The 72,089-nt window shown below is 41.1% G+C and overlaps 2 protein-coding genes across 3 annotated transcripts; one reads left to right on the top strand and one right to left on the bottom strand.

Moving 5' to 3' along the window:
• Positions 1 to 19,206: 19,206 nt before the first annotated feature.
• Positions 19,207 to 46,609, top strand: LOC131240439 (succinate--CoA ligase [ADP-forming] subunit beta, mitochondrial). Its single transcript, XM_058238668.1, has 12 exons — positions 19,207 to 19,497; positions 19,795 to 19,905; positions 20,436 to 20,547; positions 23,311 to 23,375; positions 37,015 to 37,092; positions 42,010 to 42,084; positions 42,201 to 42,353; positions 42,443 to 42,577; positions 43,171 to 43,335; positions 44,160 to 44,282; positions 46,029 to 46,100; positions 46,257 to 46,609. Exons 1-12 carry the CDS (start codon positions 19,396 to 19,398, stop codon positions 46,335 to 46,337), a joined length of 1,272 nt encoding a protein of 423 aa, XP_058094651.1. The 5' UTR covers positions 19,207 to 19,395; the 3' UTR covers positions 46,338 to 46,609.
• A 1,190-nt stretch (positions 46,610 to 47,799) lies between these two features.
• LOC131240438 (long-chain-alcohol oxidase FAO2-like) lies at positions 47,800 to 53,986 on the bottom strand. Of its 2 annotated transcripts, XM_058238666.1 has the most exons (3): positions 53,717 to 53,986; positions 52,256 to 52,528; positions 47,800 to 49,632 (listed from the first exon to the last, which is right to left on the bottom strand). In XM_058238666.1, the coding sequence occupies exons 1-3, from the start codon at positions 53,960 to 53,962 to the stop codon at positions 47,902 to 47,904; spliced, it is 2,250 nt and encodes a 749-aa protein (XP_058094649.1). In that variant the 5' UTR covers positions 53,963 to 53,986; the 3' UTR covers positions 47,800 to 47,901. The 2 variants fall into 2 exon arrangements, with proteins under 2 accessions (XP_058094649.1, XP_058094650.1); XM_058238667.1 differs by lacking the exon at positions 52,256 to 52,528.
• Positions 53,987 to 72,089: the final 18,103 nt, after the last annotated feature.

Raw genomic sequence — 72,089 nt, 5'->3', positions numbered from 1 at the left:
GTGTCACTAATGAAAATAAAGGACATAAGTTACTTTTGGAAGTTGAAAATCAATAAAAAAATAACTTATAAAAATAAGTTACTTTTTCTAAAAAGCTACGTATTGAAGTTTAAGAACCAAACTAACTTAAGAAAAGTAACTTATTAATTTATCAAGTTAAAAAAGTTACTTATTTAGTAGTATCCAAACAGACCCTAAGTATATCTAATGTATGGTTAATATTTTCATCTAGTTAAATTTCAGTATCGCTTATGTTGATGTCAAAATCTAGACCACCCTCCACTCAATGCTGAAGACTTGGAACGAACCCTGGACCTGCACAGAAAGGTGAGCAAAGGAGACCCTGGCTTAAACAGGAGACCCTCCGATGCCTAAGTCAGGCTAGGGAATTTGGGTCTAAGTTGCATAATGTAGAGAGAGGATGCAAGATATTGTGCACCTGTTATAATGAGTTCTTCTTGTATTTATACCCATAAGACGATGGGATCATGGTCGTCAATCTCGGCACGATTTGCTCAATCAAGTGGATGTCACGCGTGCGAAGATGTGTTCCCCTATCTTTGGATCGTGTGCCAGTGCACTCTCCCGTATGCCTTAATGGGGCGTATCTACGGGTCTGATCTTCGGCCACGTCCATATCGGGGTTGGTTCCGGAACTCGGTCTCCCAAGCCGTTGGTTGGACCTTATGGTCGGAGTCCGTGGTCGAAATATGTCTTCAACCTCCAAGATGCGAGTAGGGCTTGGCTCGGCCGATCCGGCACCGTAGTTCTTCAGATGAAGACTGCAGACAAGAGTTCGGCTCGGCCGATCCAGGGTCATAGTTCTTCAGATGAGAGCTCTAGACAAGAGCTCGGCTCAGCCGATCTAGGGCCGTAATTCTTCGGATGAGAGCTCCAGGCAAGAGCTCAGCTCGGCCGATCCAAGACCATAGTTCTTCAGATGAGGACTTTAGACAAGAGCTCGGCTTGGCTGATTTAGGGCCGTAGTTCTTCGGATGAGGACTCCAAACAAGAGCTCGGCTTGGCCGATCCATGGCCGTAGTTCTTCGGATAAGAGCTCCAGATAAGAGCTTGGCTCGGCCGATCTAGGACCGTAGTTCTTTGGATGAGGACTCCAGACAAGAGCTCGGCTCAGATTGCCCCGTCTGTCTCTCCTAAGTAACCCTAGTTTCGGAATCATAGTTCCAAAGCAAGGCCGGACTTGTCGCGATGTTCTCCTTCCGAGGCCCTACTGATCGATTCGATTTGCTTGAGTCGGTCCTTATCGAGTCTGCTCATATTTTTCCATAACAGAAGCCTCCTACTCTCTTAGTCCGAGCCCGGACTTAGAGAGTAAATTCCTGGGGAAATGAAGTGCCGCCTCCACTTATGATGACGGGTCGGGGTAACTGAAGTGTAATCATCGTGATGATTACGCTTCAAGATACGTCTGTGGTACAGCGACCGTAGTCCTTCAACTTCTGACCTCTAGATGAGAGACGCTTGGCAGGCGGTTATGGATTGCAATTAATGGAGCAGGCGAAACGATGTCGTGTGCTCATGGGGGGAGGCGAGAGGTTGTCTGCACCGCAATGGCATTTAATGTTAAGGGTACTCGGACCAAGGCACATGGGCCCGGACGTATAACTTCCTTCCACATGTCCCATTAGGCTCGAGTCTAAGCCGATTCAGCTTTGGAGACAATTGTCTACAATGATGGCGGAGGCTATATAAACCCATCCACGCCTTAACTTGACCTCTCCTACATTTGAACCTTTGCTCTCCTGCTCTCCATTTTCTCTATTCTTCTCAAATCACCTTCTGCCGGGAAAGGGTTTTTTCTGCCAGATAAAAGGATTCCGTTAGTCGGAGAAGGGGTCTTGCTTGGAAGAAGTTGCTGGAGTAAAGAAAATTTCTGCCAGAGTAAATCGCCTAAAGTGTTGTGAGTCCTCCATTACTTTAGCTCTTTCTTCCATTATGTCAAGTAATTCTGCTGAAGTTCAAGAGATCCGAGGAGCGGGAGTGGACACCGAGCCAGAGACTACTGACTTAGAACTCGGAGACTTCGAAGGCCCCTTGGAGGCCATACCATTACATCCACCGGCCAAAAAGACTGTAGGTCCGAAGGCCAAGAGCCGAGGCGGGAAATCGAAGAGGGCGCCTCGGGACCTGGCGGGAAGGTCCAAGGCCAGTCCTTTAAGCGGCAAGTCCCGAGCGGTAGTTCCTGAAGGCTTGGTTTTGCTCGAGTCTCAGATGGCCCAGTTCCGGGCCGATTACCAGATTTCTGACTCGGTACATATCCAAGATCCTTCACCTTAGGATCAAGCGGGTAATCCCGCTAATGGGGACGTCACGATATTCTACTATGCCCTCCAGTGTGGGCTCCAATTCCCCATCCATCCATTTGTGCGTCTGGTATTGGAGCGTTTGCAGCTGGCTCCAGTTCAGTTAGTTCCGAACGCATGGCGGATTCTGGTCTCCACTTTCATCCTCTTGCATCAGGTAAAGAACCAACATTTGACACCGGACGAGTTCTTGTATTTGTACATGACCAAGTTTGATAGGTCCGACCAGGCTTGGTACTATTTCTTGGCCAGGCCCCAATGTTCCCCGGGTTTGATAACTCCCCACCTCTAAAAAAGATTGGAAGGGAAAGTGGTTTTGGGCCTCGAGAGAGTGGGAAGCTCCCGCTGCTGAGCTTGGCAACTTACGGGTCCGAGTTCCTACCAGATTCTCTAATCCAGGTGGAACACTTTCTATTCTTCATTATGTTTCTTAAAACTAACCCATCTTATTGCATTTTGATTTGTCTTCTACTTCTACCTGCAGTCCAACTGAAAGGATAGCCTGATCTCTCTTCTTTATACGAAGCCCAGGTTGCTAGGGCTCGGGTGCTTGGTGAGGATCAACGCATTTGGCACGACTTCATTAGTAGGGATAACCTCATTTCTTCAGGCTTCTGTCGATTTTTGCCTCATCCTTTTGCTTTGGGTAGGCAGGGTGGGTGTTATGATTGACTGAGGATTCCTCTGTAAACTTTGCCTGGTCTAACTCTCTTCTCTTATGCAGGAATGGCTGAAGCATCTGGTTCTAAGAGGAAGAGACCGGCCGTAGTGCGGTCGCTCATGAGCGTGGTCCTTGCTGCCGAGCTAAGGATGAAGGTGGCGCCCAAAAAGAAGAAAACTTCTGCTGTAGAGCTTGCCCCGGCCAAAGCCGAGCCTACGTCCGCTTCGACCCCAGCCTTCGTGGCCCCACAAGCCCCACAAGCCCCAATCAAGGCTGAGCCCATTATCATTTTGACTCAAACTCCTTAGGGGCAACCTTTCGAGGTTCCACCCTTAACTCTTGCTTGCCCTCTTAGGATTGAGAGAGAAGTTGTTGGAGAGACTCTCGATGCTGATTTCTCCCGCCATGGGGGACCCTCCGAGGCCCCTGTCCAATCCATCGCCTGTCTCATCACTGCCGAGATCGATTTCCTGGCCGGTAGGACTGACGCCTCCGAGGCCAACTGGGTTGGGAGAACGGCTGAGCCTACCCCTTCAGAGATTTTTCCTCCCGGGTACCACATGTCGTTGCTGAACGAGTGGGTGGCTAAACACGTGGCCGATCGTCCATTGCCAGTACTCTCTCTCGCACTTATATCTCGTTTATGAATGATTTCGCTTCGACCTATTATCAGTCGTTGCCAATGTTTGTGGTGATTAAAGACAGGCTGAAGGAGATGGATCGGCTTGAAGCAGACAAGGCCGAGCTCAAGAAGCTTTTAGAGGCTTAAGCTAGCGAGCAGGAGGGGCTAAAGAGGCTCACGGATGAAGATCGAGCGAGGGAGCTAATGCTCCAAGGCAAAGTCAACCAACTCCAAGCTCGCTTAGATGTAGCTAAGCCCGAGATCGTGTGTCTGTTGGGTGTTGTTGAACCCATGGAGGCTTCTGTCGAGCACGTAGAGGCGGACAACGCACAGCTCTTGGACAACCTCGGGGGGCGAAGTGCGAAGTTGTTGAGGGGCTGACTCAGCAAAGGGTTGTCCTCGAGGCCTGGGCTACTATGGAGTTGGAGAAGTAGCTAGGGGAGCTTGAAGCTTTGTCGGCCTCACAGGCTATTGCAGCAGTGACAGAGTATAAGGAGTCTTCGGAGAGAGCCGAAGAGTTGGATAACTTGTATATCTATGCCTACAGCGCTGATTACGACACCTACCTCGCCGAGGTCCGAGAGCTCCACCCCGACATCACCCTCGATTATATCGGTGCGGATGAGGCTGAGGAGGTTAAACCAACTCCGACTAATTTGCAGGGACCCGTGAACGCTCCAGTTGTTGCCGAGGAGGCCCCTGATGCTCAGCTTCTTAGCTCAGCAGCTGACCCCTCTTCTCGGAGGGAATGAAATATTTTACTTTCTTTTTTCTCTTTGACATGGAATATTTGTAGATGATGATTTTTTGGATATTTATGGATGATGATTTTTAACCATCTGAACCTCGATCGAGGTCATGATTTTATATGTTAATTGTTGAATGATGATTTGTAGATGCTAAGCCTTTGTTGAGTGGCAGACTGACCTCTTAAGGGGTCGGCTCACCTAAGGGTTTCTTCTCCGCGCATGAGAGGTGACCCTTGGCCATTTTGTAGATATTTGTTATATGATGAGCTAACCCCTTCTTTAAGGGATTGGTTCACCTAAGGATTTCATATCTGCACATGAGAGCTGACCCTTAACGATTCTGTAGATTTTCACAAATTAACGAGCCGACCCCTTCTTTAAGGGATTAGTTTGTAGAGTTTATCTCTGCTTATGAGGGATGACTCTTTGGATAGTAGATAAGCTAAACAGGCAGACCATGTAGAAGAAATGACGCTTTTATTAAGAGCCTTAAAAGGCTGATAGATCCAAACTGTACAATGCTTTTATTGAGGGCCTTAAGCAGCCAGTAGCTTCTTTTTCCTCATGGATAGTAGATCTTTAAGTGCTCGACATTCCAAGGGTGAGGTAGTAAACACCCTTCCAGGTCTTCCAAATGGTAAAAGCTGAGCTTTGTCAATTTAACCACGCAATAAGGCCCTTCCCAGTTCGGTCCGAGCGTCCTGACTCCAATCTCTGTAGTGCTCTGGAAGATGCGGCGGAGGACCAAGTCACCTGGTCAAAATCGCCTCGTCTTAACCTTGGAATTGTAGAATCGTGCCACTTGCTGATGCCAAGCTGCGACTCGGAGTCTGATGACATCTCTAGCTTCTTCAAGTAGGTCGAGGTTTGCCACGATCTGCTCAGCATTCTAATCCTCCTGGTAGTTCCTGACCTGAGCAGTGGGGAGGCTGTTCTCTATAGGGACGATCGCCTCCGAGCCGTAAGATAGTGAAAAAGGAGTTTCCCCAGTAGATGACTGGGCTATAGTCCTGTAAGCCCATAGGACAAACGGGAGCTTGTCTACCCAATTCCCCTTCGCTTTTTCTAACTTCGTCTTGAAGTGGTGCTTGATGTCCTTATTCACGCCTTCTACCTACCCATTAGACTGTGGATGATGAGGCGAGAAGTATGCATTCGAGATGCCGAGCCCCCTACACATGCCTCTAAATTTGTCATTGTCGAACTGCTTCCCGTTGTCAGAGACAATGGTATGCGGGACTTCGAATCGACAGATAATATTCTTTCAAATGAAATCAGTCACTTTCTGCTCCATGATCTTCGCCATTGGCTCTGCCTCGGCCCATTTAGTGAAGTATTCAACCGCTACGATAGCGGATTTGACCTGTCCCTTCCCAGGGGGCAGAGGCCCAATGATGTCGATCCCCCACTAGGCAAACGGACATGGCCCCCTTATAGGGGTCATCTCTTCCGCGGGCTGCCTTGGCACGACAGCGAATCTCTGACACTTGTTGCACCTCTGAACATAACTCTTGGAATCTTCTTGGATAGTCGACCAGAAGTACCCCTGACGAAGTATCTTCTGAGCCAGAGCTCGGTTGTTGGAGTGATTTCCACAGACTCCCTCATGTATCTCTCTAATCACATAGTCTGCTTCAACAGGTTAGAGACATCTGAGGTAGGGCTGTGAGTGCTCCTTCTTGTACATAGTCCCGTTCAGGATTATGTATCATGCCGCTCTGATCTTCAGGCGTCAAGCCTCCAACCTGTCTTGGGGGACTTCGTTAGTAGTGAGGTATTTGGAGATTGGATCCATCCAACTTGAAGTTGCCTTTATTAGATTGACCATTTCCTGATCAGCTCGGTCGATACTTGGACTATCCAGAAATTCCACAGGGACAATCTTGAGAAATTTTCCTTCAATGGCCGAGGCTAGCTTTGCGAGGGTGTCAACCCAAGAGTTCTCCGTCCTTGAAATTTGATTGATGGTGCAGCTTCTGAACCTTTCTATCAGCTTCCTAGCCTCGGCCAAATAAGTTACCATCCTCATCTCATTGGCGTTGTACTCGGTGGAGATGTGGTTCACAACAAGTTGAGAATCGCGTCGTCTCATTGGACCCCCAAACTAGCCACCAGTCTAAGTCTAGCCAGCAGAGCTTCATACTCTGCCTCATTGTTGGAAGCCTTGAAGCTGAGCCTGATGGGGTACTGGATGGTGGTGGAATCAGGCGCAACTAGGACGATCCCCGCCCTGGCGCGCTTAGAATTGGACGATCTATCCACAAAAAGGGTCCATCTGGCTCTTCATCCCTGTGAAGCACGAGGGCTGGTGGAGTCATGGGGACTGCCTCCGCACCCATGTCTACGACCTCGGCATTCTGATCGGTGAATTCTGTTATAAAGTCAGCCACTGCCTAACCCTTGATTGTCGTCCTCGGTCGATATTGGATGTCGAACGCTCCGAGTTCTATCACCCACTTAGTAAGTCGATCCGACACCTTGGACTTCTGAAGGACTTGTCTAAGGGGGGAGTTAATCAGGACAATGATAGAATATGCCTGAAAGTACGAACGCAGCCTCCGAGCTGATACCACTAGGCTGAGTGCTAATTTCTCCATACTCAGATATTTGGTCTCAGCGAGTACTATCGCCTTGCTCACATAGTAGACGGGGCGTTGTCTGCCTCCCACCTCTCTCATAAGTGTGGAGCTAACGACCGAAGCTGCAATCGCCAGATACAGGAACAGGGGCTCACCCTCTTTGGGCTTTGATAGCAGGGGTGGCGAGCCCAAGTATTGCTTCAGTTATTGGAAAGCTTGCTTGGAGTCCAAAGTTTACTCGACATTCTTGTGACCCTTCAACTGTTAGAAGAAGGGAAGACATTTGTCAGTGACTCGGGATATAAATCGATCGAGCACTACCACTCATCCGGTGAAGCACTGAATCTCCTCAGTCATCCGAGGCGAGCTCATGTCAAGTAGTGCCTTAATCTTGTCAAGATTCGCTTCAATGCCCCTTTAGCTAACCTGAAATCCAAGGAATTTGCCCGAGCCTACTCCAAAGGCACATTTGGCAGGGTTTATCTTCATGCGGTATTCCCAGAGGATCGAAAAGGTCTCTCCAACGTCTGTAATGTGGTCGGATGCTTTAACGCTCTTGACGAGCATATCATCAGCGTAGACCTCCATGGTCTGACCAATCTATTTAGCAAATATCTAGTTCACCAACCTCTGATATGTCGCCCCAACATTCTTCAGGCCAAAAGGCATGACCCGGTAATAGTAGAGCCCTTTGTCTGTGACGAAGGTCGTCTTCTGCTTGTCTAGGGGGTGCATCGCGATCTGATTATACCCGAAGTAGGTGTCCAGGAAGGAGAGCCGCTCATGTCCAGTCGTACTATCCACCAGCTAATCGATCCGAGGCAAGGGGAAGCTGTAACGCCCCGATTTTCTAGACCCGAGTATATGACCCATGTCCCAAAAACCCGAGTGTTAGCTTTAAAGGATGGTCGAATTCGAGTGTACATTTTTTTTCCTTCATCAGAGTAAGCAAATGAGTGTAGTGTGGACAAATCGATATAAAGAAAAATTTCATTATCATTTAAATTTACAAGAAGCTGCCCATAATGACTTATACAAACCAATGTCTCCAAAATTAACAAATACAAGAAATTCATGATCTAAAACATGAGAAATAATAGAAAGCATATAAATATAAGCTGCAGGATCACACAGCTCCTCCAAGCATACAGTCAAGCATCCCTGGTGATCGTACCCTGCTTCTTATCAAGTCTGAACATGCGTATCACTTAAGCCACCTGTACTACCTATACGGTTTTATATTTGATAGATGAGTGGCCAACTCAGTGTGAATTCCCCTCAAGATTACACACCGCTGCTTTAGGTAAGAAATAGTATAAAACATCCAGACAACCAAAACAGAGTAAATGCAGTCTTATTAGGTGCATGGATGCATGAATGCAATCATCGACCCGGGTAAATCATCCGGACGGTCGGCGCCCCAGGAAAAACATCCAGACAGGCAATGGGGTTGTCACCCAAAGATGTGAGTGGTCATCAGCGCAACACGCAGCGTAATCATATGGGCATGAGTGATCCAAGTCATCATCATAAATCGATCGACTGGTCATTAGCGCAACTCGCAGCGTAATCGTATGGGCATAATGATCCAAGCCGTCATAGTATGCTATGCGTGCATGATTTGCCAGCCCATTATTAGTCCAATTGCAATTAGCCATTTTAGAATAAGCTCACGGTCACTACGGGGAGCGCAGGGCCCAGCGTAGGCCGACAGCTCGGGCACAGTGTCCCATTACCACCATCCCCGGCTCATGAGGCTACCATCTTAGGATGTTTAATGGAAACCCGTCGACTAGTGGCCAATCATATTACAGTATATGGGGCTTACCATCGCATGGTTGCACGGTATAAAACATCGAACCCATATAGGAAAAATATCAGAACAAAGCCACATAGGACGATATCAAATAAGCCACATAGGGCAATTATCAAAATAGGCCTCATAGGGCGAGTATCAAAACCATGCGATAAAAGACCATCCTTGAAAACTATTAGACACAACAACCCTGGATGGTAGGCCCACATTAATGATCCATTTAGACCACCAATCAATAACCACTAAGTCGAAGGTCCATTTTAATCACAACCAGTCGGGTTACATCCCAAGTATGGGTGTACATTTATAGGTGGGGGTTTCCCACTAATGTACCAGTTTAAAGTCCATAAGCAATACACAAATAATCCACAAGCATGAACAAATATACAGGATGAACATTAAGTAGGCAATATAGCAATTCAATTTTCACCAGCTAACGCATGTGATTATAAGAGAAAGGTATCAATTATAATTTTTAATAAAAACTATAACTTAAGTTAATGAGAAGATGGAAAGCTCAAGGGGAAGAATCATCACCTTATACTTGGAATCGCCTACTAGTGTCGCAAAGTGCTTGCGCCTTTAGAATTGAATCCTAACACAATTCATGAACTTGTACCATTAGATCCACGTTCTATGTACTATCTAGGTTTAAGATCATGGTATAGGGTTTTGAATTTACTTATCTTAGGGTTTTAATATAGAATTAGAGTTCTATCCCAAGGTTTAGTTAAATGCTTAGATCCTAGGATTTGAATCCAAGATTATTATTAATATTAATATTATTATTATTATTGTTGTTGTTGTTGTTGTTGTTGTTATTGTACCGTGGGCCAAATACTATTCATGATTGGAGTCTTAATTCATCCATATTTTCATAAGTTCATATTTGCACGTACCGACATTATCTAATATTTTTATAATGACTAATAATCTCTTGGATAATATAGGTAATATTAGTAGAATATACAATAAGGACTAATTACATTAACAAGTATTATACTGATCCCATGATAAGTATTTTCAAATGCTAATAGTCAATAATAGTGAATCTAGCCATGATACTAAACATTGTGATCTACCATGAGTTATGAAGTTCTATAATTAGCTCAAACCTATCACACTATCTATGTCCAGGGTATTGACCTAGAGTTTAGATTACTTAGCTTTAGGTTTTTATCCTAGAGTTTAGGTCTGGGCTAGGTTTCTTAGGGTTTGAACCTTACTTGGTGTATTATTAATTTTAGAGTTAATCTAACAATTATGAAATATTTATCAATGTTAATATTATAATTAGTATTTGTTAATAATCATTATGATGACATCATTTAGTGCAATCCACTATCATTAACAAAGGTTTAAGAATGATAAATGAAACACTATGATTTAATAATTGAAATTTGTTTATCATAACTAGTTTTATCCTAAATATCCTACTAGCGGTTAATCATTGGTAATATTAACAATACTAATAATAACATTGTTAGCAATGATAATGATGCATTGAAACAAATCTGGATTGGGGAAACAGGTTGACTCACCTAGTTGACTCGGTTCGAGGCGAGTTGACTCGACTCAACACAAACACCAACACCTTTACATTCTCTCTCTCCTTCTCTCTTCTCTACTCTGCTGTAACAACCAGCAGCTCCTGGACCCGACCTGAGCTCGAGTCTCACTAGACTCAGTGACCCCACGCACTCAGTCATGCTCGGGTCAAGGCCCGACTCCAACGTTCTCTGTATCTCTCTCTCTCTCTCTTCTTCCTCCTCATTCTTTTCTCTTCTCTCTGCTGTCAGCAACAATCAGCTCAGGACTTATCCTGAATGAGTCCAAACGAGGCAGCGGCCCGGTTCGGGTCAGACTAGAGTGGTGCAACATGGCAACAGCTGCCAGCTCCTTCTCCATTCTCCTTCTTTCTTCCTTTCTTCCCTCTTCTCTCTCTTTCTCCTTTCTATTGAGATCCCAACAGATCTCGTACCAGGCCCAACCCGGACCCATTGCTGGCCTGGATCGGACCCAACTCAGTCTGAAACTGGCCCGAGTTGGATGTTGCAGTGAGCAGTGCGGCTCCAGCTCGAGTCCGGCCCACTCACTCTCTTTCTCTCACTTCCCATTTCTGATTTTCTACTCGCCTAGAGGCCTAACAAAGACCCTGGCTAAAACCAGACTCGCCAGCGGGCCGAGCTCGTCCATGAGTCACACCAGCACTGGCGGACCGGTGTAGTGCGGCACAGCTCAAGTCGAGCTCACTCTCTCTCTTTCTATCTATTCTCTCCCTTTTCTTTTTCTTTCTTCCTTACGTTTCCTTCCTTCTTCCTTTTCTTCTTTTCTATTGTTTCAGAGGCCTGACAGAGCCCACGACTCGACCTGATTTCTCCCTGAGTTGAGATGACTCGATGCAGCTCCCATGAGGAAGATGAGCTGCTGTTGATGGTGGATTTCCATCGGCAGTTTCTTCCTTTAATCTGACGGCTTGGGATGGTTCATATGGACTCTAGGAAGCTTACGGATAAGCTTTTCCGAAGCTTGGAGAACATCTGGGTGGTGGGTTCGACTGGAGCAGGTTTCAGCCGATTTTCTCTAAAACTGCTGTAGGAGGTGGAGAGCGATTGCATCTACTAGCTCCTTCTTCATTTATGAAAATCCCTAGCTCTCTAGGACCGTTGGATGTGATTTGGATGGCCCAGATTGCACTGGCTTGAAGCCGTTTCAGGGTACGGCTTGTAAGGCCGAAACCAGCCCCGGTATTGGTCTCTCTGTGGGCGAGAATCCTCTCCCATTTGGGGAGCCATTGGATGGCCGGGATTGGTTTGAAATGAACGGTCAGGATAGGTGGATTCGGCCTCACGCGGATCGCTGAGCTGGAAGAAAGCAGTTTCCATTTTTAGAAACGAGGTGTTTGTAGGACCGGGTGGCATCGAGAATTGTGTGCATACAGACGAGTTCCAAGGTGCGAGTTTAGGTGGGATTTGGTCAGAGGGATCGTATAAACCGGATGGACGGTTCAGATCATGAAGATGGGCCCCACTGGTGGGCCACCATTGAAACAAACGGACGTCAGCCCGTTCGCTGGCAGAGAAACAGGAGAGAGAGGGAGATTTTCCCACTTGCGGGAAAACGCGGTCAGCACCCAGTTTGACCGTGCTAAAGGTTCAGTGTGCGTCCTGCACGCGGGCTGAGGTGCACATGCACCTCAGTGTGGGGTCCATCGCGATGTTTATGAGAGATCCACTCCGTCCATGGTCCTCTGTGGGGCCATTTGGGCCATCTGACTGGAGTTGAGGTTAATGTAAGCTTAGGTGGGCCATACGAACTAGTTTTAGTCCTAACGGTGGATTTTCGTTGATCTACTGGTCGGATCATTCCAAAATTGAACGTCAACGGTTAAAAGAGTTCAAGGGTCCATTTAAGGCTTTCCTCCTACATTATTAACTAATACTAATATCAATATGGATTTACATGTAATTAACATAATTAAAACTCATACATAGATATAAATATAATTTCTAATATTAACATGCTACTAATCACATATTTATTAATATATAATCCTCAATATACAATATCAGATTACACATATGTATGGATTGAAAATTGTACAATATCTCTTTTAAAATCACCTTGTTAAATAATATATCATCTTATAAAATATCTCATAATTTTTGTACAAAATATTTAATACTAAGTTGATATTTATAATTTAATTATACATTGTAAAATTACCATCCATCATGCTTAGTTAATATAATATTATTTCCATAATATTTTATGTACATTAAATATATAGGTGCAGGCTGTTTTTCAACGGTCAGATTTAAATTAACTAGGATGAACATAAGTGTTTACTTAGGCCTGGCTTGTATTTATGCTAAGCTTGGTTATATGGTAACACCCGAGTACTGGAAAGTACGGGGTGTTATAGAAGCTGTCCTTGGGGCAGGCCTTGTTCAGATCTGAGTAGTCTACACAGACTCGTCACTTCTCGTTTGCTTTCTTCACAAGGACCACGTTTGCGATCCAGTCCGAGTAGTGTACCTCTTCGATGAATCTGACGTTGAGGAGCTTCAACACTTCGTCTGTTATGGCTGCATACCTCTTGGGGTCAAATGCTCTCCTCTTCTGCTTTATCGGCTTGTGATCTAGGTCCACATTTAGCCTATGGACTATAACATCTGGAGAGATGCCTGACATGTCTTCGTGCGACCATGCGAAGACATCCTAATGCTGCCGTAGGAAGGCCAGCATCTGAGACCGCTGCTCGGAATCCAGCGACAATTCGAGCTGAACAGTTTTGCTCAGGTCGGCTTCCTCAAGCGAGATGGTCACCAAGGCCTCTGTGGAGGAGTCTTCTGCAGAGGTCCTGGGGTCGATCACATTTATAGTGAGAGCTTGCTTCACTAAACATTTTCTGACCGCCACGGAGTAACACCTCTGGGATTCGCGCTGGTCTCCTCGAACATACCTGATTCCTCCCTCTAAGGGGAACTTCATTATAAGATGGTAGGTGGACCTGACCGCCCTCATGGCGTTAAGGGACGGCCAACCCAGTATGACATTGTGCACTGTTCACAACAAGTCCACTAGAAGAGTGACCTGATGTCGCCCCTCCCCTACTATCACAGGGAGGGAGATGGCTCCCTCTGAGATTACCTTGTCTCCAGCGAATTCGTGTGAAGGGGTCTTTATAGGTTGGAGGCACGACCTGTCGATCCCCATTCTTTCGAATGCCTCAGAGTAAATGATATAGGTTGAGCTTCCTGTGTCGACCAAGATGTGGTAAATCTTGTGGTTAGCTATAGTCATAGCCACCACCAGGGCATCATCACATGGATGCTAGATTCCGTGCACGTCATCTTATGTAAAGGTCAGGCTGCAGGGACTCGCCCGGAGCTCTTTCTTTGGCCTTTCAGCCAAGTGGATGTAGTGCTCGGGGTCCGAACTCCGGGAATAGGCCTTACAGGCCCTATTCGAGTAACCCTCTCCCGACGAACCACCATAGATTGTGCAAATTTTTGTAGCCTCTTCTGTGGTCTTGCTCTGCTGATCTTCCTTCCGAGCTGACTTCTCTTCCTTAGTGTATCACCATAGATGACCCTTACGGATGAGAGTCTCAATTTCATCTTTGAGATCCACGCAGCCACTGGTATTGTGACCGTGGTCACAATGGAAGCAGCAATACTTGTGCTTATCTCACTGATCTGCCTTAGCCTTCATACAAACTGGTCAATGTAGGAGTTTCTAGTCTCTGATATCTGGCAGGATCTGTTCTGGAGACGTGTTGAGAGGAATGTACGAGCTGAACTTGCTCTCGAGTCTCCTTCTTAGTTGGCGATCGTGAGAAGACCTATCGTTTGGCCTCTTACCCGATGATTGCGGCTCTTCGTTCCTCAGCCTTTTCCCCTTGTACGACTGCTCTGTAGCCTAGACATTCTTGCGAGAGTTGAAGAATTCCTTGGTGTTGGTGTATTTTTGAGCTCGGCCGACGAGCTCGGCCAAAGTAGTTAGCGGATTCTTCCCAATTGAGAAGACGAACTTCCCCTCATTGAGTCCGCTGAACATGGCAGAGAGTGTCATCTTATCATCGTAGTCGTCCACTAACAGTGCTTCTTCATTAAAGTGGGCAATGAAGTCCTTCAGCGACTCATTGTTTCCCTGTTTGAGAGTGAATAAATGGGTCATTGGCTTCCAACTCTTCTTGTCAGCAATGAATTGGGTCATGAATAATCTACTGAGCTCTGCAAAGGAACCGATCGACTTCTGTTTGAGTCGTCGATACCAACTCCGAGCAGACCCAAAGAGAGTTATCGAGAAAGCCCTGCACATCATCGCATCTGTGGCCAACTGAATCTGCATCCAAGAGCGATAGGATTGTACATGCTCTGATGGGTCCTCGAATCCCGAATATTGGATGATTGGAGGTATCCTGAACCTCTGAGGCATCACTTCGTTCATAAATTCTGAGGTGAAGGGGGGCTCAGTCTCTTCCATCATCGCCTATACCGCAGTCGAAGTGGGGGCCACTTGGTTTCGTTGTAAAGTCTGGATATGGTTATGGAGCTCTGCAAGCTGAGCTTCCCAAGGGTTCTTGTTCTCTGCCACTGCTTCCTTGGGAGCCCCTGCCGCCTCAGGCGTTCTGTCCTGTCTTCTTCTCTCCAGCTGATGGCGGAGGTCAGCTGGGGCCAGAGTTGAGGTTGCAGACACGTAGGATGGTTCTGCGTCCCGAGTGCGATCCGGGACTCGGGCAGAGCGATTTTGGGATGCTGCATTACGTGTAAGATTGGGAGTGTAGGCGGACTGATTTTGGGACGCCTTGACCTGAGAACTTACTTGCGGTGGTGGTTCCTTGGGTGTCAGGGTCGCCTCCACCAAGTTGAGAAGCGGCTACCGACTTTGTTGTGCCTTCATCCGACCGATCTCATCCTTCAACATATGAACTTCATTTTGCAGCACTTTGTATTTCCCCTCCTCAGCTCCGAGTCCGTTAGGATGGTCCTATTGGAGCCGATTCAGTATGCAACAGTGAAGATGATTGATGTTGTTCGCTTGGCTCAGGCTCCACTGTTGTCACCTTCTTCTTTCCTCTCCCCATATCTGGTAAAGCTTTCTAGCCTTTTTGTTTGAATTCCCACAGACGGTGCCAAAAAATGTTGATGTCAAAATCTGGACCACCCTTCACTCAATGTTAAGGACTCAGAATGAATCCTGAACCTGCACAGAAAGGTGAGCATAGGAGACCCTGGCTTAAACAGGGGACCCTCCAATGCCTAAGTCAGGCTAGAGAATCTAGGTCTAAGTTGTGTAATGTAGAGAGAGGGTGTAAGATATTGCGTACCTGTTATAATGGGTTCCTCTAGTATTTATACCCATAAGACGATGGGATCATGGCCGTCAATCTCGGCACGATTTGCTCAATCAAGCGAATGTCGCATGTGCGACGATGTCGGCCGCTATCTTTGGATCGTGCGCCAGTTCACTCTCCCGTATGTCTTAATGGGGCTTATCTACGGGCGTCATCTTCGACCACGTCCATATTAGGGTTGGTTCTGGATCTCAGTCTCCTGAGCCATTGGTTGGACCTTATGGTCGGAGTCCATGGTCGGAATATGTCTTTAGCCTCCGAGATGTGAGTAGGGCTCGCCTCGACTGATCCAGAGTCGTAGTTCTTCGGATGAGGACTCCAGACAAGAGTTCAGCTCGGCCGATCCAGAGCCATAGTTCTTCAGATGAGAGCTCCAGATAAGAGCTCGTCTCAACCGATCTAAGGTTGTAGTTCTTCAGATGAGAGCTCCAGACAAGAGCTCGGCTCGGCCGATCCAGGACCATAGTTCTTCAGATGAGGACTCTAGACAAGAGCTTGGCTCGGTCGATCCAGGACCGTAGTTCTTCAGATGAGAGCTCCAGACAAGAGCTCGGCTCGACCGATCCAGGGCCGTAGTTCTTCGGATGAGAGCTCCAGATAAGAGCTCCGCTCGGCTGATCCAGGACCATAGTTCTTCGGATGAAGACTCCAGACAAGAGCTCGGCTCGGCCGATCCAGGGCCGTAGTTTTTCGGATGAGAGCTCCAGATAAGAGCTCGGCTCGGCCGATCCAGGACCGTAGTTCTTTGGATGAAGACTCCATATAAGAGCTCGACTCGGCCGATCCAGGGCCGTAGTTTTTCGAATGAGAGCTCCAGATAAGAGCTCAGCTCGTCCGATCTAGGACCGTAGTTCTTCGAATGAGGACTCCAGACAAAAGCTTGGCTCGGATTGCCCTATCCGTCTCTCCTCAGTAATCCTAGTTTTAGAATCATAGTTTGGAAGCAAGGCTGGACTTGTCGCGATGTTCTCCTTCCGAGGCCCTACTGATTGATTTGGTTTGCTTGAGTTGGTCCTCATCGGGTCTGCTCATATTTTCCCATAATAGCTTATATTGCTAATAGATCAATATCACAAAAAATCTGTTTATTAAAAAAAAAAAATCATTAATTTTTTTTTTTATAAGTCCATGGTTACATGATGAAATGCATGTGTGTACAAATAGACACACACACACACACACACACACACACACACACACACACACACTCACATGTATATATCCATGTATATGTATAATGGATGGATGGATGGATCATGGATGGATATATGTATATATGCATAGATGGAGGGATGTTTGGATGGATGGATGGATCATGGCTGGATATATGTATATTTGCATAGACGGAGGGATGTTTGGATGGATAGATGGATCATGGATGGATATATGTATATATGCACAGATGGAGGGATGTTTGGATGGATGGATGGATCATGGATGGATATATGTATACATGCATAGATGGAGGGATGTTTGGATGGATGGATGGATGTGTGTGTGTGTGAGCGCATACACATACACACACACACACATAGATGGTTGGATGGGTGGATCATGTGTGTGTTTGTATGTATGTGCATGCATAAATAGATGGTTGGAACCACTCTTTTCCCTATGTTTTTCCAATATTTTCCCGAGTCAACAATACATACTTTTAGTCACTATCAAAGGAAAACTTATTATTTGATTCCTAAATATGCAAATGTTTCTTTTTCACTATAATTTGATTAGTAAATAAATAAGTGTACGTATTTTAGCATCTTCTTAAATATCATTGGAAAATTTCATCATTTTTCCTGTTCTTCTATAATGTTTCTCTGAGTCAGCATTAAATGCTCTTAATGGGGCCATCCAATGTTTGAGACATGTTTCAACTTAAAATATGTGACGCACCATGTGGCATGTAGAGGGACCAGCTTACAGGCACTCGTCATGGTCCATTGCCACCCCTAAGTCCCTAACTAAGGGTGGCTTATTGTCACCCCTAACTAAGCATGGTCCATTGCCACACCTAGCTATGAGCCAAGACAAGCTACCTCAACGCTAAAACTCAAGCCCCTAACTTGGCCCACGCTAGCACAACAAACCTGCAAGCAAGGAAAAATTAGTCCAGCCTAGGCTTGACTTACCCTGCCTGAAAATCAATAAAATCCTTGTTTTTCGCTTGAATATTCCTAATTTTGTTGGATTTCTAATAAGAAAATGAAATATAATTTAAGTTTTCAAAATCCAAATTTAATACATTAATTCCAAAGACGTCCCGTTGCTGTGATCTCACATTTCAACTTGTCTAACTCTGTTAAGAGCTGATTAGGATGTACCTTCCTAGATTAGAATGCAATGCAAATTTTCTCTCTGAAATTTGAATTTGTCAATGTCAAGATCCTCTACACTAAGAGGTCTCCCCTCAATTTACTTTTAAGTAGAAGAGGTTAGAGAGGTGCTATCTATGCCTCCAGTAGGGGTTAAGGAAGATGAACGCCATCTATAAGGTGGACTCCACAATCGTGAAAGATGGATAAGAGAAGGAGATGGGAGATGGGGAAGGGAGATATTCTCTACGCTATCTTTTTCTTTTCCAATGATCCCTAGGGAGATGTTTAGGGCTCTTTAGTGCTCTACCCACCTCCCTAAGGAGTTATAAGGAGTTCGGTTTCAAAAGTATATAGATGTCTACTAAAGATGTATATCCATGTACCCACAAATAACGGGCCATTATTTTTGAGACATCAGATATCATTAAATACAATCAAAATCATTTTTATGGTTAAAATAAAATTTAAACGGTTGAAACATTTGAGAACTCATCTAAAATATTTTAAACATTGGACTTAATGGTAAAACCATTTGATGAGCTCCTAATCAAATCAGATATATCCACAAACATGTTCCTAAGTAAATCTAATGAATTCTTTATTGGCCCACAAAAAAAAATTAACGAGTATTAATGGATGCATCCAACCACACCCACTTTTAATGCCATCTATACAACTTGTGAAGAGAGTCAAAACCATTTAATTAAAAATATTACCCTTTACACATCTTTTGGTTTAAGAATTAATCATTTTTCATATAACGTAAAGTCACCGCACATATTACTCTTAGCTGCATACATTTAAAGTGACACATATTAGTTAATGTATATCAGACTCCCTGTAATGACACATGGTTATTATGATCTACAGTTAAGATTGACCCAATTACTTTGAATTAGGGCTCACATTGGTCTTGAGGGCACAACAATAAATTCCTCAGTTAATTAAGTGACGAGGGATGTAAAGAAATAGATACTTTAGGGGATTGAAACTAATGGTTCATATTCAAGATGGATGGGTTGCTTAAATGAGGATTGGAATGATATGGTTGTAGAAGTCTCAACCTTGGTTAGTCCAGATGATTTGAGAGCAATCCTGAACTGATTGGGTCAGGCATGTAAGGTCCAAGCCCGGCCCATGGGCCAATAAAGCAGGTCCAACCCGGGCCAAAGACAGCCCAGTGCCACCCTCGCCCCTGGCTAGCAGCTAAATTCTCCACATCAGATCAGGGCATGAGGTTCAAATGGTAACTTCCCCCAAATGTAAGGGCATTTTCGGAATAGAGAAAAGAATAGTAGTCTCCACTCCCTCCGACTTTCTCGGCGGACCGGAGGAGAGAACGCAGAGCGTAGTTGATTGACTCAGACGCCGACTCCACCTCGACACGAATCGGGTTTGATCGGTTCGATTCTCCATTTCAAGATCCGAGAGAGAGAGAGAGAGAGAGAGAGAGAGAGAGAGAGAGAGATGGCAAGAGGATTGGTGAAAAGGCTCGTTTCTCAGACGCTCTCCATCGCAGGGAAATGGCAGCAGCAGCAGATCCGCCGTCTCAATATCCATGAATATCAGGTCCTCTCTCTCCTCTTTTCATTTGAGATTTTTTTTTTTCCTGCTTTTTTCATTAGTTTTGTTTCGTTTGATCTTTCTTAGATCCGTATTCTTGGATGATTCTTCTACCACTTCTGTATTAACAAAACCGTTCGTAAATTTAGAATAATTCTCACACGCGATGAATCTCATCTGCTCGAAATGGGTTTTTTTCATCGAGGCCCATCCATTGACTCGGGACTCAACCGAGTCAACTCAGTTCTTCTAGGTTATGTGTATTGCTTACTTACTGGTTCTATAACTAATCGGGTTAAACAGGGTGCTGAGTTGATGAGCAAGTACGGGGTTAACGTTCCGAAGGGCGTTGCTGTTTCTTCTGTCGAAGAGGTGAAGAAGGCAATTCAAGATTTCTTCCCCAATGAAAAGGAGGTAATCTCTTTAATGTATTAATATCAAGTGGAGTGTGAAAATGCATTTATATTTATAGAGACACCATGTTTTGTCATGATATGGAGCATACGAGACGGAGCTGTGTTTGGACTCCCCCACAATTGCAAATTGTCCCAATATTTGGCTGCCCAATTCATGGATGAGATGAAATCACATCGGACATGAAATCAATTCGTTTGCTAATAGGGAAAGCAGCCCAGGTGAAATTATCATTTGTCGTTGGCTTCTCATGATTGGCCAAGCACACCTGCAACCCCAATTCATGAATTTGGATAATTCGAGAATTGCTCAGTTTGCAGAATTGGGTGTTTGCACTCCACGCAATCGCTTAATATCCTACGATACAGTTTCTACTGTTCGTAAATATGGTTTTGCTAGCAGTTAGTGAAAATCTTTGAAACAGGTCATAGTTTTTTTTTTTTTTTTTTTCTACTAGGTGTAGGACTTGTAGTTAAGTAAAGGTCAATGACACCTATAGAGTATTCTCACATTTGTGATTATTGGTGCAGTTGGTGGTTAAAAGCCAAATTCTTGCTGGTGGACGAGGCTTGGGAACTTTTCAAAATGGATTTAAGGGTGGAGTGCATATTGTCAAAGTCGATGAGGTTGAAGCCATATCTGGTATTTTTTTTTTCTTTTCTTTTTACATAAATTCCTATATTTCCTGATTAAATGCTGCTGGTGAGTTGTCTACTGAGCTCTACTGATAATGATATTACCTTCAGCTTTTGGTATGATCTCTTTCCTCAGACGTAATACCCTGCCTGCTCTTTTAGAACCTTGGCCTACATATACTTCGTGTCGTTGTTTGTAAGGATCTGTTTTGCAGCTTGCATTCTATATTAGACACTTTTCCATACCTGAATCACTAGAATAGATGAAGTAAACACACCACGCAAGAATATTCAGATAGAGAGGGATAAACAACCTATTGCAATTGAAATCTCCACCATAGGCAAATTTATTTAAATAAGAACTTTAGACAACTAAAAAAGAGTATAGTGTCCTATTCACCCAAGAACAATCCCATTTGTCGACCCTAAGGACACACCCTATAATGCCTATGAAATCTTAAACTTGGATTTTTCAGCTCTTAGATTGTTTACAAATCAGTCTGAGCTATCCAAAGTAGGATACCAAGTAGCAATCATTGCATCTACAAAGATTTAGCTAATTTGTAATGGCCTAAAATAGCATATGTAAGTCTAGAAAATTAGCCCCCAAAATCACTAGAGAATCAGCAGAGTCAACAACTATGATCTACCAAAAATAGCAATTGTGGTTTGAGAAATTCAATCCCAAAAGTCAGCAGCAACCGATCTAAAAATTCAACACCTGGTGGACCCCATGGTGGGCCTTGTAACTACATCAAATAACAAAAGAATTTATTAAAAAGCCCCAAAAGGCGAAGAAAACATAGATCATCCATCAAGCCAATGGCTAAGATTCCTCTATACATTTTTTTAAAGGCAAGGTTCCTTTATACATAAATAAGATCTATAGACTTCTTCCTTTGCAAGGGAATTGACAAATACCATTGGCCTCTCTAGGAATCTGATGATAACTGATATCCATAGATCAGGAACAAATCCTTAGTTTCCAATTATTGCAAGCTTGCACCAAGGTTGGCATTGAGCTTGTACCTTTTCGCACTGGTTTGATGCACTGAAAAAAAAGATGATGGAAGATGGGGGTGAATTGGGATTGATGTGGCTTCGCGCCACCGTAGTTAGCCCTTCGAAAAGGAGGGCTTCGCACCCACTTTTGAATTCTTCCACAACTCACGAAGAGAGCAGAAAAATAAAGCAGGAATTTTTTATTAACTTCAATGAATGAAAAGAACTAAAAGGGGTGCCTATTTATAGGGAGAACCTTATACCCAAAAACTCGCACCATGTGCAACACCTATTACTTGGCGATGAAGTAAACTAAAATAAAAATCAAACAAGAAAATCTAAAGCGTTCACGATGTTCTAAATAATAACAATAAGCAAAACCTAAAATATAAAACCAATCCGACGAGTGGGCCATGATCATGAGATCCCATGGTGGGCTTTTCTTGACTATCGGACCACTTTTCTGAATCAAAACTTGACTTCTAGCTAGGAGACCCTCCCTGGACGTCGTTATCGAGAGTATAGTGTCCTATTCACCCAAGAACAATCCCATTTGTCGACCCTAAGGACACACCCTATAATGCCTATGAAATCTTAAACTTGGATTTTTCAGCTCTTAGATTGTTTACAAATCAGTCTGAGCTATCCAAAGTAGGATACCAAGTAGCAATCATTGCATCTACAAAGATTTAGCTAATTTGTAATGGCCTAAAATAGCATGTGTAAGTCTAGAAAATTAGCCCCCAAAATCACTAGAGAATCAGCAGAGTCAACAACTATGATCTACCAAAAATAGCAATTGTGGTATGAGAAATTCAATCCCAAAAGTCAGCAGCAACCGATCTAAAAATTCAACACCTGGTAGACCCCATGGTGGGCCTTGTACCTACATCAAATAACAAAAGAATTTATTAAAAAGCCCCACAAGGCAAAGAAAACATAGATCATCCATCAAGCCAATGGCTAAGATTCCTCTATACATTTTTTTAAAGGCAAGGTTCCTCTATACATAAATAAGATCTATAGACTTCTTCCTTTGCAAGGGAATTGACAAATACCATTGGCCTCTCTAGGAATCTGATGATAACTGATATCCATAGATCAGGAACAAATCCTTAAACTATTGAAATAAAAGCAATTTCTTGAGGGGAGATACATTGCTTCGAAGCTCAAGCAATCACACATTGCTAGAATCCCCTTCTACCATCAAAGGCCCACCCAACCAATTAGCAACAATCTCCACCCGTACTTTGATAGTGAGCAATTTTTCCTGAACCACATGACAAAGTGCATCTGATCACAACCATTCACCAGATTTTGAAAACTCGTTGTTCTAATGTCAAAGCCCATCTTTTATCACCTGATTTTGAAGAGGTTTGCCAAGTTAAGAAATATTGAAAAAACTAAGCAGTAAAAAAAAGCATCGACCTATTGGCGAACAAGTTTTTTATTTTATATAGTATGAAAAATTATATGTTTATATGGGAGTTTTGAATCAACACTACACTGGAGATATTATGATTGCCTTGGCCGGAAGATGTAATCAATATTTATTGAGGAAAGTATAGGACACCATACAATATCTGACATTGAAGAACTCTTTAGTTCTTTCTTTCTTTCTTTTTTTCTCAAGTTCTTGCAAGTTGTCACATATTAAGCTATACTTTGTTAAAATCTTTTGAAAGTCTTATATTAAGTGTATATTTATATATAAAAAAATCTTATGTTAACTGTACTTGGTTAGAGTGATCATTTCTTTTTTCTGCAGGGAAGATGCTGGGGCAGATACTTGTCACCAAGCAAACTGGACCGCAGGGGAAGGTTGTGAGCAAGGTAAGGCACTGTTTACCTAGGTCTTTTGCTATTGTAGTTGGCTGCAGTATTGAACTAGCTTTGTAACCACCCCTCTTCCAATTCCATTTTCATTCTTTGTTCATCTTCTTGCAGTTCGAAAACTCCAATGGATTCTCTTAATCTTTTTCCTTATGAGATGATAACTAAATTTAGTTAAAAACAAAAGCACAATGAAAGGGGAAACAAGTTCTTATTCAAAGAGGAGCTTAAGCCCACTCCCTCCTTAGTCAACGCCTTTGCTGCAACATGCCACTATGAGAGTGCACAATGAAAATTTTAACCTAGAAGCATTGATCGAACTTCATTGAATACAAAACACAACTCCCATGAATCGGCACGATTGTTCGCCTATGTGGTGCATTAGTGTAATCTCCCTCTACAATAAAATCCACAGAAAACTTGCAGCTGAAAACCCTTAGAACTTCTCTAAAAAAAACTGCTCAAAGGGTTTGGGCCTAAAACACTACATGAATGATGCCATGAGCATCCTAAGAATGCCAACAATACCTAAGTGACCATAATTTCCACCAAAAGCTCTATCAAAATTGAGTTTCCAAACCCCCGGTGGAGGAAGACACCAACGAATTATGTGCCTTAAGTTTGGGGACTCACTTTTTGCTCGTTGCACAAGGTGTCCTAAATCAGTTATGTATCGGTCGTAACGGCCGATATGTAATGGTAATAGCAGTTACCGTTACACGATACGTAGCAGAAACAGGGAGGTCCAGAAAAAACGAACTGCAACGGCCGTTATGGGGTTGTAAAGGCCATTACGGTCCCGTAACAGTGGTTATGGACAATAACCCTAAAAGAAAATAGAAAAAAATGAAAAAAAAAATACATGATTCTATTTGCCTTCTTCTTCTACACGTGGGTGTAAAATGGCTGTTGCAGCAACTACTGCTCCTCCTCCTTCTTCCCCCTTTCTCTTTTTTCCCTCCCGTTCTCTCTCTCTCTCTCAAATTCCCTCTTGTTTTCTCCTTCTCCCTTTCCCTGTCATTCTTCCTCTCTCTCTCTCTCACTCTCTCAAAAAAGAAAAGAAAAGAAAAAACGAATGGGCAACGTGGGTGTAAAATGGGAACACACTTTTTTTAAAAAAATAGTTAGCGGCATATGCCGCTTAGTGCACTTGCACTGTTTCTGTGCATGGGGCTCACCTTGATTTATGTGTTGTATATCCATGCCGTCCATCAATTTTTCTTGTTCAATTAAGGGGTATGGTCCCTAAAATTAAGCAAATCCAGATCTCATGTGGACCACACAGTAGGGATTGAATGTCCATCGTTAAAAACTTCCTAGGGTCCACTATAATGTATATTTGCCATTGAACTTCTTGATAAGGTCGCATGGACCTGGATCAAGGGAGAACACAAATGGTAGCTTATCCAAAATAATAATAATAATAATAATAATCATTGTTATCATGTGCGACCGCATATGCGCATATCCATATGCAGATTGTATATGTGATCATGGCATATGCGATCGCATATATTGCATATGTGAAAATATGCGATCACATATGCGATGTATGCGATTGCATACAACATATGTGATCGCATATTGGCCAACAGTTGACACATTATTTTATTTTGTAAAAAAAAAAAAAAAAAACTTTGTCTATAAGAAGGCTTCCAAACCTCCCCCATTTGTAATTTTCTCACTCCAAAACTCTTTTACTATATTCTTCTCTTACATTTCTTAATTCCAAGTGGTCTTAATCTCTCTCTCTCTCTTATATTTCCTACTTCCAAGTGATCTTAATCTCTCTCTTTTATATTTCCTACTTCCAAGTTGTGTTAATCTCTCTCTTATATTTCCTACTTCCAAGTGCTCTCTCTCTCTCTCTCTCTCTCTCTCCCCCACATTCCCTCTCTTGGAAGTTGAAAGATCAAGATTCAAGCACTTGTTATTTAATTCATTGTTTAATTGATTTTATTTCTCTCAAATATATCTTAAATATATAAAATTAGTTGTTTATTAAATTAGGAAAGTTACCCTTAATTTCTTCTTCTTCTTCTTCTTCTTCTTTTTTACAATTTTTTTGAATTTTTCCATATTTTTCGATTTTTTTTTTTCAAAAAAAAAAAAAACAAAAAATATGCGGTCGCATATGCGATTGTGTGATCACATATGTGCATAGGCATATGCGATCACACATGATCGCATATGCAATTCGACAACATTGATGATAATAATAATAATAATAATAATAATAATAATAATAATAATAATAATAGTCACAAGAACTTTTAATTGTGGGAATTCAATCCCTACCATGTGGTCCACCGGAGATTTGGATTTGCCTCATTATGAGTTGTCAAAAAAGATGGACGGCATGGATATACAACACATGCGTCAAGGTGGGCCCCACGTTCAGGGAGTCACTCACTAGTGGTCCACTTGAGGTATAGATCTGCCTATTTTATGGACCATGCCTTAAAATGAGTGGGCAAAACAGATTGATAGCATGGATATACAAATACATCAAGTTGGGCCCCACATTCAGGGCTTCGGCCACTAGTGGTCCACCTGAGATCTAAATCTGCCTCATTTTTGAACCATTCCCTAAAATGAGTTGGTAAAATGGATGGATGGCATTAATAAAAGATACATACATCGAGTTGGGCCCCACGTACATGGCCCAAAACATTATATATGACGCATACATTGACTTGAAATTAATAAATTAAATTATGGCACTGTTGTTGCTAAGTCACAATCCCAAATTAAATTGTTTAAACGATTTCACCGTTAATTTGCAGACACTTGTTTTTAGAAATAGGACCATTTGATATTGTTCATTCTTCATTGTTCAATAAATGTCCACCAATCCATTAGTGGGATAAGTGCCAATAGATTGCATGAATTTGAGGTTGATTTGGGTCATCAAACGGTCCGCCAAATCACCTTCAAATCAGCAACACTATTCAACCGAATCTAATTTTAATTTTTTTCTTTAGATTTATTGGGGGAAATGATATTAAATTGTTAGATGTATGAATTACATAATAGGACACAAAAGTCCTTAGACTCCGTATGTTGAAATGAAATGTATGCGAGTCGTAAGGTATGTAATACACCAATACCTGCAAATATGAGATATTTTGGTATTACATTCATTCTAATAAATTCATATTGAGATTATATAGTTAGATAATTAAATATAAAAGGTCTGCAGTCAATTCTAGGTTGTCAAATTCATAAATTTAGCAGACGGCCTGATACATCATTCTCACCAATGACTGGACCCTTACACTACCATAAGCATGTTCAAAATTATAAATGAACGCATATTTGGAATATTTACAATTTTTTTGGATTTTGTGGATATTTTTTCAGATTTTCTTTTTTTAGCAAAAAAAAAAAAAAAGAAAAAGAAAAAGGAAAAAGACGGATACAGGGGCGTATCAGCCGTTATGCCCCTCGTATCAGCCGTTACGCCAATTCAACATATTTGTAATGGTGGGCACCATTACCACAACGGGACACCTTGACGTTGCATCCAATGCCTACTTGGATCCAACATAAAATTAATGGAAATCCATTGATCCCTCTTAATCTAGTCTCAGGTTCAATGCATTGTTGCGGTTATTCCTTTCTTTCTAGTTCCCAGCATGAAGCATAAGGGCGTAGTCTCCAAATCACCTTTCCTCTTTCATAGAATGACTTGTAGAGCCAGCTGCCAAAGACCTCTCATGAAAAATTTCCAGGATATCATGAACCTGCTTTGATGCAGAACAAAGTATCTTAATGTGAGGACCGAACGCCCTTCATTGATGTGCACCCAAAGAGAACTGTTCTAGGTTAAAGAGGGGCTGCTTGAGGTGGTAGAGGAAGGGTGGAATGAAGGGCCTAAAGTGGGCTGCTGGAGCTGGTAAATGAACGGGGGAATGAAGGAGTTATAGGGGTAAATGGTAAATGGGGCAAGTTTATGGAGAAGGTTTTAAAGCTTGAAACTCAAGGGTTGAAGTTCTAATCGGTAACTTATGAGAGGCAAAACGGAGTAGGAAAACAAGAGGGAGGGATTAGATGATTCAGAAGGTTATTTCAGTCCAAATTTCTCTATATTGACCACAATGACCCAACTCAATCACGTGTTGACAGTGACACTCAAGTTTACATACTGAAAATGATCATGAAGTATTGGACGTAGGCCAATGGGGCCCACAGGTGAGCAATCACTAGTGGGTGGGTCCCATATGTTTAGGCTTCTTCTGGCTTTTTCCTTTCTGTTGAAATTTCAAATTCAATTTTGAATTTGATTTTGGATAGGAGATAGGGAGAAGACCGGATAATCTGGTCTCATCCCATCTCCTTCCTTTCCTATATAAAGGGATAGCTTTTCTCTCGTAAAAGGCAATCAATCATAAGAAATACCGAGAGTATACAGAAAGATATAGCGTGCACAGTAATCTATCCATTTTGGCTTGTCCTTAGGAGGATCTAATCCATAGATCGTGATCCGGGGCCATCTATGCCATAGGATCAAAGGTGTGAATAGATCCATCTGCTTCAGTAGTAGATAGGCGGGCCGTTGGAGCGTTAATCTTCTGCTTTGTGAGGGTTCCAAAACTCGTGTAGACCGTCAGATCTTGAGGGCTCACCTTCGGCGCTTCCCAACAGTGGTATCAGAGCAATCAACGTCAGATCTCTGATTATTTTCATCTAAAAAGGTAAGTGGCCCTTATTTTTTTTAGATTGGATTCCATACACGTAAAGCCATGTGTACAGTGGATTAGATTTTAAATAATTATGATGCTGAATAGTTTGAATACACGTATGCCATGTATGATCGTGTAGACCTTTACGTTTCCATACACGTAAAGATGATAGTTACCTTTGCATGCACGCCAGGTACTTTGTAGATCACACTGATTTCCATTACAAGGAATCATGTGAAAAGTAGGCCATATCTTTGAGCTGTGTACACACATTCTCATTCTGATAAGTGGGCCCATAGATGTTTAATCCAGACCATTAATCCGTTACTGTATGGACAGGGAGCATTGCCGCTCCAGCATGACTTCACATGCCAATTGTGACAGCTATTATTAGATCGGTACACATACCTATATGGCATACGTGTACAAGATCCTTGTCATTCCAGTAATGCCATGAATCAGACCGACAAGATACAAAATATACATGATGGTGGGACCCACATGAGTGGGTGATGTCACTTCAGAATGGAGTCTTGCAAACTCCACCTGTCAGTAGCTAATCTACTGTACAGTGGCTAATATGTGTATGGTCAGTAGCTAATCTATTGTATATTCACATGTACAGTGGATAAGCTGTATACATACTGTGGATAAGCTATGTGGTTATTATCTATCATGTGATTTTGTTACGGGGTTTTGGTGAGCCTGTGAAAATGGACCGGAATCCTCTCCAACACCTGCCTTACACAACACCTATATCACACGTATGGCCAAGATAGCCATCCATTTGCATGGGCACGCTGTGGCCAACGTCCAATATTGGCACGTGTGTTTGTGCAAGCGTGTGGAATAGGCAAACCTTGTAAACAATCTCCTTAACGAATATTGTTTGTGCATGCATGCCGGCCTATTCAATGTGGGGCTCACCTATTGTTCAAATCAAAGAACGCCAAACTAGAGTTAGCGATCTGAAACACCAGCATCTATTGATTCTACTTGGGTCATTGTGGAAGTAAGATTACAATCCTACCTCGTGGGCTAGATCCAGACCATCCATATGGATGCGAACAAACATAGGTGTGGAAGATCTAAATGGTTTAATCATGATTGTTGAATGTGTAGTTCACACGGATAAAGCCCGATGGGTAAGATCATCCTATCAGGTCTTTGTGAGCTTATCAACAGGATGGCAAATAAACACATCTCGGTGGGCCTCACAGCACCATGGTGGCGTTAGGGTTACCACCCAATCCATTTCCCTGACAATGTGGCCCCAAGGAACTGGGTGTTTTAAACCCATGTGTATGTGTTGTGACATGTGTGTCCATTTATCTTGTAAAGTCCAACCGCAGATAGCGCATTTCTGAGAATGCTCAGGATTTAAATATCAGGATTAGGACCCCTTTTTCCGTTGAATATGAATAGTAAATGTATTTTCTAATCTGGACCATTTAACTATAGACCAATGGTCTGGATTAGAAACCTTGCGGTTCCCTGTCAGAGATATAAATGGGTGTAGATTATGCATGTGTATTACCTTTCATATATAGATGCACTCTACCATGATAATCTGACAACTAAAATCCTAACAAATCAAATCATTAAATGGTGTCCCACCATCCAAGTTATCCCCATCATAAGGGCCAATGTCAATGTTGGTCTACTCAAACTTTTGATATGCTTCAATCTTGGACTCATGCCTATAATGAGCTAGCAAAACGGATGGATGATGAAGATAAAATCTACTTTGAGAATTAGTGATCTAGAGATCATTAGTGATCGAAACGATAATCAACCATGATGATCAATGTTGATGAAAGGATCCATCATCAACAATGATTATTAACGGTGATGATCGGATCTATCGCTAATGGACATGATCACTAGTGAAAATAGAACTCTCTTCATATCTTAGCACTTCTCTTTTCTTTCTGATGATGATGTTTATATGTGAGATATAATTTGCCTTGATGTGATTAGATATAAGCCCATTTTTCATTTGCAAATGGAAAAATTAGTGTTAGAATGTTCCCTACACATATAAATAGGTTGTGCATAACCTGAGTGAGAGTTAATTCTCCTCCACCAAATGATGCATGCAACCTGTAATGGAAGGTTGTACGTTATACAAATATAATTTTATAAAAGCATCAATTTCATTTTAAAAAGAGAACTTGATTGTTCTACACCGCCCATTCGGGTATGTGGACTTTCAGATCTCGTTAAGATGTGTTGACTACTTTTATACTTTGAAAATTTGTATAACACGTAGAAATGCTGATGATTAGAGTTAATACCTTAGATCATAGCTAAGTAGTGATACTTATATAATGTAGAGGTGGCCACTAAAGCGTTAATCACTGAATAGCTGAAAGGACAACATTTCGACGGTAACAACTACGAAGACTGGTCCCGCGCGGTGCGATGCCTTCTGGATGAGGATGACATATCGCACACACTCGATGAGGTTCAAGAGGAACCCATATTGGCTGAAAACGGGAATTTACAAGAACATAGGGTTGCAATGACTCGCTACAATAAGTGGCGAAAACAGAATCGTTCAGCTTATATTGTCCTTATTATTAGCACTATGCACAAAGAACTCATACCTACGTATGAAGTGCATGACACCGCTAAGGGAATCTGGGAAGCACTGACAAATGCCTATGCGCAGAAGTCAGATGCGAAAGTTCGGGCTATGGAATTAGAATTCCAGGAGTATAGGATGCCAGTCGGCTGCCCCATCAAAGATCATATCCGTAAGATGGAGCAAATGATAGGTGCCCTTATGAATATTATGTGTAAATTGATTGAAAATTAAAAGATTATAGCCATGCACCGTTCCTTGCCTGAATCTTAGGCCCAATTAAAAGAATTCTGAATCATACTGATTCTATTACTACGTTCAGAGATTTTTGTGACCACTTGGTACATGAGGTTGAAATGAATGCAATTCAGCCACGTTCGGCTAAGGCCTTTGTAGCAGAGACCCATAAGCGGAAAGTTAACAAGAAACGATTCAAAGCTCACAAGAAGGCGAAAAAGAATAACCAAGAGCAGAAGACCACAACACCTCCTTCAAATCTCAAGAAGGAGAATGGAAAGAAGCAGAAAAAGACAAATATAGTTTGCTTTGTCCATGGAAATTCCGGCCATTATGTTAGGCAGTGCACCCATAAAAAAACGATAATTCCTAAGTCATTAGATACTTTGTATGTAAGCGTTTGTTCTAAAATCATTTTGGTTGATACTATATCTAATGAGTGAATTTTGGATTCAAGCGCAACAAAGCACGTGACATAAAGTTGTCGAGGACTCGAGGAATTCCGGCCTGTAGCCAAGGGAAGTTAAAAGGTGTATATGGGAAATAATGCTGTCGAATACGTACTAGGGATTGGCGTTTCCCATCTTCGTACGTGCATAGGGCGAATAATAATCCTTTGTGATACTCTTTATACACCAGGGATGCGTCGGAATTTAATTTCTGTTTCTAGGTTATTATTTGATGGCTTTGATATTCGATTTTCCGGGAGAAGAGTTTCTTTGAGACTAAATAACCTCATCTTTGCATGGAAAAATTTAATTTCAGATTTATTTATTCTAGACGTAGATACTGATAATGCACCTCTTGCTTTATCTGCTATGTCGAATGAAACTATAGTATCTGAATCTCAAAAATGGCACGTGAGGTTAGGTCACATTGGAAAGGATCGTATGACAAGTCTAGTACGTTCTGGTCTGTTAGACTCCTTATCTAAAGTTGATTTGTCAGTTTATGAACATTGTGTGTTCGGGAAGACTTCGAAGAAACCATTTCCTAAAGCGACTAGGTCCAAGGGCACACTAGAGATAATCCATTCAGATATCTATGGACCCTTCAATGTACGTGCCAGAACTGGATGTCAATACTTTGTCACTTTCATTGACGATTACTCGCGCTATGGATATGTGTATCTCATCTCACACAAATCTGAGGCTTTTAATTGTTTTCTTAAATATAAAGCTGAAATGGAAAATCAGCTTGAGAAAAAGATTAAAATCCTTCGATCTGATAGAGTTGGCGAGTATACGTCTAAAACGTTTAAATCATATTGTGAAAACGTTGGAATTATTCGGCAGTACACAATGGCTTACACTCCACAACAAAAGGGTATTGCAGAGAGGAATAAGACACTATTGGACATGGTTAGATCGATGATGGCACAAGCCAATCTCTCTACCACATTCTTAGGAGACGCACTGTTAACAGTCGTCTATGTCTTTAATAGAGTTCCATCCAAATCCATTCTTAAGACACCATATGAGATGTGGTTTGGGAGGATTCCTTCTTTAGCCAACCTACGCCCTTGGGGATCTTTGGAATATGTTTTGCTACTTACTCTGCATAGATGTAAACTTGATAGTAAAACCATTGAATGCGTGTTCATAAAGTGCCATTTGTATTCAAAGGGATACGTTCTAGTTTATAAGGACCATGGACGATGGATTGAGATAGAATCCTAGGACGGGACCTTCGTTGAAGATAGATACCCCAGCAGAATGCAACAAAAGGTTCAAATAGAATTTTTTTAAATACCCGATGTATCTCAGGAGAGTGGGAGTTCTGCTTCTCAAGATGATGATGCTCCTATAGTTTGTCAGGACAGTGGGAGGACATCTCAGCAGGCTCCTGAGTTACGTCGAAGCGAAAGAGGATTGATTCTCCGAAGATACTTCGATATTGAGGGGCAAACATTCTCTTGCGTTGCGGTTGATGATGATGAACCTGATTCGTATCAGGATGCCTTATTATCTTCTAACTCAGCCGATTGGGTGAATGCTATGGACGAAGAGATTGCTTTTATGGAAAAGAATAAAGTCTGAGAACTTGTTAACTTGCCTTCTAATTGCAAAGCGATATGTAAGAAATAGGTACTAAAGATCAAAAGAAAAGCAGATGGTACAGTGGACAAGTATAAAGCACGATTAGTTGTTAAAGGTTTTACACAAAAAGAAGGCATTGATTATGAGGAGACCTTTTCACCTGTTGCAAAGTTCTCCTCAATCACATGATCTTGTCCATTGTCACAAGTTTAAACTTAGAGTTATATCAGATGGATGTAAAGACCGCATTCTTAAATGGTGACTTGGATGAAGAAATATACATGCAACAACTCATGGGTTATGTGGACAAAAAACATCCAAATAAAGTCTTCAAGTTGTTGAAATCTATCTATAGGCTAAAGCAATCTTCAAGATAGTGGTGCATAAGGTTCCACTTAACCATCACCACTTTTGGATTCACGATGAGTGAAGAAGATCATTGTGTATACATGAAATAGTCTGGAAGATCTTTTCTGATACCATCTCTATATGTAAACGATATCTTGCTAGCTGGTAATGACATACAATTATTGATATTGACTAAAGATTGACTATTCTCGAATTTTGAGATGAAAGACCTTGGTGAAGCCAACTTTATTCTTGTGGTAAAAATCATCAGGGATCGCCCTAAGAAATTTTTAGGCTTATCTCAAGCTACCTATATACAAAAGATCTTAGAGCGATTAAGGATGGAAAATTCAAAAGCTGTTGAAACCCCTATGGATAAAGCTATCAAGCTAGACAGAAAATCGTGTCCCAAGACTGAAGCCGAGAAATTGACTATCTTCAGTACCTTATGCAAGTGCAGTAGGGAGCTTAATGTATGCTATGCTTTGCACTAGACCGGATATTAGCTATGCAGTTGGCATAGTCAGCCGCTATCAGAGTAACCCAGGACAGTCTCATTGGCAAGTCGTCAAACGTATATTCTGTTATCTCAGAAGAACAAAAGACCTAATGTTGTCTTATGAAGGCACAAGCCTCGAGCTCAAAGGATATTCTGATGCTGCTTGGGGTAATGACGCCGACGAAGGAAAGTCTACTTCAGGATATGTATTCTTACTCGGAGGAGGAGTTATCTCATGGTCGAGTAAGAAACAGATATCCACAGCTTTTTCATCTATGGAGGCTGAGTACATTGCATGTTGTGCTGTAGTTCAGGAGTATATATGGGTTCGCAGATTTCTATTGAGTCTGGGTGTTGTACCGAGTGTTCGTCAACCTATATTGCTGAAGATAAACAATACTTCTGTCATTGACTTGGCAAAGGACCCTAAACACCACTAGAAATCTAAGTACATTAAGATCAATTATCATTATGTCCATGATCAAGTGAGAGATAAGAAGGTCGCCCTCAGCTACATTCCTACTAAAGAGATGATGGCTGATCCCATGACGAAACCTATAGCTAGAGAGCCATTTCAGGTTCACGTCAGGCAGATGGGATTGAGGAAAGCTTGAGTGATGTACTTGTTCTTTAGTACTTTTGATTTTTCATTAATGAATAACACATTCCATTTATTCAATATTGAACATTAACATAAGTTAAGTAAGTAGATCATCAGCATTTATCTTGAGATCATGTAGGATTTTTTTTTTTTCCGGCAGGCCGGTCACCCACTTGCACAGGTTGACCAACCTCGAATGTACAAGAGAGGTACATTTGGGGCCATGTTCATACACTGAGGCATGAACTTCTCTTTATTTTGAATAATAAAGGATGAAGATATGAGTGAGTCATATCCGCCTACAATCTTTTAAGATTGAAGATGAGACTGATAAAGTCGAATAACATAATCGCACCATTCTTTTTTGATGCGATTAATGTTATGGCTTGAATTTAAAGTCAGGTTATGAGGTTATGAGATGAGTCGTACCTCATGTAGAATAACCTGCGTATTGTAGACCCAACATTCACCTAATATTGTCTACTTTACGACGTGGATTGTAGCCACGTGCTGGGACCTTTTACCTACAGATTGCTTTGATTCGATCTAATTATTGCAACGTGTGAGTAGCCAGTCCCGTAGGTGACTCTTTGTGTCCTTAGCTATCTTCCTCTTGTGTATATGAGGATGAGATTGAGTATCGCTACTTTAGTGTACTATGACGAAAGGTCCTTGATTGGCCAAACTTGGTTACGATAGGAAAGCGGCTTGATTAATTCCAAATTACACATTTGCGTGTGGAAGATCCCCTGACAGCTACACCAAGTTTCTAGAACTATAAATACGCACTTAAAGACTTATCTGCCGGCAATATCAAGTTGTTTTTTAATAGACTTTTGCAAACAATATTTTTTTCTTAAAAGCATATATATAAGTATTGCTTTAAATCGATTTTAGTCGAAGTTTGTGAAAAACCAAGTTTTCAGAATAACTCGATAAGTTGGATAAGTGCGTATGTTGGCCGAGTACTCCAGATCGGGAGTTAACTCCATCCGGTGTGATCATGCGGACTAGAATGGGCATTGCAAAGCTTGGGTTATCGAGTACTAGTTAGGTGGTCACTTAGTACTTAAGCACCTGTGAGAAGATTACGGTGATCTAGTTGGTCCCATGCCTCTGATCTTTCGATTGCGATGTTTGATCTTTAATTGTTATTAGGCAATTTAGATGGACAAATCTTTTGTGCCTATCCCACAATGTGATTGAGTGGGAGATGTTGGACGTAGGCCAGTGGGGCCCACAGGTGAGCAATCACTAGTGGGTGGGTCCCATATGTTTAAGCTTCTTCTCGCTCTTTCCTTTCTGTTGAAATTTCAAATTCAATTTTGAATTTGATTTTGGATAGGAGATTGGGAGAAGACCGGATAATCTGGTCTCATCCCATCTCCTTCCTTTCCTATATAAAGGGATAGCTTCTCTCGTAAAAGGCAATCAATCATAAGAAATACCGAGAGTATACAGAAAAATATAGCATGCACAGTAATCTATCCATTTTGGCTTGTCCTTGGGACGATCTAATCTATAGATCGTGATCCGGGGCCATCTATACCGTAGGATCAGAGGTGTGAATAGATCCATCTGCTCCAGTAGTAGATAGGCGGGCCGTTGGAGCATTATTCTTCTGCTTTGTGAGGATTCCAAAACTCATGTAGACCGTCAGATCTTGAGGGCTCACCTTCCGCGCTTCCCAACATGAAGATGGTGAAACAAATACTACACTGGAAATTGGAGAGGGATGGATGGATCTGAGATGGTGAAACAAATACTATACTGGAAATTGGAGAGGGATGGATGGATCTGGAATATTGTATGTTTGATCCTCTAAGTGGTGCTTTGCTCTCCTAGAGTTCATGTGGCCATACAAAGGACCACCCAGAGTCATCGCCTTCTGCTGGTTTCTGGGCAAGAATAAATTGCTCACATGTCACAATCTCTGGAGATGACATGTTTATAACATATGTATGCAACTTGTGCCTTCAGTGTACTCGGACAGCAGCCTCCTTTTCTTGCATTGTCTGTTTGAGAGAAGCATTTTTCTTCTACCTCTTCCAATGTTGCTGGGTATGCCACCCTCGATTTATTCGTTCTTTCTTGTGTAGCATGGTGGTGTGTACGGTTCTAAAGGGAGAATCCTGTGGAAACTCTCATCTCTCAGGCTTGTGGTCAATTTGGGTTGAATGATATCATAGTTGTTGTCAAATTTGTCAGTGCAGCCCTGGCGAGGTGCTGGCAAAGCAATGTTTCCTGAGTTGCTGATTTTTCATCGTTTCCTTTTTCTTATAAATCTTGAGTTACCTTTAAAAAAAATATATCAAAAAAGAAAATAAACAAATACAACACTGGGTACTTCAAAATAGACTAGTGCAGGATATAGAACATGCAGATGAATAAATGGGGCTAGTGTGATCCCCTGACACAATGGATGCTTATATGCAATGTATGTTGAGGCATGCTTCTTCTTAGAATATATCCTATACCTTTCCCTTTATCTGAGCTACCATTGCTACGAAATGTTTTTGGGAACTTGGAGCTACCATTGCTAGGAAATGTTTTTGGGAACTTAGAAGTAATGTTTGCTTGTCTGCAAATCAAATTTATTATCATAATATAAAAATTTAAAATTTAGTGATTGCATTTTTGCAGGTGTACTTGTGCGAAAAGTTGTCACTGGTGAATGAAATGTATTTTGCTATTACTCTTGACCGTACAACGGCTGGTCCAGTAAGTTCTTGAGTCTTTGTAGAGCTCTCTTTACTGTGGGTATTCTTCTTTTTCCATCAAATACCAGTGTACACTCCTTTGCGCAATCTTTTTGTTTTTAGTAGTTGGAATCTCTTCAATCAGAGATTCAGACATCTGAACCATATTTTCTTCATGTTACACCATGTTGATGCTGTTAAACTCTGTAATCTTTCATGTGACTTAATCATTTTCTTTGCATAACATGAAGGCTTTGAACAAGTGAAATTTTAATTCTTTGCACAAAGCTGCTATTAGGCTGTCAACGGGCTGGACCATGGTTGGTGTGGGCCTGGATGTTTAGCTGGTGGGCTTGTGCCTTTTCCAAAAAATTGATTTTGCTCGGCTCATCATGGCCCTATCCAGAATTATGATTTTCTTGGCCCCCGCCCAATGGTAGCCCTGGCCATTATGTGTTGGTTATGTAGTTGTTTATATACTGTGTCAAAGCAACATGTGTGCTTTCCTGTGATTTCCATCAAAGGAGATGGGCATGGAAATGATGGACCATGACCAGTTGCCTTTATATTTTGAAGAAACAAACTATCCTCCAGACGGACTACAAAATCTGAGGCACTTGTACTGTGCTGTTTCTGAAGTTTATGGTCATTTTTCTTCCTCACAGTTGGTGGCTGGCGCAACCTGGTTACCGAGTTAATGAGATCTCAACGCCTGAATTGCAAATAAATGGACAAGAGTACGCCTACAAAAATATTTGAGTGGAGGGAGTAATATTTTATTGATATCAAACTTCTTCTTAAAATACTTACGAAAAAAACTCACACTTAAATATTTTTGGAATACTTTTGTAAAAAAACTCTAAATGAATCTTTAATGAGAATGCTAAAAATGTCTAATAATAGTAAAAGAAAATCAAGGAAATAATTCTCAAAATCTTCAAGAATATCTTTAAATCAACGCCCATATTATCATTCGCATCCTCCCATATCCCCCACAAATATAAATTAACACTCTAAAATCAGCAATTGCTGGGCCCTAAGTGGGCCGTGGGCCTGCATCTCTCCCCCCGTGTTGGAAAGAATTCAATTCCGACAAGTTGGATGCTTCATACAAGTAGTAGAGGTTTGGTTCTAATCTTCTCAATTTGTCGTCCGTGATCTATGTGCATTCATAATAGGGCTTGTTCTTCTGTTTCGCTAAGTATTGCCTGTATCGGCCCCGTCGAGTGTCAGTAGTCATAATTTTTAATACTTGTTCAATTTCTTCTCTTTCTTTCTGTTTCTTCTTTTCAACTTCTTTATGTTGAGCCATCCAATCTGCAGGAGTTCAGCTTATTTGACTGCACTCATTGGATAATGCGTAAGTTTCAGCATATTCAAACCTAGCACCAAGTCAATATGATGCTACATGTTCCTCATAGGAGGAAGTCCAGCTAGGAATTATTCAAGCACCAAGTTTTGATATTCACGAAAGAGCTTCTGCATGGAAGGCAAAGCATCTTATTGTTTTGCTTATTCTTTAGCAACCAAGACATAAATGATGTCGTTCACTGTACTTTCTTCTTCAAACTTTTTTGCATTAAAGAATTTGTAGCCTTCCTCTTTATTAAATTTAGGTGTTGGAAGATCTTTCATTGGGTGCAATGTAATATTAACACCATTCTTGATGAAGGAACAAATGTTAACCCGAGTCCAATGCACCATATCTTGGTCCCACAACCATGGTCTTTCCAACAAAATGTGTCGTCCATTTATGGGAACCGCATCACACCACACCTCATCCTTGTAACCAGATCCAATAGAGAATGAAACTAAGCACCTAGAGTTAACAAAAACTCATCCCTCTTTCTTGAACCAACGAATCTTGTATGGGCATGGGTGCCTTTGTTTTTTTGTTCTAATTTAGCCACCATTTCTTTTGAGACGATCTTCTCATTGCTTCCTTTGTCTACCAAAATCGTGCATATCTTCCCACTAGAAATGCAAGTTGTGTGAAAGATATTATGTAGTAACCATCACCCCTCATCAATTACCTAAGGTGTCAATAGCATAGTCCGTTAGATAATCAACGACTCATCCCCATCACAACACACATCTATTACATTTTTCCTAACATGCGCCCCATCCTTGTATGCATATTCTTCATATTCTATATCATCTTCAACTTTTATCGGCAGGATGCTAGGAGTATCTTCATCATATTCTCCTCCCTCGGCCAAATTAATTTTAATTGTGGATTGATGTTTAGGGCAATGAAAATAACGATGTCCCAGTTATCACACTTAAAAGCACATGAAATGAGTGCTATTTTGCCCCATCTTTGGTGAACTAGCCCCTTGTCCATAACCACTTTCCCTCGGGTTGGGGTTTGGCTTCATTGTTGGATGTTGGCCATTATCCATCGACCTATGAGGGGTCTTGTGGTTGTTTTGCGTGGAAAGTTAGCATGTTGCCCTACCATTGATGATGGTCCTTGTGGTGCACCCAATCGTCTCCCAAGTCACGAACTATTTATCTATTTGGCTCTTAATGCAAGCATGTATGCATCGAACATCTTAAATACATCTTTGAAAGTGAATTCATTTATCATGTTTGGGTTAAAACCATTAAGATATCTTGAAATCTTTTGGTCTACATACTCACGAACTTTGTCCGTGATGTCAATGTATGGAACTCTTCAGTGTGTTCATTTACGGATTTATTCCCTTGACGATGATTGTGAGATCTTTGATGGAGGTCACAAGCGCAAGTTGTGGGTAGGAGCTTTCTTTTGATCTTTTCCCATTAATTTAATTTATCATTGCCTTGACAAATTCCTACAGCTTGGAGATCATCCTACCATACTAATGTGTGACCACTACTAACTTAACCTTCTGATTGTCCACAATTTCCTTGCACTTGAACACCTTTTCCACCTTGCTTAGCCAAACAATGAAGTTGATTTGTAGATTCCCTCCACACCAAAGCTCTCCCACTTGATTGTTGAGATTGCCTACCGTATACAAAAGTTGATCTACTCACTCTGTGAGTGGATGGATCAATTAGATTACTTAAATAAACTCGTCATGTGTCACCCCCTTCAAAGCCATTTACAGATCATATAGAATAAAAAACCCCCAAAGATGCCCAGTGATGATACAATAATGATGCGACCCGGTTATCGAGTCAATGAGATCACAACATCCGAATCGTAAAAAAAATTGGACGAGCACCTAAAAGAATATTTAGAGTTGAGAGGGAGAAATACTTTATTGACATCAAACTTCTTATTACAATACTTGAGGAAAAAAAAATTGCACAGCTAGAAAATTTTGGAATACTTACCTCCTACATTACTCCCTCCCCCCTCGCCCCCCAACTAGGAGATTGATTTCAAATCAATCATAGTTTATTTCAAATCAGTCTAATCTACCTAAAATTATAAAAGAAAATCAAGAAAATAATCCTCAAAATCTTCAATCACATCTTCAATCAAATCTTTAAATCGGCCCCCATAGCACCAATCACATCCCCCCATATTTTCCACAAATAGTAAATTGTAGCTCTTGATATTTAGGTTCCCAATTTGCAAATAAATAGTCCAAAATCAGTATATGTTGGGCTTTAAGTGGACCATGGGCTTGCATCAGCGGCCAATTTCAAACAAAAGGCAACACCTTATGCTTCTTGCATACTGAGATGGAATTGGCACTTTTATACACTCTGATATGTGCATATCCACTTGTCCATGTTACATGGATTTTCAATTGTACCCATGGCAAAGGAACTCTTTGAGGTTAAATGACTTTTTTTTTCTTTCTTTCTTTTTGCAACATTTATGCACGTATTTAACATCCTGCAAAAGAGAAGGGCATATATTTGCCTATATTGTTTGTCTACGTAGCTGTATCCCTGTAGCCACAATCAATGCATAAAAGCCGGGCTGGTTGGATCACTTAGAAACCCGTATCTGCAAGAAATGTTTGGATCATCTGGGTCAAGTGGTCCAACCGCCTGGGTCAGTAATTTTCTTCCAGTTGGACCACGGGCCTGAATCCACTTGTCTGTGTTACATGCACGAGTTTGCTTGTGGCAAACAAACTCCTCCCTGAGGCGACTTTTTTCCCCTCTTTTTTGAGACATTCACATCTGAGTGTTTTACCTGTGTGGAGAGAGAAAAAGTAACTGCATGCTTATATTTTGTTTTTGTGTGTGTGTATGCACAGACACAATATATAAGCACACAGATATTTTTAGATGTATTGGGGGGTTCGAGCCTATAGCTTAACAGTAGACAAGGTGCTTTTCGACATTGTGGTCTCAGGTTCAAGCCCAGTTTGCATTAGGGAGTTGAACCTATGACCTCCTGCTTAGGAAGCAAATGTCGACATGAATTCCTCTATACTCAACCCAACATAACCTGACTGAACCAACCCAAATTGACCCGACCCCAAATACTTGCAATTATTCCCAAACCGACTGGAATTTGCTCATCTCGAACCCAACCTGTTTTTAAACCTGGTTGGTGTTTCCAACCCAGCCCAAGGACATTCACAACCTGACACAAACTCGGGTTGCATCAAGTTGCAGCCCTATGTCCTATCCGCTCTACCACAGATGTTTTGTTTCATGAACCTGTTTTTTAATTCCTTTATACATCGGTTAGCCCAAGTCAACTGTTTTGGACCAAACTGCCAACAAAAATGGGCCAAGGTCTGGTCCAGGTTTTTAAACATTGGCCAGAATTCATGTTTTTCCATACTTGTATTTTCCAGGTAACATAGTCATGGTTTGAATTTGTTGATGTCAAATCACAATGATCATATTTCCCATTCTTATGTTTGTTTTGGAAATCACACATCAGTTTTGGGCTGAAAGTTTGAAAGTGGACTGTCAATTATGATGGATTTGGTTGTATGCTCAACTGTTTATTCATTCTTTTCTTTTTTTCTCTCTCTAGCTTATAATAGCCTGTAGAAAAGGAGGAACCAGCATCGAAGACCTTGCTGAGAACTTCCCTGACATGATTATTAAGGTCATTTCTTGCCTCTCATCCTACTTACTTGACGTGACTTTGGCCGTGCTCAAGTTCACCCCTAGTTCTGCCTTATATCGTGCACCCTCCAACTAATGTTTAATGTTGATGATCAGGTGCCTATTGACGTTTTCGAAGGTATCACAGATGAGGATGCTGCTAAAGTTGTAGATGGTTTGGCTCCTCAGGTCGCAGACAGAAATGCTTCAATGGAACAAGTGAAGAAGCTATACAAACTTTTCTGTGAATGTGACTGCACACTGTTGGAGGTGAATTAGTTTCACATACCCAAATAGTTCTATGTAAATGGGCCACTGTCTCATCTCTTTTAAAATTTAACTTCTTTTTCTTTGGCCAGATAAATCCAATTGCAGAGACTTCTGATAAGCAATTAGTTGCTGCTGATGCAAAGTTGAATTTTGATGATAATGCTGATTTTCGACAGAAGGAGATATTTGCTTTCCGTGATCCATCACAAGAGGACCCTAGAGAGGTCTGACATGAAAGTTCCTTTGAGATTTTGATCCTCCACACGCACACACACATAATGTCAGAGCATGATTCAGTGTACTTTATTAAGGATGCATTTTTGGAGTACACTCAAAACATGTTTTGAGCAGGGTTTTTTTTCGGGGGCACCTCCAATTGCTTACCATTTGGGGCATTTTCCATGCAAAATCCATGCAGGGTGGATTATTGCTTTTCTGCCTTGTCTCCACCTAAAGTTGTCATTCCATTGACTTAAAGTAAGGCATGAAATGAGTGGATTATTAGTTTTAACTGCATTCTCACGGGATCAAAACAATCCTAAACATCTTTCAAAAGAAAAAAAGAAGATCAAAACAATCCTAAACATCTGCTGGACAATGCAACTTGAAATTCAGACATCTTCATGTTGAAGTTCTCACCTTCTGTTCTTTTGGAAACATTGAAGCCTGGAATTGTCTTCTTGGTTTTGGATTTCTTATTCATACATTAATGCAATGAGGGAATTAAAAAATAAGAATCCTTGCATTTTAAAAAAATAAATTTATTGGCAGCATGATTATTAGAAAATTTCTTCAGAATATCTTTTGGCTTCTGCAGGTTGCAGCTGCCAAAGCAGATTTGAACTATATTGGTTTGGATGGAGAAATTGGATGCATGGTGAATGGTGCCGGTTTGGCAATGGCTACGATGGATATAATTAAATTGCATGGTGGAACACCTGCCAATTTTCTTGATGTTGGTGGGAATGCATCAGAAGGCCAGGTTAGGTTTGAGATGAATTACATTTTGACTGTTGGTTACATGCATGTCTGGGGATTTTTAACACAAGACAACTAACCACTTGCTCTAAAGGCTCGAGCTAGCATGGCGAATCAATCCTTTTATCTCATAGCCCAGGTCGGGCCCTCGATTGAACCCCCCTCGTGGGCCCCACTTCACATGAGTCTCACCTCACACGAGCCACCCGCACTGAGTGTGCCGGTGAGGAGTCTCGAACACGAGACCTCCTGCTTTGATACCACTTTTTAACGCGGGACAACTAACTACTTGCTCTAAAAGCTCGAACTGATAGAGCGTGGTGAATCAATCCCTTTATCTCATAGTTCAGGTCAGGCCCCTGGCCGACCCCCCTCGTTGGCCCCACTTCACATGCGTCTCACCTCACACAAGCCACCTGCCTCAGACAGGCTGCCCACCCCGAGTGTGCCCCCACTTCACACAGGCCACCCCACTTGAGTCTGGCATGCCCCTGCATTAATTTTGAATTTCATCTAGTCTAATATTGACGTTAGTCGAAGTCCCACCCCATTTATGCTTACATATATGAGCTACCAAATTATGGGGACATATGATGACTTGGTTGTTCTCACAAAGCAGGCTATATTTAGTAATATACTTCTAATAATGCATTCAGTGTTGTTTCACTATCTAAAAACTGCTAGACACCATTGTGTGACTCTGATGTGAAACTCATTTTGACCCATTTCAAGTAGCTTATGCCGTTTGTCATTGATATGGTTCTTTGCTGATGTGTTGATACCTGCCAAGAGATATATCTTGGATCTAATCGATATTTCTTTTCTCAGGTGGTGGAAGCATTTAAAATATTAACATCTGATGATAAGGTGAAAGCTATCTTAGTTAACATTTTTGGAGGGATCATGAAATGCGATATAATAGCGAGTGGGATTGTAAATGCAGCCAAACAGGTAGATAACTCTTTTTACATGTGTTTTATTTCATTGTCTGTGCTCATGAGTGTGCGATTTCTTCAATTTCCTGGTTTGCTTCTGTTTGAGGAATTATCCCTCAACACAAACCTATTTATTTTCTTGTTCGCTGGATCCCGGATCCTCCATTGCTCTTTCTGTCATTTCATAGTTTCTTTAGGGTTTGTTTGGTGGCAAAAGAAGCTGAAACTGGCCCTATTCAGCCACTTGAGCTATTTTTTGTCGTCTAGCAATGAAACCTTTATTATTATTATTATTATTATTATTATTATTATTATTATTATTTTATTAAAAACGTTTTCTGTTCAAAACTTTGATAAAGTTTTCCTCTCATGGGATTTTTTCAGCATGTCCTTTAGGTAACAGAAAGAAGGTCACATGGCTGTAATATGTCCAGTGAAAGCATTGATTGTATACTGTGTTGTTATTTGCATCCAACGACCAGAAATATTGGATTTAATTCAACAGAAGTCCTCCCTTTGTAAGATGAGAAATTGGAATGGTTTAACATATTCAGAAATGTGATTCAGTGATGATTAGTATAATGAGAAATTTTAAAATTCAGCAACATAAAGGAACAAGGAATGACATACTTTTGCGCACAAGTTCCCATGGGAACATTTGGCAACTATTTACAAGATCTGGACTCTGCATCTTGTGGGTGAGATTATATATGGGTGATGACCTAAAACTGGCTGCTTGGATGATCCTGGTTGCTCGATTTTAGGAAAAGAAACAATCTCCACCCACTTGTGTGCCTGTTTTGGTCAAAAGAAGGATCACCTAGTAGGCCTGGATTTTGGGCCATGGCTCATATATGGAGTGGCCTACCAGTTTTCTTGTACAGGTCTGCCATGTTCCCATGAGAACTCATGTGCAATTAGCATTCCTCAGGGCTGTTTGGATACAAGAAAAAGAAAGGGTGGAAATGATGCATATATGGAAATTTTATTTCCAAGAAATTGGTGGAATGAAAACACGGTTTTGCTATTTTTTTAACAAATTTTTTCCATGAAATTGATTTTAAAATTTTAATTTCTAAATCACTTGTTTGGCAGAGATTATTTCCATGGAAAATAGACTTGTTAACTGCATAGCATCTGCGATCCAGTATGAGCCATACTAGGCCAAGAGATCGGATCTTAGTATTAATAATGGGTCTCATATTGTTAGGATCATCTAATGATGGGCCCCACATGGTTAAGATCATCTAATGATTGGCCCTACGTGGAAATCCACATGGTTAGGATTGACTAATGATGAACTTTACATGGGAAGACACAGGGTCAGGTTTGACCAATGATGGGCCCCACATTGAAATGCACATGGTTGGACTGACAAAATATGGGCCTCACATGGTTAAGATCATCTAACGATGGGTCCCACATGCAAATACACATGGTAATATTGACTAACGTGGGTTCCACCTGGAAATTGACATGGTTAGGTTCATCTAATAATGGATCCCAAACAGGGATAGAAAATGATTTTCCATAGATAATAATACTTGCAAATGCAGAAACAATGTTTCTGCAGAAATGAACTTTTCATTTCCTTCCGTGAATCCAAACAGGAAAAAGTGAAAGATTTGATGTATCTCATGTGGAAGTTGTTAACTGTTTTTACACCATCCTGAAAATGATTTGATTACACTTTATCAATAATCACTGTTTATTGCCAAACGGATTGAACTGAGATGGGGCTTCTTTTTTTCCCATTTGCAAGGTTGCACTGAAAGTACCAGTGGTCGTTCGCCTGGAAGGCACCAACGTTGATCTAGGGAAAAGGATTCTCAAGGTAAATGTAAAACCTGTTCCCAAGTCTAGCATAATAGCTCTCCTTAAATTAGTAACAGCTCATGTCCCTTTAATTTTGTATTGACACCTTATCATGGAATGATGAAAGGAAAAGAATGTACCAGTGTGTGACTATGTTTGTGATATCAATGTCCAGGAGAGTGGTATGGCATTGATCACAGCAGAAGATCTGGATGATGCAGCAGAGAAAGCAGTAAAAGCAACAGTGCACCAGTGAGTTTGGAACTTTATCATGCGTTCCATTTCACCCGTTTCTTCTTCTTCTTCTTTTTCTTTTTCTTTCTTTTTTTTTTTTTTTTTTTTTTAACGTGCATTTGGGCAATGGAAGTTGGTCTGAGGATTTCAATTGGGGTGTGAGACTGAGTTCACAAAATAAGCCTGTTCTTTTTATGAAATGAATTCATTGTTTCTACTAACAAGGTGAGCTCATTGAGTTGGAGCTCTTTATTTGGTACCATTTTTATCCAATCTGTATTGGTTTTTTTTTTTTTTTTTCCGAAATCTTTTTCTTTACTGTAAAATTGCAAAAAAAAAGTAATAATCCACCAATTTTCTTTTGAAAAATAGGGTCATAATCTTCACATCTTAATGATAGGAACTTAAAATAATAATAATACAACACAAGTATTCAAGAGACTGAAAGTTCAACACACAGGGAAATGGTAATGGAACTTCCCATGAGGTCGAGCTGTGTGGTCCCCACCGTGATCTGTGTCGAACATCAACACCGTGCATTTGACGGGTCCCCTTTAGGTTATGGGATATCCCCAAAATCAGCCATATACGGAACTCAGGTGGGCCATACCATCTAAAACCATGTGAAGACGTGCCTAAAATATATAAAAGCACTTGGTGTGGCCCACCCAAGTAATGGATTGACTTGATTTTTAAACCCGTGGCCCACCATGGAATGGTGCATCTGACTAATGGGGTAGATGTTCGACACACATCACGGTGGAGCCCACATAGCTCGACCTCATGGGAAGTTCCCATGAGGCCGACCCTGTAGTACCATTTCCATATATATATATATATATATATATATATATATATATATATATGTGGAAAAGGTTCTATATGGTCGAGCTCATGGGAACTCGCCATGAGGTCAAGCTGTGTGGGCCCCACCACGATGTATGTCGAACATCAACACCATGTATTTGATGGGTACCCTTTAAATTATGGGATATCCCAAAAATCAGCCATATAAGGAACTCTGGTGGGCCATACCATCTAAAATCATGTGAAGACATGCCTAAAACATATAAAAGCACTTGGCAGGGCCCACCTGAAATTTGGATGCGTCTGAAACTTGGTCTGACCCCTCATCCAAGTGGAACACACATAATGGATGGGCTGGATTTGTGAACCACATCTCGGTAGGCCTAAAAAATGATTATGAATGTTTTAATGGAGGGTAGCCCCTCTCAACTTTTGTATGGGGTTTGGCCCACACAAGTCACCGATTGACTTGATTTTTAAGACCTGGGCCCACTATGGAATGGTGCATCTCAACATACATCATGGTGGGGCCCACACAGCTTGACCTCATGGGGAGTTCCCATGAGCTTGACCATATAGAACCTTTTCCCTATATATATATATATATATATATATATATATATATATATATATATATATATATATATATTCCATTTCTCTATCATGACACCAATCAATAACAAATGAATAAAGGTAACCTTCATATTCCACCATTACATGGACTGAAAATACCAGTTACATGTAAGTCGATAATTTGATGTTTCAAACAATTTCCTTATTCAACTCCCTAAGGATTCTGCCATCTTTTTGGATAGGCAATAAGCAACGGATTGGATTGTGATCATGGGATTGACCCCAAGTGCAGTGGGCAAGATGCTCCCATCACATACAAACAGCCGTTCTGCATCCCAGCTCTCTCCGTTCTCATCAACCCCACCCTCTTTCTCACTAACAGCCATTCTACAACTCCCCATCTGATGGGCTGAACCGTAGACAGTCCAATGCTTCTCCCCTGAATTTGGACCTCCCACTGCAGTAACCCCATCCAAGAACTCATCCAAATCCTCCTCCTTCATCCCCTTGCATTTGATTCTCTGCCCGTCACTCCGGTAGGTACCCACCTCGACTGCTCCAGCGGCAACCAAAATCCTCAGTGCCCTCCGCAGCCCTTCCCTCAAATTCTCCTTGTCTATTCCATCCAGCTTGTAGGTTACCCTTCCCTCCCCCTTCACCTCCCCTGACCCTCGATCTCTGATCAATGGGATCAGATGGGCAGTTCGTGTGTACTTCAGCATCCTCTCCTTCATGTCTAGTCCAGACACCCAGGGCATCATTGCAGAAAACGATGCAGGCCCAAGAATGGGAGTTTCTATAACAGCACGAAGATTCGAGCCCTCTGATTCCACTCTATGTAACGATGTTATTATCCCCCCCTCAAATAGCTTGCCTCTGAGATCTGATCCTGATTCAGGGATGTATCCCCATGCCAACATGGTAGGGTGGAGACGAAGGTTTTTGCCAATGCTTGGGTTCTTTAACTGACTAGAGATCATTAGAGCAGGAGTTAAGAGAGACCCACATGCTGAAACTGTTATTCTTGCTTGAATTTGTATTCTCTTTGTGATATTATTACTCTCAGTTCTTGCCATCACTCCCACGCATTTCTTTCTTTTCTTCTTCCAAGATTCATTATTTTCCAATATGAATCTCTCTGCCTTGCATCCTGTTAAGATCACCGCCCCACAATTTACAGCATCAACCAGCCAAGTAGCATCAGCACCTTGCTTTTCTCCCATCTTACAACCATAGCAACAGGAACCGCAGTAGTGACCCTCCGACGAATTCCGTGGCACATTTTCTACTCTCAGACCAAGATTCTCACACCCCTTTCGAAGAGCTTGGTTCTGAAATCCTTCTTCTATGCAACTCTCCGTAACTCCGAGCCTTTTGCTGACAGTATCCATGGCTGAAAGATAGTCTGAACTTCCGAATAGCGGAAGTTTGTGGCCTTCTGCCCATTCCTTGAGGATGGAATGTGGCGTCCTTATGCAGGCAGACCAGTTCACAGCTGAGCCACCACCAACTGTTGATCCAGCCAATAACATAATCTGGCCGTCTTCCGTTGATAGAACTCCACCCGATTCGTACATTTGATCAAGTGAGGGACCTTCGAGGCAGGAGTAATCTTCAGGAGTGAAGTAGTTTCCTTTCTCGAGGACTACTACTTTGTGGCCTGAACTTGCAAGAACTGCAGCTGCAACTCCTCCACCTGAACCGGAACCGACTACAGCAACATCGCATTCAATCTTGTAGAGGTTGTGGGCTGGATCATCTGTGACATTCAGACCTTTTTGGATGAGGAAATTGAGAAGGGATGAATCGGTTTGGCTTGTGGTGTCGATAATTCCTTTTTGGAGAGGCCTCCCCGTTTTGGTTTTGGATGGTTTTTCACCTGAACCTGTTTTGTACCCGATTGCATTCCATGTTGGATTTTCTGAATTTTCATCTGTCTGCAACAAAATAGAGGAACAAAACCAAAGTTAGTTACTGCTTCGTTCCAACAATAGGGAAAAAAGAAAAGTGAAGGACCCATCACAGTTTGGGCGAATGGCATCGGTCATGGGTTTGCTCCCCACAAACATTAGTTTGATTCCCTTCCTCGTCGATTATCTGATGCATGTGGTTGGCAGGCTACTGCATGCATCCACAAGGAATAATCTCACCTTAAAGGGGTGGGGACACCCCGTCATCATTAAAAAAAAAAAAAAGGGAAACAGAAACAAGAAAGAGAGAAGAAACAGATGTTTGTGATGCATCTAGATCCGCAATTGAATTAAATTACAACAATTTAGTTCAATAAAATCGACATGCTCAAATTGCAGTCACCTTAGTATTTCTATTCATGTTACTTTCAGTCTGGACTATGAATTGATTTGTAATTGCAATTTGACTGCTGCTTCATCATTGCAAGTGTTAGATAAGGCAAGTGATTCAGTCATTACTCCATTGAAGTTTGGACACAATTCAATTTGATGTTGCATCCAAAAGCAAAATTAACAGATTGTTACTTAGTTCCACACAAGTTTTTCTTTTTTCATCACCCAGAGATACCAGTTTTTATGCATTCTTTTTTTTTCCTGGCCCATGATGTTGTCAGCCTGGATTGGCCTGCATTAATGCCATGTATTCCATAAGTGAGTTGCCACAATCCAGCACTAGTGACAAACGAGTATTGTTTTGTTTTGATGTCTTTAGTCATCGGTCATGTTTTAAAAATAAGACCTAGACAAGTCCTATTCGTCATGTTGAGAGATACCAATCACATGGTTAGAATCATTTGATCCATGTATATTTTCAACCACTTCCCTTCCACAGATGGGCCAACTATATGGATGGATGAGATTGGTAGGTTATCCTGCCATGCGTACCATGTTTTGCAGCAGTAGTTGCCAAAACCTTAACGGCTGTAGATGAAAGCACAAACACAAGTAAAAGGTGTAGACAAAAAGACAAGCACAGCTGTAGACAAATTTATTTTTTATTTTATTTTTTCTTTGAGAGATGAGAATAAACATTTCTAAAATTTCACTTGCCTCTGTGAAAATAAAGCTAGAAGTGCATGACCATGATCACATGCAAAAACCAGGCTTAAAGAAACAAGGGGACTTTATAGTCCACATTCAATGTACACCTATGCACCGTCTTAGGGCCTGTTTGGATGCAATTTCTGCAAAATGGCTTTCCACAATTTCAAAAACCAATCCAATTATTTTATTTATTTATTTTTATTTTTATTTTATTTTTGTCAAATGCTGCCTACTAGTGGGGGATCAAACGGGGTTTGCATCTAACTGCACGACACGACAAAAATGAGTTTGGCTCAAAACAGCATCTCAGGCACGAAACGCCCTTTGGAAGGTGCATCCCAACAGACTACTGTTCTGATTGGGTTTGTCTCAAAACAGCATTTAGGCATGAAACGCCCTTACGACGGTGTATCCAAACAGACCACTGTTCTGATTGTGGACACAAGATGCTACACCACTCACATGTTTCACAAGTTCTTGTGCCACATGAGAAGGTGACTGTGCACAGGGATTTAATGGAAATTTTACAAGCTAATGGCCACTTGTTATAATTTGTTAATCTAACTGCAGCCCATATATGATAGGACCCACCTTATGGATGGCGTGGATCTCAAACAAAGAGATGGCATCTTCTATCCCTGGAAAAATAAATAAGCTTCTTGTTTTGTTACTCCTAGAAAATGACTTCTCTTATTCTCTACTGTTCTCTATCTGATTGGTTTAGCATTCCTAAATTCTGATTTTTGGAAGTTTCAAATATCCTATAGATAAGATGTCCACCTATCCTTCTTCAGATAAAAAATAATAAATGTCATTTTTGGTTCATAATGCATCTAAGCTGTGGACCCATAATTTGGACAGTTTAATTTGAATTATCTATATGTAATTTCTAAGTAATTCCAAAGTGCTTGAGTATCATCCATCACATTCTAACAGAGTATTATTTAATTATTATTTTTTTCCTCTTGTATTGTTGTTATCGCTGTATGGACTGATGGATGGGATTTTTGTTCTCCTAAGCTCATATTGTTCATATGATATGTGTTTATGATGATCTAGACCGTCAAGTCCCCATGAAGGGGCCATAAAAGGGGCTCATCTAATGAACCATTGGATGGTTAGTATTACCAGATCGGGGTTATTTTTGCAACATATCGATGAATAATTAGTTTGTATCACCTTCCCAAAGAAAAAAGTTTAAATCACCATAATTAATTTGTATGGCTGAAACGGAACTAACAGCAACCTCATTATCATGATGAACGGTTGATAAAAGCATTACCCACACGTTCTTTATGGACTAACAGAGTAACAGTCTTTGAAAAAGAAATCATAGGATCATCATGTGCATGTGATCAAGACCATTGATTGGAGATGCCCCAAAAATCATACGAACCTGAAGATCCAATCCCTCCAAGACAGGTAATAGCAACCTTGGAGTTTTTTGGATCTCCCAATTTGAAGATATGGGTGGGGCATCTCCCACCAAATGAAAAAGTGGGCCCCACTTGATGAGAGAGATGTATAGAAGAGAGGAGCATCTTACCATAGAGAAGAAGATGAAGAAGCAAAAGACCTTCAACAAGAGAAAAGCCAACCTCAAAGGTGCTATGAACCTTTGCATGGACCATCTCTTCAAAGCCTGCTCCCTCTTCTCCATACTCATGTCTGAGAATTTGCTAATGAATGGGAATTCCCCAACAATACATGCAGGACCACAGAGAATCAGTGTACCCAATCTAGTACTCAGTAACCACAGTACCACTCTAATTAGTGTGAGCGCTTCTGGCAAACACCTCTTCCTCATCAGCTCAGCAACCTTTTCCAAAAAAGTAAATTTAAATTAAATGAAGTAAATTTTTTATATTATCTGATTCAACAATAGAAATTTTTTTTAAAAAAAATACATAAATAAAGGGTAGTGATCTGAACCGTTGATATTGTGGGCCCCCACCGTGAATGGCCCATGAACCAAAATTTTCAATGGAGGCCAGCAAATAAACGGTTAAAAGGGAAAATACAGCAATTGGTCCCATCAACCAATAGAGGGATAAATATTCTACGGTTGGGATCTCCCGATCTTGGGAACTTTTGGTGTATAGGCCATCCGCCGTGAGTTCCATCATATAAACGTTTCCAATCACTGAAAACATGCTTCTAAGCCCGAGCATTATAAACAGTATACACGGGTTTTTAATTTGTAGTTTTTAAGCGGGGCCATATTTCGGAGATCCAGACCGTTAACCTGCTGGGCCATCCCTGGATGAGCAATGTGGCCCTGGGAATGAACAAGATTGGAAGATTCTAACCTTTCGACCGTAGCTTGCAAATAGACGGGTTTTGAGAGAAATAGAGGGATGGTCCACATTAAACTAAAAAAAAAAATGGCTCAATTTGATGGCTGGGATCTTCCAATCTGAGAGATTCTGGATCACGGAACATGGCCCACTTATCGACACTGACCAAAAACCAAAAGTATGGTGTGAACCAAGCTAGGTCATTCCTACCAGGATGAACTGAAAACATAAAAATTAGCCTGATTCAAAACTTCTGTGGCCCCAAGCATGTTTCAACGGTGGACGTTCAATCCTCTGCCGTGTGGCCCGCTTGAGTTTTGGATTTGTGTCAGTTTGGAGTTCATGTCCTAACATGATCTGGAAAAACGGATGGAAGGGGTGGATTTCTCACAAACAACACGGTGGGCCCCACCTAGCTTCCGGTCACAGGAAATCCGCGTCCCCATATGCTGGCCACGAGTTTAAGGTCAGAAACTTCTGACCTGGAATTCTATTGCTGCATGGTACATCCATGGGGGCCCACTCACTATGGGGCCTACCAAACGAACGGTCGATCCAGTTCATGCATATTGGATGTGTAGCAATGACAGGAGGTATTGTAACATTTAAAAAATACCATTTTCATTGATTGGAATTTGGAAGAAAAGAAAAGGAAGGAGAGAGAGAGAGAGAGAGAGAGAGAGAGAGAGAGAGAGAGAGAGAGAAATCACCTCATCTGGAAGTGGGGCTTGAGAGCCAGAAGCAAGGTAGAAGGCCTCAACAGCCTTGCTGGGTGGACCCTCCTTGCCAATGAAGTGGAGGTCTGAAAGTGGGACAGTTGGGATGAAGGCCCCAGAAATGGAGGAAAGCGATTGAATCTCAGATGAAGAGAAGCCATGACTGTAACTGTTTTCCCTTCTCCCACCTCTCAATAAAGGATGACCCTCCCTTCTCTTTCCCACCTTCTCTTCTTCCATTTTTCTTTTCCCCTCTTCCACTCCTAAAAACATAACTCTCTGCAATTGAACTCAGTATTTATAAGAATTCCACATGTTATGTAGTTGCATGTATGTACATGCATGCATGCATCCATGTATGTATGTATTATTCCTTGGCTTCTTGGGCTCTGATACAAGTGGGCCCGGCTTTTTTACTGTTTCTTCGGTTGGGTAAGTTTTTTTTGTTTTTTTTTTTTTTGTAACGAGGCAGGTTCTTCTACGAGACTACCACTCCCCACCAGCAGGTGCAAGAGTACACCAAACATACCCAACTGCCAGCTTGGCATACTGATGCAAGATCATCCAAGCTGTTCATCAAGTGGTTTTAATGTATGGATGATATCACTCCCCAGAAAATTAGCTACTCCATTCATTAAATGCCCCACAATGTTTGAAACAAACGAACGGCTTACAAATCTCGGCGACTTTTTCTCCAACCAGCCTTTAATTTCGTTATCTATGGCCCACCTGATTTGTAGACTGGATTGACTTTGGATCTCGTGGCACTTGGAGTGGAGTTTACAAACGTTACTAGTTGGGAGAGAGGCTTGCTGCATAGGTAGCCGTGTTGAATTTGGAGTCTTTGTTCCGATGATCCAAACCGTTTACATGATGGGCCTCACCATGGATAGAATAATCTTCAGCCACTATAGGATGAGGTTTTTCTACGTATCCTACATCAACGCGGTGAGCCCATCATTTAAACGGTTAGGATCACTCAAACATATATGACCAGATCCAACTTTTACACTGCCGACGTAGAAGTACCAATACGTCGTGATGTATCGTAGAAAAATTCGCTGCGAGATTGTCATAGTTGCATTTGGACTCGTTTCACCGATCTGGACGGTCCATTAGGTACAACCGCTCTTCCTAGTTAGCCTTGAACGAATTATACTGGACGGGTGATGTAAACCGTCCAGTCAGTTCCTTACAGATATTGATGGGCAAGATCTCGATATTAGTCAGTACATAAATGTTTTGGACCGTCTGATTGATATGATTTTTGCAAAGTAAATAAAGAAGATTAGATTGGAACTAATGGACGGACTAGATAGTTGATGTGAAAGATAACAAGTCCAAATGCAACTATGTGCATGGCAAGGTTTCGGTACACAGCCTACTTAGATCATTTCTCATTCTATTAGTCAAGATAAGATCAGATTTAATATCATCAATCAACTGATATCTTATTAATTAATTGCGAAAGGAATCTTTACTTTGGCGGGAGGATTATGGGTAACCCCTAATCTGCTTCGTAGATAGCGCACTACTCCCACTAGGACATAGAGACGGGCTTTGGTTTTGAGGCTATGTGGGGCGTACCATGATCTATATATTTTATCCCTACAGTTCATCTATTTTGATATATCATTTTAAAGCATGAACCCAAAAGGAGGTTGATCCAATTCTTAATGAACCACACCATGCGAAGCATCGGGGATTGAACTCTTATCATTAAAAACTTCGTAGGCGCAAACTTGACATTTATTTGCCATCTAACTTGTTCATGAGGTCGCATAGACTTAAATGAAGGTAAAACATAAGTGGTAGATTGAACCAAAACTTTTGTAGATATCAAAATGTTTTCTGTTATGGGAAGATTAGAGACGTCTCAACTCCGAGGTCCGAAGCTATTCAAAGCCGACTTGAGGCGCAATATTAAGCTAGGAGTTATGAGTATGAGAATAGGCTAGGAATATATTTTCAATTCGACATGAGGTACACCCTCACTCCAAGACCCTATGCAGAATGATTCGGGGCTGGGGCTGTCGACTTAGAGCTTGGAGCTACCTAGGGCCGAGGCGGTCGGATTGGAGTAATCCAATGCCGAGATAGTCGGTTCAGGACGCAGATCGAAATCCACTAATGAGAGGGACCATGAGGTGTCCCACTACTACACGATTTGCGACAGTTACACAACCACCCACATTCACACGTTCGCCAAATAACCGCCCATGCCAATTCATCCGTAATACGCGGTTAGTGGCTAATTAAGGGCACGCTAAGTATCGCGGACGCACCCATTTCAGGTGAATGGTATAAATCTTCTCTATATGTGAGAAAGCAGGTACGCAATATCTTACACTCTCTCTCTATAATTCAACTTAGACCACCTTTAACCTGACTTAGGCATCGCAGGGTCCTTTATTTAAGCCAAGGTCTCCTTTGCTCACCGTGGTTGTGCAGGTTCAGGGTTCAAGGGTGGCTCGGAGTTTGGAGATCCGAGCAGAGGGCAGTCAAAATTTTAGCAACAACATTTTCAATGGTAGGCTTTATATCCATGTTGCTCTATGTGGTATGGTCCACTTGAGTCTTTGACCCACTTCCTTTTTTGTTCATGCCCTAAATGGCTCCACAAGCCCCTAACAGGACTAGTTGTCTCTAGCTAAGTCCCGGTGGGGTTAGTAACCAATCCATGCGAGCTTCTAATGGATGCAGCTTCGATGGGATCCCTAGTTATGGGGCCCATTGTGATTTATCCACCTTACATCCACATCGTCCATCCATTTCAACAACTCATTTTGGGCATGATCCAAAAAATAAAGTAAATTCAAATCTTAGGTGGGCTACACCATAGGAAAATCATGGTGATTGAATCCCCATCATTAAAATTTTCTTACGAGCCACTGAAATGTTTATTTGTCATCCAACATTTTTCATAAGGTCATAAAGACCTAGATGAAGGGCCATACAAATATGGGCTTGATCCAAAGCTTATGGCCTATGAAAAAAAATTTAATAGTCAATCATTATTGGTTGTCGTCTTATGGTTGAATTGAGATTTGAATCCGCTTCATTTTTTTTTTTATCTTGCCCAAAATTGAGTGTCAAATTTGTTCGATGGAATGGACATAAGGAACATATATCATGATAGCCTCACAGCTAGGCATCCCACCCACCTTGGTGGATCGAGGATCACGCAGCGTTGGTAGATTCCCGCATCCAACAAGATGGGTGGAACCCTAATTGTGGGGCCCATCATGATGTATATGACTATATCCATGTCGTATATCTATGTTGAAAGCTCATTTAGGGCATGATTCAAAAAATGAAATAGATCGGAATCTCAGATGAACCATAGTACAAGAAACAGTGATAATTGACCATTAAAAACTCCTTGTGAGCCACAAGAGCTTTGGATCAAGATGATACTTGTGCAATCTCTTCATCTAGGCCTTTGTGACCATATCAACAGGTAGGATGACAAATAAGCATTATGGTGGATTCCATTAAAATTTTAATGATGGGGATTTAATCACGACTGTTTCCTGTGGTGTGGTCTACCTAAGATTTGGGTAAGGTTCATTTTTTGGATCATGCCCTAGAATGAGCCATCAAAATGGTGGGATTGTGTGGATTTAAGGCATATACATCACCATGAGTGTCACAGTCAGGGGTACTACTCTCCTCTGTGAAATTGTGCGAAAGTTCCAGGAGCTTAAAATTATGGCCAAGTCCTAAAAGGGTTGGTGAATAAGTCCACTTAAAATTATTTACCAATTAATTTAATTAAGTAGGTTCAATATCATAGAGTATAAAAATACAAATATATATATATACAAAGTAGTTTATGATGTGAGATAAAGATATCAAGTGTGTGCACACTAAACAAAACATCTAGCTTACAATCTATTCATGCATTCATATACACGGAAAAAAAAAAATCAAATCATAAGCATAAAATAGAAATGCATACACATCAACAATTACAAAAAACAATAATGTATAGTGTTTCGGCTAAATCTCTACTCCACTCTAAGATGACGAACTCAAACTCGAGTTTTTTGAATTTTACCATCTCAATAGTTTTTTTATGGGTTCACCATTAATCTTTATAATGATTTTCTATAGGTTCACTACTAGCCTTTGCAATCCTACACAAGGATCTAAGTACACTCCGTCCAGAGGCTCACACAGAAACTATAATGATTTGTTATAGGTTCATCATTAATCTAATAATTTTGTATAGGTTCACCACTAACCTTTACGGTCCTACATAAGGACCCACGTGGACTTCCATTGGAGGCTCACATAGAAACTATGTACACTCCTGCTGGAGGCTCACATAAAGACTTAATTTTAAATTTGGGTTTCAAACTCTATACGTAAATTTAAGCAATACTTTGAGTATACAATCGACTCTAAATAAAGCTCTTACAAGTTTGGATGAACCCAGTTAATATGCCTTTCGTGAGATGTTCGATCAATATTAATACGGCTTCTCTTCAAGTCCTCTGATCTTTGAATTGGATCTTCTTCCGCTCCTATGATCAGCTATCTTGCAATGATATATGTATAAGAATGGTTAGGTAATAGGAAAGTTAGTTGAATATCCTATAATTAATGGGATAATTAGTTCTAAATAGGGATTCACCTAAATGGGGCATTCTAGAGAATTACAGATAAAAAATTTATTTATAGGATTATTGTTTATCCTTTGGATAATGTAAGAGAATATGTATATATTCAATTCGAGTTTAGAATACTCATTAGAGTGGTGAATCAGAAGAAAAATGACATAATTCTCTTTGGATTAGAGCATATAAGTATTGGAAATGAGTTGCAAGTATAGAGGCTTTGAAACTATGAAAAACATATCTCACTTTTAAAAGTCCAAGTGACAAATTTATATGAAAAATGTTTCAATGGATATATAATAGCTAATTGTTGATTGGACCTAAGGAGGTTTGGTTCAACCAAAAATTGCAACGATGACTCCAATAAGTTCCTGGACAAAACTCAACCATTTTCAGCCAAACCGAAACAATCTTAAAGTTTAACGGGTTGGACGGAGAATGTGTTAAATTTTCTAATTGCTCACTGGATTCTTTTAATCATTTATGGTCGAAGTTCATTCAACATTGTTTTCCGCAATGTGGTCCACTTGAGATTTGGATATACCTCATTTTTGGTCTCATATCATAAAATGATCTAGAAAAATAGATGGACGGCATGGATGAAATACATAAATCATGGTGGGTCCCATCAGGCCATTGGATGGTGTCGGGGGAGTAGCCAATCCGATTTCGGTTGGACAGGGGCTTTGGCAGTATTCAATTTGTTTCCAAGGATCTTCACGCACAAATGGGTGCAGAATGCCATATCAGGACATAGGCTCAAAAACATATGCAGATCCAAAACTTAAGTGGGCCGCACAACAATAAACATGGAGGATTTGGCCTCACCTAACTTCCTCGTGAGGCCGTTTGTTTTTTTTTATTTTTTTATTTCACCACCTATGAATACTCGAACCCTTGACCGAGTGTTGAAACTTCTGAGAGTCTACCACCAGGGCAAGAGTAAGGATCCTAAAAGAGGTTCCCTTAAAGCTACAATTGGTGTATAAGATAGGCAACTACATATACGCCACCAGATGTTTGTGAGAAATCCACACCGTCCATCTATTTTGAGAGCTCATTTTAAGATGTAAGACGAAAAATCAGGTGGTTCCAAAAATTAAGTGGGCCGCACGAGAGGAAACAGTGGGGATTCAGTGACCACCATTTGAAACATTCGTATAGCCACAAAGTTTCATATCAAGCTAAGTTTTCGGTGTTTTCACTCTAACGCAGTGGAAATGACATTATAAGCGGTTTGGATGGCATATAAACATAAAGTTAAATCATTAGAAGATTTCAACGGTCAAAAAAACTCTACAGTATGGCTGCCTTGAGTTTTGATCCACCTAAAGTTTTATCACATATCTAAAAATGAGCTCTCAAAACGGATGGACGATATGGATTTCTCACAAACATCACGGTGGGCCCCACCTACCATACCAGGGTTGGAACTTACTGCAGAGGCTTTCGCTGGAATCCGCGTCCACGCCACCAGCATGGCTCTGTCTTGCACACGCCGGACGCCACCACCATATGTCTAGCATGGCATGTAATTAGAAGATCCAATCCATCCATCAGGAAATCTAGTCCACTAATCTGCTGGCCCCTAGTTTACCAAATAAATATACGGCTGAAGAAATTTGTCCAAGTTTTACGAGCCATTTTCGGCTTTATTGGATGGCTTAGATACTGCAATTGACTGTACATCTTATACACGCGTGTTGGCTTAGAGTCGAGGAAGTACGGATGGTTTTCCGTTTCCTAGAGGGAAGCACATGCACAGCGATCCAGACCGTTGGTCTGGTTTAATCCACCGTCGATGATCTTTTCCCCGAAAATGGCCCAAGAGACGAGACTCCTGGCCACTAATCTTGTGTCCTTTTTCAGCTGAGTGCCGACGGTTATTTACATATCTGCTCCTACCCATCTATGTCAGTCCACAAAATGAAAAGATAAATCGACCGGACAGAAATTCTTACGCATACATACATATCCACACCGTCCATTTGCGCCAGCGCATACATATCCACACCATACATAACCCCCGATCTATTGGTTTAGTCCTCACGTATTCTATTGCAATGCATCCGGACGTACTCCAGTGAACATTTCTTAAGACGTCTGTACGGTGATGCACGCCACATCCATACACGCCACGTTGGTGGGACTCCCATTTGGTAGTGAACATTTGCAATCCAACCCGTTCATGAAGTTACATAAAGCTGTACGATGGGAAAATATGAAAAATCAGATTGATTCAAAACTTCTGTAGCCCACAAGAAGCTTTCAACAGTAGGCATTCAATCCCCACCGTTTTATGTAGTGTGATCCACTTTAGGCTTGGATCTGCCTCATTTTTGTGACGCACTAATATGATCTGAAAAAATGGATGGACGGCGTGGATAAAACAAATACATTGTGATCTAGGTCATTCATCTGATGGGCTCCACAGGCGGATAAATAATGCCCTAGAAATATTACAGACCGGGAGATCCTAGCCATCCAATTTTTTATTTTATTTCAGTAGAACATGGACGGTTGATGTAGCATGTTCCTCAACCGTCTGTTTAAATTCCACCAATTGAAGAGCTATGATTGTCCCGTTCTGTACATCGCCGGTGCAAGGTCTATCCAATGTGGGCCCTGTAAGATAAAATATCTAGATCATCCAATCAGGTATCCCACTTGTACAAACAGGCCTAAAGATACTATCATACAGTCTCCTGACAATCGTATAATTCCACCGTATAAAAGGAACCGCAATCGTCTGCAACACCCGTTTTAACACAGTACAACACCCATGCTCTCTAGGGCCTACTATGTTGTATATTTTAATCCACTCTGACCGTTGGGTGATAACCCTTAGTTGAAATGTGCCCAAAAAGATAGAGCGTATCTTCGGTGGATCTCTTACCTGAGACTTGTTATAAATTGATGTATGGATACACCGAAAAATATAAAAAATAAATTTACGAAAAATTATTTAACTAGGCTGAATCATGTATAAAATATGTTGTCCTTGAAGCGTAACTTACCCCCTTATCAACTATTGATGGGTTACAGGCAAATTACTTCGAGGATAAAACAAGTCTTATCTGGATATAGCGTGCAACAATCACAATAGGTCCACTATGGAACAATTTTAACGTAGCAGATCTCTTCTGGCAGACTCGGACGGTAGAGATGTTCACAGTATTTTATACTAGAGATTTGGATCGTATCTGATTTGATGAAAGAGATGGGTGCGCCATCTAGCGCCACTATAGCCACACTGTCTCACTGCCCACGCCCGTGCCCGAGTGTGAGCGCGAATGACCTGAGTATCACCTCCTCCAAAAACTCCAAATAAGAATACTCTTCACAATATCTCATATAAACTACATAACTTTTCTTTACATTTTCGATGTGAGACAAAGCGCACACACACCGCACTTTTTAATTCAAAATTTTCAAAAAGCATTTTGGCTGAAAATTTCTATAATTTTAAAATTTTCAAAGTTTCTTTTTTTAAAAAACCAACTAATTTTTAACAAGACCTACAGTGTGGCTTGGAGTAAGCTTAGAGGAATTGCATTAGTCTCGACTCAAATCCACTCAATGTTAACAAGTTGTTTAGGTCCCACCATGATGTGTGGACTATATCCACACCGTTCACCCATTTTTTGAGATCATTTTAGAACATGGGCCAAAAAATTAGGTAGATCTAAAGCTCAAGGGGACCCTACCATAGAAAGTATCCAGGATCATATATCTACTGTTGAAAACTTCTTTGGCCACATAAGTTTTGGATATGCCTCATTTTTAAGCCCATGCCATAAAATGAGGTTACAAAACATATGAACAGTTTGAATATAACACGTGTGTTATATTCAATAGTTTCAAATGATGATGGGTATATCCATTCAATGTACCACTATATTATCAACATAGCATTGTATTAAGCTTATCCCATGCTAATGCTAAGAGGGAAAATCCCTGACATATGCAATAATTACTTTTTCTTCTTTTTTTTTTTTTTCATTTTTTAGTCGTGGATTAGGTCCTACCCCCACCCAGACCAGGCAGGGCTCTGTGGGGTCCACAGTTATGTAAGTGTTTTATCCACACTGTTAATCTCTTTTTATAGATCATTTTAATTTGTGAACCAAAAAATTAGATAGGTCAACATCTCCAGTGGACCACACCGAAAGAAGCTGTAGTGATAATGAAACCCACCGTTGAATCCTTTATAAGGACCATCATGATATTTTTTTTCCATACAAACTATGCATAAGGTCACGTAGACGCGGATGAAATGAAAAGGCAAATATTAGCTTGATCCGAAATTTCTCCCGCTCCCAAGAAGTTTTCAATGATGGAAGCTCAATCCCCACTTTGTGGTCCACTAGAGATGTAGACCTATCTTATTTTTTGATTCATATATTAAAATGATCCGTAAAAAGCGATTAAACATAAATGTACGCCCCACAGAGCCCTGCCTGGACGGATGTAGAACGCAATCTGCGTCCGCGCCAAACAGCCCATTAGTGGCCACACGAAGAAACCTATGGTTGCATCCCATCCCCATTGTTCCCGAAGTGTAGCATGCGTGAATCGTATATCTGGTTGTGATATTTTATCCGTTGGCCCAAAATCGAGTATAGAATGTGATAGACGGAGTGGATTTTGTATGTACAACATGGTGGGCCACGTAGAGCTTGGGTATTCCAAGAAAGAGGCGATTTCGTTCCGTAGAAAGGGGCGACTCTGGACACCCACACTAACTTGTCGCTAAACCCGTACTTCCAACTGGGAGCGGATTGGCTACTCGGTGCTCTGTGGGCCTCACCATGATGTATGTGTTTCATCCATGCCGTTCATCTATTTTTAAAGATCATTTTACGGCATAAGACTAAAAAATTAGCTATATCCCTATCTGAAATGGACCACACTACTTGAAACAGTGTTGAATGAGCATCAACCATTAAAAACATTTTAGGGGCTATAAAAGTTTTGGATGGAGATGACTTTTGTTTTTCCCCTTCATCTGGGCTGTATGAACTAATAAACAGATTGGATGTCAAATAAACAGTACATTGGGCCTTAGGAGAATTTTAATGATGGATATCCAATCACTATTGTTTTCGTGTGGTGTGGTCCACCTGAGATTTATATACCTCTTATTTTTTAGTTAACTACTAAAATGATCTTTAAAAATGGATGAACGTAATGGATGAAATACATATACATCATGGTGGAGCCCACAGATCACCGACCATCAGCCACGGGGCTGGTGCCAGAGGGAGTAGCCAATCCGTTTCCCTTCCAACTTGGTTAACTTTTCTACATTCTACTTTTGGGTAATGGAGTAGTACACGTCTGTCTTGTTGTATGTACGAAAAGTAGAAAAGATGGGTGTATTTAGCGGACGCGGATTGCGTCCTGCCCCTGACCCGTCCGGGTAGGGAACCGTGGGGCCCACAGTGATGTAATTGTTTTATCGTTCACCGCTTTTCTCAGGTGTTTTTTAAAGTGCGATACTAAAACCGAGGCAGTCGACCACAAAGTAGGGATTGAACTTTCACCATTAAAAACTTTTTGGGAGCAGGAGAAGTTTGAAGTTTCGGATCAAGCTGATACATGACCTTACGAATAGGTTGGATGGTAAAAAAATATCACGTTGGCATTTAGAAGGTTTCAACGGTGGGTGTCATTATCAGTGCAGCTTCCTTTGGTGTTGTCCAGTGGAGCTGTGGAACGGCCTCATTTTAACATCACAGCTTAAAATTAGATGAGAAAAGCGTTGAACGATAAAACAATTACATCACGGTGGGCCCCACAGAGTCCTGCTCGGACGGAGTACCGTCCGCGCGGGGGTAGAACGCAATCCGCGTCCGTATTTAGCAACAAAGTGCCGAAAGCCATGGGAGCAGATTAGGTGCGGCCCCGGCCTCACCGAAGACGGTGCGTCTCTTACCGTGGGGCCCACATTTATGTATATAATCCATATCCATTCCGTCCATTCGTTTTACTAGATCATTTTATATTTCTGTCCCAAAAATAAATGATATCCAATTGGCAGGTGGACCATACCGTGAGAAATAGTGGTGGTTGACCATTAATGGGCAAAAAAGATTTTCGATCAAATTGATATTTCCTTTTACAATTCATGAAGGTTTACGTGGCCTTATCAACAGGTTGGATGGTAAATAAACATTACGGTCTCAATCACCACTGTTTCCTATAGGATGCTTCACTAGAGATTTTGATCTTCTTCATTTTTGTGCTCAGGCTATAAAATGATCTGACACAAAGGATTAACGGTATGAATATATAATACATACATCAAGGTGGACCCCACTTTAAGGACCGCACCGTCCTGAGTGCAGCCGAGGCCGCACCTAACCGCTCCCGAAAGGCTTGGCATGATCCGTCAAAGCTACGCCAGTTTTGGCACCGAACCCACCCACTACCGCTGCAGCGCCACCCGATGAGAAGGCTTCAAGGGGAACGGGTTGCACCACACGTTATGGTCCACCTAGCGTATAACTTTCAGTCTGTTAATAGAATTTAAATCCAACCCTTCCAATAGGTTTGGTCCACCATTAGGATAAACTAATGCAAAAAAAAGCTCTGCTACTGATCGGGTGGGTCATATCAAGAAACGATGTCTCTCCACCGATAGATAGCAAAATAAAAGCATCAGTCATTCAACTAGTAGATGAGGCTGATTTTTGCATATGAAATCATCATGATTTCCGGAACTATCGGACGGATTGGATGTTGCAATAAAATGAGAGGTTGGAAGTTATTGGCTGGATGGATAACTTGTGGTGTTTGCTCATTTCAATCCAAGACAACACCACACATGTGAGCCTGCACGTAATTAGGAAGTTGGGCTCATCAAAGTCGTACTAAATTGAATATTTAATTGAGAATCTTGAGTTGTGATAGATTGAATAAGATCGGATTTAAAAATCTAATTATCCTCTCAATCACTCACCCACTGTAACAACTGATGAGGTAATTTGTGAAAGGAGGGAGGTTAATTTTTCTTTTATATATATATATATATATATATATATATATATATATATATATGGAGAGAGATGCTCACACACAACTAGTTGGACATTACATTTTCGTCCAACTTGCTATGCATTTAATGAAAACTTTCTTCTTAATTAATGTAAGTAAATGCTTCCATTACATCCTAATTTCATTTTAGCATGGAAAATTGGCCACGGCTTGGGTGGCCCTATCATGGTGTTAATGTAAAATCAACCCGGACCATCATGTATGTCACTCCATGTTAGATCAAGGTCTCAAAATTTATCCCCGTCCGTAGTTCAAGTGGACCACACGATTGGAATCAGTGTACATGGAAAGGTTCACCCTCCAAACAGTTTTGCTTAGTGTGGCTCACATGAATCATGTATGAACCTAATTTTTGGGACCTAGGCTTACTTTTGGTGTGACATGTAATGGTTGGAATCGATTTCACGATTTTGTCATGATGGGCCCTGTAAAAATTAAGGGTGGATGTCTCTCCTAGTTATTTTCATTGGTGTGGCCCTTAATCACGAGTTAGCCTAATTTATTGGGACTAGGCCTATTACTTGATTATACATCTAATGGTGGGACGGTTGCGTACTACCTCCGTTCCTAGCTCCAAACAGGCAGCTCTGTGGGTGGGCCCACCGTGATGTATGTGTACTTCCAAGCTGTCTATCCTTTTTCTCAGGTTATTTTAAGGCATCAAAATAAAAATGAGGTGGATCCAACGATCAAATGGACCACACCAAATAAAAAGCTTGGTTTCATTAAAATGCACGAAGCATTAAATGTCATTGCATTAAATGCAAGAGTCATCAATGGTGTGGTCCATTTGATCGTTGGATCCGCCTCATTTTTGTTTTAATGCCTCAAAATAATCTGAGAAAAGGGATAAGCGGCTTGGATGTACAAATACATCACAGTGGGTCCACCCACAGACCTGCCCGTTCGGAGTACATGTAATATCTGTTTCCAACAACACTTAGGCGTAACATAAGGCGTAATTTAAAGCGGTAGTTAATGCTCATAATGCCAGATTAGCTGCTGAAGTAATGTCACCACGTTCTTGTTAGCCCTACCATCATGTATGTATTGTATCCACACCGTTCATCCGTTTGGAGAGATCATTTTAAGGCATGAGTCAAATAACGATGTAGATCCAAAGCTCAAGGGAACGCTACCACAGAAAAGAGTGGGAACAATTTCGCCCACTGTTGAAATCTTTATAGGGCCCACCATGATGTCTATTTGAGATGCAGCTGGTTTATAAGTTAACACAGACATGGAATGAGGGAAAACACAAATATCAGCTTCATCGAAAACTTTTGTGGCCTCCATATGTTTTCAAGGGTAGGTGTTCAATTCCCAATGTTTTCTAGGTGTGGTGCACTTGAGCTTTTGATCTGCCTTATTCTTTGTCTCATGCCATAAAATGATCTCTCCAAATGGAGGGACGGTGTGGATACAACACATACATCATGGTGGGAACTACAAAACATTACGATAAGCCCTGGGACGATTTGAATGGTAGGTATTCAATGTCTACTCTTTTCTGTGGTGTGATCCACTTAAAATTTGAATCTACTTCATTTTTAAGATCATACACTGGAATGACGTGTAAAAACTGTTTGATGACGTGGATAAACAGAACATCCATGAAGGTGAGCCCCACGATCAAGTAAGCACCCCACTGCTTTGTTACCAGGTAACACTTTTATATTTGCACAGGGCCTATCGTGATGCGTATCACGAGATCTACTCCGATCATTGGATGTGTAATCCTGTACAGGGTCCAAAGCCAAAAAAATCAGGCTGATATATGATTCAAGTGGGTCATACTAATAGAAACAGTTGGGAGAGACGTCCACCCTTGATTGTTACCAGGCTCACCGTGATGAGCATATGAAATCCATTCCAACCATTGGATTCCACAGCAGATTCTAAGTCTGATGACTAAAATGAAGGCTCATGAATGATTCAAGTGAGGCCATACCAAGGGGAACAGTTTTCAGGGTAAGCATTCCTTTCAGTTTGTTTTTAATCGTGTGGCATATCTGAACCACTGATGGGACTGATTTAAGAGCACTGGGTGTGACATTGGGTAACTTAGCTAATGGCTGAGGTGGATTTTACATGAACACCGTAGTGGAGCCATCCCGAGCCAGTAACTCCTTTACCTCTTTAAAGTATATGTTGCATGCGGATCATTCATTTACATTAATTAGCATTAAGTCTGACAACTAGTTGGACGGTCCAACGAGTCGCGTGTAAGCATTACTCATTCACACACACATTTTATGTTAATGACCTTTTTTTTCACCACTAATTGTAGCCAATATATTTCTCAAAAAAATGAAGATAAATAAAATAATAATAAAAGATAAAAATAATGCTGGTTTTATTAATTTGTATGTATGTTTATTATAATCAATATAGTAAAAAATAACTACATGAAAAAAAAAAAAAAAAAAGGAGGAAGAAGAAGAAGAAGAAGATAATAGCATAACATGATCCAATGGAAAGGTTAGTAGAATATGCTTAGAATTATGATTGTCCAAAAAAGGACTTGTTGATTGAGATCCAACACCATAAGGTCGTGGATATTTAATCTATCCTACGGTGGCGTAGTGATAATGCCGGACATTAACGATTTATGGTAAAAGTAAGATATACTAAGATAAATGTAAAGGTAAATGTAAATAAAATAGATTGTGTTTGGCATAGGCTTCAAGCTTTTTATCAAAAAAAAAAAAAAAAAGAGCTCTTTATCGTGATCTCCTTTTATATGTTGTCGAGGCAGCAAAACCCTCACTTGATGGTCTTGAATCCTTCTCATGTACGGCTTATAATCTTTCCATGGGAAATACCCATAAATCTAAAAATATTTTCAAATCTCTACTTATACTTAAATGCTCCCATATTGGAGACCTTTAAAACACTGTTGCATTAAAATCTAGCTAGATCAAAGGTATCTCCACTCTTCATCCTATTGTGCCCTTGTGGATTTGATGGTGGAACTAGATCCGCCAGATCTTGATCTTCCATTCTCTTTATTCCAATCTGTTCGGATATTGGTCACAATCAATTAATGTCAAACCAGTCAAGTATTGGTCTGATCTTCAAATACTCAGAATCTTCGCAATCAAACATCTACGGGGAGAACTTTCATTCTCGATGGATTGTGAAATACGGCGTTACCAAGCAGATCATATACAGATCTACGATAGAATTCTTGCCTCAGTCAGCCTTTTATAGATGTGTTTGGTATATTGCCTCATTCAAATGTCACACAAATTACAGCCACATGTCATTTGATGTTTTGCCCATCTAAAGACATACATACAATTCTATGCCACCATATTAAAAATAGAACTCCTCTAAAGGCATACGTGCAGTTATGTGCAATCGTATTATTAACAAAATGTGTATCCTAGTAAGGGAGGTAAAAGATATCGTTAGGTGCGAGTACGATTCTACTAACATCCTTGTAGTATCGACTTTGGGATCACCAATTGGCCCACATTGGTGTGCTGAAAATGAGTGCAAACAAGTGAAACTTTCATAAGATCCGCTCCACCCATCAGGTACGCTACCTCATATTCACCACATAACCAAATAATCATGATGATCCAATGCCCAGGTGAGCCCCACCATAGGAAAGAATTAGGATGGATTACCACCATTAATTTTGCACAAAGCCACCGTCTCCTGGATCAAAATGGAAGAATTGTTTTAAAATCACAATATTTCCAAACTCAAGTGCCTATAGGTCTTAGGTAAAATTTTATAAGGTGGTCCACCTGATTGTTGAATTAGCCTGATTTTTTGGGATCACCATGCATGTGCCATCTTAAAAGGTAGGTCCAAGATCAAATCCATCCCTCAGTTGATCTAACAATATTTTTCTAAAATTAAAGCCCCAAGATTGGAAACAGGTGAATACATTAGAAAACTTCATCAAATACTTCGGAGGTACATTTGTTTTGCAAACAATGGGTCACGTGACCAAAGGATCAACCTTATGCTTAAGAGAGATGTACAAACCCCACCCAATGCGAGATAAGCAATTACAGTAAGATCTAAATAAAATATGACTTGGGAAATGCTGAATCTCTTAACCTTTAAAACCCCAATATTAAGCCCATTTTGGACTTTTAAGGATTGAAAAATGTTTATAGCTCCTACCGCACTCGGTCATCCCACATAGAGTGGAGTGTCTACATATAGCCATGTGATGAGCAAACTGTCAAAGATCCGCTCACCTTTGGGCATATTACCTACCAAGCCCGGAAGACAGAGTAATGAACAAACAACCATCATACAAACCAAAGTTATCTTGTATACAAAGTTTAGTCAAGAAACAAACAAATTGTTGTTGCCAATGAACATTTTACCTACGAAGCCCCGGCGACTAAACGACAAAAAACCCATTATGCCCAACAATCACCTTGCCTACAAAGCCAACTATCTTGCCAAGCAATGAACAGACTATCACCAGCTATCCCTTTGCCTTTTCTTTATCATTCAGATGATTGTAAGCATTTATTAAATATCATCAATAAAATACTTTATTTTAGGACTTTTATCGTAAGAACAAATTCTTCCCTTTGCAAATTGCATGATTCTTTATAATCGATAGCTGGATAGATGGCCTAGTGCATACAAAAATCAGTCTACTCAGCACCTGGGGCCATAAAGAATTGTGTTCAAGTCCAGCTACATTTTGCTCTTGCATGCCCCGCATGTATACATCACACAAACGAAATTTGAGCCAAACACCATGATGAAAAACTTGTAGCGACTTGTATTGCCCGTCCGTGGGCTTAGCAAATTGTTATAATTTTTTTACTATCACTTGGAATTAACTTCCTAGAGCTTGATCTTGAGAATGTGTACAAGTTGGTATCGTGCGGTCTGTCAGTAATCCAAGGGCTTGTCGAACAAAGTAATGCCTGAGAGACAAAAGTGACCCACCCCTTACATGAAGGGCATTCCATATCAATTAGCTGACCTTTTTTTCAAATATGAATAAGAAAGGCCGTCCATTTCTGTAGCCATTTATCAAATTGTTGAAGTCGTCAAATGAAAAATATATTGGGAGCCTTGCTTTACAGGTGGGGCCCACATATATCTTGGGAGCCTTGCTTTACAGGTGGGGCCCACATATATCTTGGGAGCCTTCTAGAGGCCATCTTTTACCTTGGCCAATGATTCATGAGTGGTAGCTCATTTTAGAGCATGCACCAAAATATGTAAGGGACTGTGGGGCCCACTTAATGTATGTGTTTTATATCCATGTCATCCATCCATTTTGTAAGCTCATTTTAGAGCAGGCACCAAAAATGAAGCAGATCCAAAGCTTAAGTGGACCATACCACAGAAAAGTGGGGATAATGACACCACCCTTGAAACCTTCCTAGGGCCCACCATAATGTTTATTTGCCATCCAATCCAACCTGCTCATAAGGTCACACAGACCTAGATAAAGAGAAAACAATAATATCAGCGTGATCCAAAACGTTGAGGCCTGGAAGATGTTTTTAATAGTGGATATTTAATCACCACTGTTTTCTGTGCTTTGTTTCACCTGAGCTTTGGATCTACTTCATTTTTATTTATTTTTTCATAACCTAAAATGAGCCAGAAAAATGGATGGACACGTAAATATAAAACACATATCATGGTGGGCTCCATAGAGTGGGCAGATCTTTTAAGCAATCAAACCGTTTCCAATGTGACAGTGACTTCCAAAACTAGGACTAGCCATGGCTGAAATGGTTAACTGATTTCCTATCAAAGTGAGTAAGGGTGGAAGCATCTTACGTGGTGACCCCACTTCACGGAGCTACAAGGTGTCAGGGCTGTCGGGCCCACCCTGATTTCATTTTAGGGCATGAGCCCAAGATTAAAACATATCCAAAGCTCAAGTGGACCATACCACAAGAAAGAGTGGGGATAATAACATCCACAGTTGAGACCTTCCTTGGGCCCACACTGATGTTTATTTGTCATTCAACCTGTTGATAAGGTCACACCGACCTTGATGAAGCATATCCAAAGTTCTAGTGCACCCAAGAAGTTTTCATCAACAGGCGTTCAATCTCTATGGTTTCCTGTGGTGTGGTCCACTAGAACTTTGGATATGCTTCAATTTTGGGGCCATGCCCTAAAATGAGCTGGCAAAACAGATGTACGGTGTGGATAAAATATGTTTATCACAGTGAGCCCCATATAGTAACATGGTTTTGGGGTCACCACACAATCAGCGTCCTTACATGTCCTGATCTTGGGAATTTATTCACCTTAAGATCGTATAAAATATATTGTGTCAACAGTACACCTAATCAGTGTATATGCCATTTTAATGATAACTAATAAAAATGAAAAACTTGTGATTTGGATTATAACCTAGAGGATTAAGCTAAAAATCCCACTGCGTAGCCCCTGCACATGAACATCTGAGCTATCCATCAGGTGGGCCTGAACATACAGGATCCTTGCTGAAAGAATCATGCCGACCCACTCGTTAGGAGATCCACATTATAGAAGACAATTGGACACGTTACCAAATTTATTTTAGGGTGCATTTGGTTCCACCAAATATAACAAAATGCAATGGTATTTCATGATCATTCAGTCAATTTGGCACAAAATATCATCCAATTTCATTAATTTTGATCCAACCAAACGCCACCTTTGGCCATTTGATTGTTTTTGTACTCTGGCCC

This window comes from Magnolia sinica, chromosome 3, assembly GCF_029962835.1.
Source record: "Magnolia sinica isolate HGM2019 chromosome 3, MsV1, whole genome shotgun sequence".
In the NCBI taxonomy this organism is placed as follows: Eukaryota; Viridiplantae; Streptophyta; class Magnoliopsida; order Magnoliales; family Magnoliaceae; genus Magnolia; species Magnolia sinica.
This window is presented reverse-complemented; position numbering and strand designations above follow the sequence as displayed.

Excerpts from the sequence above, each read along its gene's own strand:
- LOC131240438 (XM_058238666.1), bottom strand. The coding sequence starts at position 53,962 with ATGGAAGAAGAGAAGGTGGGAAAGAGAAGGGAGGGTCATCCTTTATTG. Across the intron at positions 52,529-53,716 it reads AAGCCCCACTTCCAGATGAG|GTTGCTGAGCTGATGAGGAA; the intron begins GTGATTTCTCTC and ends TTTTTGGAAAAG. Across the intron at positions 49,633-52,255 it reads TCTTCATCTTCTTCTCTATG|ACAGATGAAAATTCAGAAAA; the intron begins GTAAGATGCTCC and ends ATTTTGTTGCAG.
- LOC131240439 (XM_058238668.1), top strand. The coding sequence starts at position 19,396 with ATGGCAAGAGGATTGGTGAAAAGGCTCGTTTCTCAGACGCTCTCCATC. Across the intron at positions 37,093-42,009 it reads ACCGTACAACGGCTGGTCCA|CTTATAATAGCCTGTAGAAA; the intron begins GTAAGTTCTTGA and ends TTCTCTCTCTAG. Across the intron at positions 43,336-44,159 it reads GGAATGCATCAGAAGGCCAG|GTGGTGGAAGCATTTAAAAT; the intron begins GTTAGGTTTGAG and ends TTCTTTTCTCAG.